Source organism: Lagopus leucura, unplaced genomic scaffold (assembly GCF_019238085.1).
Source record: "Lagopus leucura isolate 7727_CA_CO unplaced genomic scaffold, USGS_WTPT01 Super-Scaffold_100012, whole genome shotgun sequence".
Lineage (NCBI taxonomy): Eukaryota > Metazoa > Chordata > Aves > Galliformes > Phasianidae > Lagopus > Lagopus leucura.
The window spans coordinates 1,138,433-1,204,907 of NW_024962267.1; the positions used below are offsets into that span (position 1 = coordinate 1,138,433).

The 66,475-nt window shown below is 36.0% G+C and overlaps 1 protein-coding gene across 1 annotated transcript; it reads right to left on the reverse strand.

Annotated features, from left to right (window-relative positions):
- Window positions 1–33,080: 33,080 nt before the first annotated feature.
- LOC122181814 (potassium voltage-gated channel subfamily H member 7-like) lies at window positions 33,081–59,172 on the reverse strand. The gene is made up of 3 exons (XM_042874557.1): window positions 58,889–59,172; window positions 56,789–57,019; window positions 33,081–33,202 (listed from the first exon to the last, which is right to left on the reverse strand). The coding sequence occupies exons 1-3, from the start codon at window positions 58,962–58,964 to the stop codon at window positions 33,162–33,164; spliced, it is 348 nt and encodes a 115-aa protein (XP_042730491.1). The 5' UTR covers window positions 58,965–59,172; the 3' UTR covers window positions 33,081–33,161.
- Between the last annotated feature and the right edge of the window lie 7,303 nt (window positions 59,173–66,475).

Sequence of the window (66,475 nt, forward strand, 5' to 3'; positions counted from 1 at the left end):
TTAGTGACACCAATGAGGCCTGGATTCAGAATTTGCTGTGAGAGAAAAAACTACAAACAGAGGCAAAGTAATTATTGACTTAGCTTTTATATTTGAGAACAAGAAGAACATACTGCAGTAGTCTGAGTCTGTAATGCCCTATTTGTTAGCTGGTGATGGGTAAACAGGCTGGGTACGTGATTCACTTCATACACTGAGCAAGACAGTGTTCAAATTCAAAATGAATTCTTAATGATGTGTCCTTTCTTACAGTTATGCAACGTTGGAGAAATGACATCTGCTTAGCTTAGTTTCTCGAATCTTATATTGAGCCTGGGATTTGCTCATTATTTGTATTTTTCTAATTAACATTGCAAATCCACAAAGTAGCTAATACCACACTTGCTCTTTAGGGTATGATCCTCTGTGGGAAACATGGCAAGATGTTTTTGAGCTTTCATATTATTTAAAAGTAGCAGTTTGTTGTGTAAGTCCATTTTTGCTGACTTAGCAGTTTTGCTTTATACTACAGATGAGAATTTGTAACCCTTCTAACTTGAAGTACACTGGCAAAGAGAACGCATACCACATACCCTGTAAAACTGGTCGCAGTTTGAGTCTCATTCAAGTCCTGGAGTGCAGCTTCCTAAGTTTAGCCTTTCATTAATCCTGGCAATTTTGAAGTAGATAGTGTAGGAATTCAGTAAAGCAAATACAGATCATGTTGAGAAGGATTCCATTCATGGGATACTTCTTCTGAACCTGTAGATGACTAAACATCTAGATAGAATCAGAAAAGACACTACAGAAACAAAAAGGAAGTTGAAAAAATTAGAGCTGCTACAGCAACCCCAGGCAGTGCTAAAGGCTTGAGGTAGAGTGGCTGGAAGACTGTGCTGAAAAAATGGACCTGCGGGTGTTGGTCAATGCTCAGCTGAACATGAGTGTGTCCAGGTGGCCAAGAAGGCCAATGGCATTCTGTCTTCTATCAGAAATAGTGGTGCCAGCAGGAGCAGAAAAGTGATCATTTGCCTCTGTACTCAGCCCTGGTGATGCCACACCTCAAGTAATGTGTTCACTACTCGAAAGACGTCAAAGCTCTGGAGCCCGTCCACAGAAGGGCAGTGAAGCTGGTGAGGGGTCTGGCACAGACCTTATGAGGAGCAGCTGAGGGACCTGGGATTGTTTAGTCTGGTGAATAGGAGGCTCAGGGGAGATCTTCTTGCCCTCTACAACTCTCTGAAAGGAGGTTGTGGTAAGATGAGTGTCAGGCTCTTCTCCCTCATAACTAGCAATGGGACTAAAGAGAATGGTTTTGAGCTGTGCCAGGGAAGATTCATGTTGGACATTAGGAAAAATTTCCTCTCTGAGAGAGTGATCAGGCACAGGACTGGGCTGCCCAGGGAGGTGGTGGAGTCACCAAATATTCAAGAAACATTTAGATGTTGTGCTGAGGGACATGGTTCAGTGGGGAAATACTGATGATGGGTGAAATGTTATACTGGATAGGTGAAAGGTTATACTCCAAGATCTTGGAGGTCTTTTCCAACCTTGGTGATTCTATGACTCTATGATTCTTTCATATTCTTTTGTGCAATCTGACTGAATACAAGTACAAGGAATAAAACCGGTATGTAGAAAATAAGCAGAGAGAAAGAATGGAATGTCCCAAAGCTCTAAGAAATGCTATATTGGAGATTAAATTTAAACTCTAGATATAGGAGACCACTAGAAAGAGATGTGGATGGTCCTCTCGTTCTTTGAATATGGATCATGCTTGCCAGAAAAACAGAAGATAGTCTTAATTTGGTAATATGATGAGTTTCATGTTTTTCAGATAGACTCAGCAGGGAAGATGACTGAACTTATATTATTACAAAAACACTATCTGCGTAAAATGAAAATACTCAAGGGAATTATACCTCATTACCCTAATTTTCCTGCGCATACAAAGTAAAAACAAATTTGTAGAAATAATTTGAAGAGTAAAATAACCTAATGTACGGTAAGATTCAGATTTTTGTCTGAAAGTTGAATCAGAAAGCGTCAGATTACTGGGTGATTCTGTCTTGCTTATTATAATAGAGTAGTAATTTTTGTATTTTTAGTCTGAAATGAATTATAAGAATGCTATTGATGTGAAAAAATATTAAAGTTGTTTAATCAGAAGCATGCTTCAATTTAGTCTTTCAGCAAGATAAATAAGTATGGGCAGAGGATCGTTGTAATACAGTGACCCTGCTTATAAATATGGAAGTGCTTCATTCAGTGATAATAAGTAATAAGCACTATGATGATATATGTGTTGAGTGAACAAAAGGAAAAAAAAGATGATTACTGGAGAAAAAGATGAGAGATCCTTTAGGTCTTTGTCCAAAATTATGGAATAAGTATGTTATAAAAAGTACTACTTTCTGCTGTTTCAAAACATAAATTTTGAAGTCTAGGTGGTAATGAATATTTTAAATACTGCTCTTTCCTTTACAGTTTATTCCAACAGCAATGCTGACAAATGCACAGTTTACTCAACAAGCAAACATTTTGATTGTGAGTTTGAGGGAACCTTGCAGTGGTGTTGCCAGTGTAAAGAGAAAACTATATTTCATTTCTCCAGTTCTAAAATGGGGATAATGTAGAATGTATCTGCACAAAGTATGAAAAGTACGAGGAAGAAGTGATTTAACCTTGAAATATTTCAGTACTCTAGTGGCAAAGGGTTATATAAAAACCTATGTGAAAAATAAATTACAAACAATAAATAAAAAAATATTTGTGTATCCATATTATTTTCCAAGTATCTCCTTATTCTTGTTTTCTCTTTATTTTAAACCTACAGTCTTATCTGGGAGGTGGTGGTAAAACCACCCTGTGTTCTCATATATTTGTTAGGACACTAGGGATGTATCTTACAATGTTTAATCTTGATTGAATTGTGTACTGCGATATTACTATTTTAGTTTTCCCACACAGTACATTTTCAGAAATATAAATTAGACATGTATTTTTCCTACCCTAATTGCAAGCCCTTGGGATCTCCCTGTGAATGAGACATTGTAATTCAAGACTGGTTTCAGAAAGTAAAATGTTAACTGATTTATGAAACTCATCATGATACGGTGGGCCTTATTTCCTTGTGAAATCCTCAAATGAGGTGAATATGATTATGCTTTCCTTGTGATTTATTGCAAAGAATAAAGTATCTCTAATTTAGGGAATATAAAGGCCTATTGAAGGTTTCTAGAATAAATCTTTCATGACAATTGTAGCTAACAGCCTTAAAAGATACGAGAAAATTGTTCAGAGGACAACTGTTAAGTAAAAGTTTTCAGGGTTTATTTTTAAATAGGAATCTCTGGGTTAGTCATTTAATAACAAAACATTAAGGCTACCTATTCCTCCTCATTACTTGCTTATGGATAACTGTGCTTGTACATATATCCTACCTGAATTTGCTTTCAATGCTCTCCTCTCTATACCTGTTGGTGATAGTATCTGCATGTGTGGTTTGTTAATAGGCCATTTATATTATTCTCTGAACTGGTGGATATTTTTAGTTACATTTAATATACTAACAGCTGTTGGCTACTGCCAAGATAAGTCAGCAGAGAATACTGTCACTGTAGGGCTTACATCGTCTGTTGCTGCTTAGAAAACAGTCACAAGTCATGTGCTGATTGACAGAACCTTGGTGCTAATCTTGACAACTATTGGGAGGGTTGTCGTGTAGTTTAGATTACTTGCATAAAAAAGGACCAAATAACTGGAATTCATTTTTCAAAGCTTTTGTAGTAATTGTAACCTTTGAGCTTTTCAGAAAACTTATAATTAAAGCTGTGAAATCCTTTCTGTATTTATCCAAACTTAACAACACTACAAAACACTTTACATGTAAATATTCCAGAAAAGATTTACTAATATTAGGAAAAAAGATGAATAATGGCAGTAATAACAACATGATCATAGGCCCTGGTCCAGAAAAATAGAACAGATTCTCCTACCCAATTATCTGCATAATAAAACCCAACTTCCAGCTTAAAATCATATCTCATCTACGGCAATTGAAGCTGTTGCTTACTCAAGAGTCATGCCTCTATAGAGTAATTTCCTTTGTCTTGCTGGGGAGACACTCTTTAGTGCTCAAAATAAAAGCTAGCACTCAACAGCTTTCTTGGCCACGAGACCCATCAACTCCCACAAGCTTGCCAAAGGCATATGCTGCTTGATTTTGGAATGAAAGAACAGCTTAACCCATTCTGTCTTCAGTGTTTCCCTGGGGAGCCCATTTCTGACTATCAGAGTTCTTGAAGAAGACAAAAACTTATCTGGTCTCTGTAGCAGTGTGATCTAAAATGAGTGGTGTGCAGGTTAATTCACTAATTTGAAGGCTGTTAATATAGTGTATTGTGAAGGAGGCAAGTTGTATACCAGCAAAGATGACATACCCATAGCTTGAAAAAAAGAAAAGAAAAGAAAGAAAAAATAGGAAAGAAGACTTTATGGTTTATTTTCTGAGTGAAATCAGGTAAGAAAGATAAGGGCTTTCTAAGAATACTCTCATGAGATTCTAAGTCCAACCTTGAGTACTTCATAGGTTTTGATAGTTATACTAAGTTCTTGGTAAACATCAAGCATTCTTACATTGGAGAACCAGTAATAGTTACCCTCCTTATGCGTTTTATGTCTTTTTCCAGTTATTTAACAACTCTTTCCAGTTATCAACTGAGGTGTTATGAGATCAGTAAGTTAAGGCATTCAGGTTTCTTAAGAACTAACATCGACTTTTAGGTCAGCAGAAGCTATTACCTATTACAATAATCTTTTTAATGGTAATATTTTTTATCAGGTTTTTTTTTTTTTTTTTTTTTTTTTTTTTTTTTTTTTTTTTTTTTGTGCCTCACATTTAATTTTACAAAATTCTACTAATGTACTTGAGAATATTTTTATTATTTTCCTAATTATGTCATATATTACAGAGAGATGTTTCAAATAGAAGGAATGTAAGAATTACAAAGGCTGCTTTGCAGAGTCTGAAGAATTTCTCATTCTTATTGGAGGATATACTTAATATTTTCTTTCATTATCTAAATTATTCATTTTGGCAAAACTTGCTAGAGTCAAATCAAAACATGGTATACTTCAGAGCAGTTATTGTTTTATTCCAGTAAGAACAGGGAAATATTTGTACCAATAGGTTACTAAAATGACTTTGTCCATAGGACAGCAAATACTTTTTTTCTTGAAGCAATAATTGAGTTGAATGTGTGATATTTATATTTATTGAGAGCTAGCAGTAACACTGAATAGCAGCTTAAGCAGCAAGGTGAGTAAATCTCACTTTTAAAGAGAGAGTGCTAGGGACCAAAAGGCTTTCTAAATGCTCATGAGTGCACATGGAGCTTTGCTGGGAAATTTGGCTACCAGAATCGCATGGGAAAGAGCCAAGCTCTCATTTTAAAGGCCATGGAAGGATTCTGCTAGGTGCTCTGTGAGTCTGAGAAATGCCTGACTTGAAGATCAAAGTTTAGATCTAGAGGAGTTTAAAATTCTGTGAGTTTAAGGCAATTTTGGGGGTTAAGAGCAAGTTATTTGCCAATTTCAAGGGAGGGACAAAGCTGACTGAAGAATTCCAAGCAGAAATGGAATCTAGAAGTGGGAAAAAATGTGTTTAATGTTAGGATGTCAAAGTATTTACATTTTTTTTCCACTTTTGCTCTGAATAAAGTCTTATGTGTTATTGCATAAGTTAACAACTGTGCATCTTACAGAAAGATTAAGCCTAAAAAAAGGGAAAGTCAATTGAAAAGCTGATATACCTTTGAATGAGGGTATCATTACAGTTAGTTACACTTTGCTGTATCATAAAGAAGTGTTGCATTTGTTGTGTTATGTTTCTATAGCTGTCTATTGCTAAACAAATTTTTAGAACAGTAGTCCATTTTATTGTCTAATGTTCAAGTGAAATATCTATTTCATTTCAGTGTCATGGTCATACTCCAGTAATTAAATCTTAGGGTGGCATTTTTTCAAATGCTTTTGTGTATCTCCAGGAGATGTCTTTCCTTAGTGCTCTGGGCTCATACTTGTCTATTTCAATTGAGATTGAAAGATTATATCTTGAAAAAAGAAGGGAGAACTCAATCATAAATACTGTTAGGGTCTTTGTTCCCTGACTCATCAATTGGTTTCATCCAGAAAGCTTGAGGTATTAAGTGACTTTCTATTACATGTTGTCCCTGAAGAATTAAGGAATTTACAAAAAAAAGCCAAAACAAAGAAGCCTCCCTAAAGTGACCTCCCTGTTTTCTGTCAAAGAGAAACAGAAGATCTCAGTATTACTGAAATCTTATTTTCCCTTTGTCTTCTTCATCCTTACTATAAATATTATGTAATAAGAAAGTTTATTACATTTAATGTATGAAATGTGCCTGTGCCATGTTGTTTCAAGAGAATTTTTATTATTGGAATGGTGACATTTCCAAGAAAATGAGGTCCAATTAGCCAGGCAAATAGAAATAAGAATAATGGTACTTGCTGTAGCACTGTGGATGACATTGGATGAATTCTTAGTAATCAAACAATGCTTGATTAACTGACCCTGTGAACACCTGGCTGTACAATGGTCTTCTACATAATAAATGTGTAATCAAACATTTGTATGCAATGAATTAAATAGGCCTGCTGCTGGTCAGCCATCTACAGAAGAATTTTCGTGGAGCTGCCTGCTGCCTCTCTTTAACTCTATGCATCTGTGATAGATTTTGTATGTCTACCTCTTAGTGCAGGCGTGTCCAACTCATGGGCCACATGCAGCCCAGCACAACTTGTGATGCAGCCGCCCATTGCCCCATGGAGTGCCCCCAGGCATGTAGCCATCACTCAGCAACAACCAAACCACTGGTGCACTATTAATGCTGTGTCTACTGAAACCAGGGCACAGGGAGGGCTGTGCTGTGCAGTGCCGATTCAAATGATGGCAAATAATTGTATGCATTTTGATATATTGGTTGAACACAGTGCTCTGAACAGCAAAGAATATGCAGCTATGCTTTTGTTTTGGTAATGAAGTTTGAGAATAGTTTTCAAGATGGCAAGTAAAAGCAAATATCAATTTATGTTTGTACCGCCATTTTCAGTTAATATAGATACATTACCTGTAAATTTTCACATCAACTCAATAAGGTGATATTCAATATTCAGCTCAGAAATCTGATCATATCTTTTTACTAGACTTTCTTAAGACCTCTCTTACCAGAGAAAAATATGCTTTGCTTCACAATCTCAACTTATTCATGCTGTCACTTTTTGGCATTATGGTGGGTGGTGTATTTCAGCTGTGACAACAGTGAGTCACCTTTGCAGATGAAGGTTTTTATGAGCAAGACATGCAGGTTCTTGTGAAAATGCACAGCTAATGGTGGTGACTATGTTGAAAAATAGTGTTTTGTACCTGAGAATTTGGTCTATCAAATAGTGTTATTGTGCTCTTTGTAGCAATTGTTTTCATGCCTCCATAAATTGGAGGCATTACTTTCAGAGCAACTTATATGCATGTGGCTGAAGACAATTCCTCTTTACTCACTGTGGCCCAGGCAAGCCAAAGTGTTGGACACCCATGTCTTACTTATGCTCTGTTTGTTCTAATATTACGAGCTTACTATCAAAGCATAACTGAAATCTTAAAATGGGGGTGGGAGAGTGTAAAAGGAACTGATAGCCTGTCTGCTCTTTGAGATGGATGACCTACAAGCGCTTGTTGCAATGGGTGTTTTGTGCAATTGTTACATCTAGTTTTGTAGATGCATTTCTAACTGTTGTACACAGTATGACTGTGTATTAAATGGGGAGGTTGGTGGCCCTGCATGTGGCAGGGGGGTTGGAGATTCATGATCCTTGAGGTCCCTTCCAAGCCTAGCCATTCTGTGACTATGTGATGATGAAAGTAATACATGCCATGTGACAATTAATTTGATCTCGTTCTATCACTGTTATGACATATTCCTGTACTGCAGCATTAATTTTCTTATAAAGATGTGAGCAACCATCTTACATACATATAGATGATATCACCATCAATCAAATTTGAAAAGAATCTGAAATAGCTATGCTCTGCAAATCCTCAAAATCAATTATAACTCTCAGTTAATGGGTGTTCACACTGGCACGCGTGGCTTGGTTCCATTTTACTATATAAACATCACAAAATTGTAACTGACGGATTTATGATGCTCTTGTTTGCAGGCAATATAATTTACAGGGTCTTTGTTTAGGTGTTTTTTTTTTTTTTTTTTTTCCCCAGTGTACTTTTAAAAGGAAAGATCCAATGGAGAAAAACTGTAGTATTACTGTTACAGGAAACAACTGTGCTTTCTCTACTATTTCTGTTTGGGGGTTTTCTTGCTGTTATAGTACTCATATCCTTTGTAATCAAGCTCTTCCTTGATCAGGAGCGCTCTCTTTTGATGCAGTTATTCTGATTTTCACAACATAGTAATTATCTCATCTATCTTGACAACTCTTCCTTTTATATCTAGGATATATCTGGGTTTTAAGAGGTTTCAACTCCCACTAATATGATTTTAGTATTAACGTGTTACGTTGTGAACACTGCAAACAAGTCTTCAAGCTTCTGAATTTTTAGGATCATGTAATATAAATCCAGTGTATCTAGTAAGGTTGATTTTAGTTTAAATGGCTATTGTTGACAATTTATGTAATTTTTTTCTGCATTTTAATTGTCTTTATTTATTTTACAATTTCCTTAGGGAAATGTATGCCTTTTTACATTCCTTGCATTTAGTATGTAGTAGCCTTCATTCTTATCTTCATTTTTTGGCAGATCTCCATTTTACACTGAGGGGGGGACAGGGAGAGATCTGGTTTAGATGAGCTTCTGAAATCCTGCATTTAGGACACATGGATGTTAATCTAGATAACTCAGAATAAATCAAAGATGTGTGGATGTTAATCTTATGTCAATGATGTAGACTCTTCGAAATGTAATTCATAAACTAGCATAGAAAGTGTTAAAGCAGAGTAGCAGGTCCAGAGGCAGAGACAAATATCTGCTTAGGTAAAGACTGACTAGGTAAAAATTTCCAGGCTTGTGTTTGAGCCCACGTGGAAGGACCAAATTTCCTTAATAACTGAATCCCCTAAAACTCCTAGAGATGTCATCTACCCATTTCCCCTCTGCATGTGAAATACCAAGAACTGACAAAACCACCAATAGAGGCAGTGAATGGCAGTCTAGTCCCATTCGCTTTATCCATGCTCACCACTGCTATTTGGCCCAAATTTATGCTGATCAATCTATCTTGTGCATGCTTGGGAAAGCATACTTTAATGTACCCTTTTAATGACTGGGTGCTACATGTATGTAAGATTTTGACAAAGAATGTTTTTTGTCTTAACTGGGCTTTGTGCACCTATTCTCTTGTTGGAGATTCTGGGTCTACCTTTATTGGAATCTGATCTTCATGTTTTTTTTTTACAGAATCCTTGAAGTACACAGAATTCTGTGCTTGAGAACAGGAACTTGACACTTTTCTCAGGTCAAACCTCTTTAAAAGTTTTGCCAGGAGAATTTTAGGTTAGAATTTTGATTACATAATCATGTAGAGGCGGAAGACATAGAATAGCTGCACCTCTAGGAGCTGAAAAGGGCTTTACAGTAAAAACTTCCATTTTCGTGGTGAAAACTACTTTGAGGAGCAGCTTTGATAGAAGAATGGGAAACTTCATTTGAGGATATCAAGCTATACATGTAGATACTCTGCAGTGTGAAGCAGTATTCTCTAGTACAGTACCCTGGAGGTTTATAAAAGAAGGTGTTGGAGATATTAAAGATGAATTCACGTCTGAATATCCACAGATACTGTTTAAAAGCTGCAGCCTGAGATAATTCATTTATAAATGGTAAATGAAGATAATAATACAAAGAACCAAGATTTGACATGTTTTAGAATTGTATGCAAATTTTAAAACAAAATTCCTAGTAAACTTTATTTTCTTTCAAATTCTGATTTCAACAATATTTGAGTCTTTCATATTGCGTATTTTAGTATTGAGAACCTATGTTTCAGAATGACCTATAATTTACAATAAAGACAACAAAAGGCCTTGGAAGTAAGGAATTTGTTGAAAAGCAACGTGATTCATTAGAAATACACTTGGATCTATTAAGACTGAAAGCTTGAGCTGACAAAAATATAGACTCTGGAAAGTTGTTACAATTAAGAAGGCATTGTGAGGAAGAAAATAAAAATTCAATGAAAGTGTTGTTGGGAAAAATGTGTTGGTTAGTGAAGCAAACAATGTAGCTGTGCTGCAATGTTCCTGCTTCAGAAAGCACCCTGGGGAGGATCTTTTCTATAGAGAAGGAACTGGAAAGTTCTTGATGCTTCAGAGAAGTCTGGAAGAAGAATTCTAGTAAGAACTAAAATGAAGGAAGATAGCCATTGCAGAACAACTAACAGTAGCTAAGATATTCACTATGACAAACTTTCTTTTAGGTTAGGCATTGCAGGAATTAGGACTTTTGGTTTCCAACTTATAAGGTGTGTGTTGGGAAACTCAAATATAATCTTTTTTAGATCCAGGGCAAAAATAGACCTTTGTCAGATGTTTATCAACTGTGTTGACAGAGACCTGGATTCTTCTGATTCTTTGTCTTACTCCTATAAATCAGAAATAATTCTGGAGTAATCAATGGGCTAACACAAATCAAGGAGAAAACATGCTTCAAAACATATTCTTGTAGGTTTCTGGAGATTGTAGGCACAGCAAAAAGTTAGATGTTATAAATGATTATGGAAGTTGTTTCCTTTGTAGTAACTCCATCAGTAGAAGATTCAAAATTTCCATAAACTTTTCTGTCTTGTAAGTAGTTTTTTTTTTTTGTTGTTGTTCTTAAATTTAATTTTCATTGACTAAAATTAACTTACTCCTTTATCTTTTCACTCAAAGTTCCCAAATAACTTTCTGTTCCGTAAATCAAAACTGTACGTTTCTGGACTGTAAGAGTTGAAATTTAACTCCATTCTTTGTATCTGTAGCAGTCACCCTTAAGAGTTATTGGAGAATACACTGTTCATTTCTGCCATGGAACATCATGGGAAGTGTTTTGAGGTATGTGCCTCAGCTAGAAAGACTAGAGTATATCACAGAACAGTATCAAAGTCAAAATGGTGCTATGCATTGGACTTCCTGCAAGGTTGTCATTGTGCTCCTTTTTATGATGGAAAATAAACTGCCAAAAATTCCATATGAAACTGCTCATGTCACTAGTATTTGTACTAAAATACTAATGCTAACACTAAAATATTTTGCCCTAAGAGGAACACTTCAGCCTTCAGCAGTAACAAAATTGTCAATGGACTTTCTTTTCATATTTCTCAACTACTTTTTATTGCTTTTTTTCTTGATTGAACAAACTGGCTATGTTTTAATAGGGTGGAAAATCATTCTTTAAGCACACAAGAATACAAGCTTACATAGGAAAAGCATCACCTTCTTATATAAGAAAGGAAATAAATTGTGCTGAAGTGCTTAGAGTATGTGATTAGAATTGAGATATGAACCCTGTTAGTTACAGAAGTGCATGAGAAATTCTGGGGTGATAACATTAAACAGAAAAATACACAAGAAATTAGGCTGTGCATCTTCCTCAGTGATTTGAACACGATATCTTGTCCTTGCATTTGCAGAAATAGAAATGATCTAGTAACGTATTTCTGTCAAATACATCAAACCTAGTTGAAACAAATTACAAACTGTAGATTGTACTTAAACGACATCTGACCTTTTGTTGATTGTCTGTGTGCTCTTTAAGCAAGCATCTGAACAGCACTTCCTTGCTTCAAGATGTCTTACAGATAGAAAGCATATTTATGTTCCTATCAGTTTTAATTTGAAAAAAAACAAAAACAAAAACAAAAACCTCTTACTGGATAAGTAATATGGTATACTTCAAATACAAGATACTGTGCCTTTACTGTTTTGCATGAGACAGCGTATCCATTTACAGTGCTGAAGTTCTTTTTGAGAATCATTTGGAACGTGTGCTATGAACTTGCATATGCAAGTAACTACAATACCTCACCCAGCAGTAACTATGTTTTCAGTGCCTTCTGTGTCTCACTAATACAATATTTTGCTCCTCCCAAGATCAGTGCAAACTGAGGATGTAATACGTTACTGTAGCTCATTCTGCAACATTTGGTTTATGATGCATTCCAATTCCAGACAAACAGGAGCTTTGGAAAATGCCAGATTTTAAATTCATGTGAAGCACAGATCATGAAGACAACTGACCCGAACTGACTGTACCTCAGCCTACAAATGAATATAAATTACACCAATGTATATAGATGATACCAATATATGTTCCCACTTCTTATGAGGAAGAATTTGGAGTGAAAATAGTCTGTCAATTTAAAATATAGACAGAAGTCCACTTCCTAGAAATATGCATGAAACTTTAAAAAGTATTAATAGCTAAAGAAAAGGGAAGGGAACATAAAGAAAATGTGAAGAAGAGCATTGCACATTTTTGAAAAAGGTCAATTTTATTTTGTAGTCCTTCAAATCTCTATTTTTCTTTCTTTTTCTTTCTTAAATCTTAATTTTAAAGTTTATTGGTTGAGAGATTTTTCTTGTGTTTGACTGTGGTAATACATGGGTTGCTCTGAAAGTAATGCCTCCTATTTATTTTCATGGAAACTATAACAGGTACAAGGGGCACAATAACACTATCTGATCAAGCATTTTTTTTTTTTTTTTCAACACAGTCACCACTGCTAGCTGTGCATTTTTGCCAGTAATGAACAAGAGTCTGTATGCCACACTCAGAAAAATCTGCACCAGTGGAGGTGTCCCACTGTTACCACTGTCAGAATGCACCACCCACTGCCTCACTGTGCTCACATCCAGTGTTTGGTTTCCTTAAATGTTCAGCAAGTGTTGATGAATGTCAGTGAGTGCCATTTTTTCCATATGGAGGAATTCAGTCGCACACCTTTGCTTCATATGCACTTCCATTTTTTTTTCCCCAGAGAGCTGATTGTCTGGAACTCACTCACTATTATAAGATTTTCTAAATAGGCAACATTACAAAAGATAATATGCTTTGGAATTAATTTCACATGTTTTCTTTATCAGACAACACCTTTTATTTTTTCCTCATGTGTAGGGTCTTCATGAACTATTGGATTTTACAATTTACACAGAATATTTCACTAATCTTCGTTCTTCCTTGTGCATGTTTCCATTTGCAACATCTAATATAGTTTGTCACTTTTATTTCCTCCAACCTGCTTGTCTCAACTTTTAGACTCAATGTTGTTCTTTTCCCAATAAATTTATTTCAACAGCATCCATAGCTAAAAGTGTTCTTTAATATCTGTTAGACCACAGAATAACAGTTTTAGGCAAGCTGGAATTCCCACTACTTCAGAAATGTAAAACAACATGAAGCAAACCATCACCATATATATCTAGAGAATCCTGCATCAGAAAGATCTAGAGTGGAGAACTTGGAAAATCCTTTTGAACTGTGATTTTTTTTTTTGATTGATTTTTGTATGCCTAACTTAGCCAATGAAGCAGAGTTGCAGAAAACATTAATAACTGTGAGATTTTGCCTTCTGCACCTCTGACCTTAGTTGTCACTTAGTGTTTATCTGCCAGTGAGGATTGGAGTATACATTGTTTGGCTTACCCGTAGCGTACAGGTCATGAAACAAACAAAAAACAAAACAATTTTATCCCCAGCCAAAAATATTTAATATATTATGCTTGTGAGTACTGTCAGGTGTATTTAGCTATTCATTATTTTTCTTATTTGTTCAAATTGACATCTGCAAACAAACAAACAAACAAACAAACCATCACCACCACCAACAACAACAAAACAATGAAAAAGCAAAACAAACAAACAAACAAAAATTGTGGATCTGCATTCATAATTCGTACCTGCAAAAATGATCAGGATTTTTGTCACTCTTTGAAGTGAGTAGAAGCAAGCTGAGTTATAAGTGAAAAGAGATGTGAAATCCTATACCGAACTTATTTGGGATGCAAGAACTTTAACTCCTATGAGTGATAGGAGGAGTTTACTTAGAATTTAGTTCTTTTCACTGGAGACTTTACGTTTCTGGTGTTTATTTGTTTTTGTTTTTTAAATACTGTTTGTTCCTTATGAGGTAGAAAATATCTACACTGTGAATTGTCCAGCTTTAAAGAAGCAGATTCTGATTGTTATAGCTATAGTGGTATTTAACTTCTGTCATAAACTCAAAGTTGGAAGTACTATACTTCAGAATAATTGCACCTTGATAGATTAGTCTTTTACAGTTACTATAGTTTCTAAATGAACAACTTATTTACTAAAGCAGATACATTACTCTTAAGCTTTTTAATATTAATAGTGCAAGTGATATGTTTTAGAGCTAGGGGAAGATAGTGTGAAGTTGCAACTTATGAATATGAACTCAAAATCCAAATAGCTGGATGGAAAAGCCATTATACTGTATTTCCAAGTTTGAATATTTTTGCCAAAACAGATTTGTCTGTAGCAATGCTTCAGGAATAGCTGGCCTTTAGGAATTCCTGTATTAGTCTAAACAGTGGTCATTGGGAGTTTGGTTGTCCCAGAAAACACATACATTGTCTTAAAGATGTATGTATATGGCTTGGAAATTCTGACTTGAATATATGTATCACTAAGAACAATGATTAAAAAAAAGACAAAATCTCACCAACTTTGATTAATGGCCAATTATGTGGAAACTCAGTTTGGCTGTCTTTTGATCTTAAATTTAGTTATACTGGCATCAAGGTACTGAAGAAGTTGAAAAAGTTCTGATTGTAGTAGATACTGTCCACTTGTAGTTAATTTCACAGTGAACTACAGGAGACAAGTTTGACTATATGTGTAAATAAAAATGTCTTACAGTTAATATGTGATTAATCTACCTAACCATATTCATTAATGATTTGAAAAGTTCAATTCAATCTGCAGATGATACCAGGGTTTTAGAGACTCTAGGAGGTCAGGATTAGGATTTAAAATCATCCTGAGCATGTAGGTGCAATTCGCTAGGAATGGGTATGGATGTCTTCATCTTGGTAGAGTTATGCACTTGTGGAAAGAGTGACTACTGAGCAGTGAATTGTATCACTGTAAAGCCCATGGAGACAGCATACTATTTAAAAGACTCTTACTGTCCTATAACACTGGATTCTCACGGTTCTGTAACACTGTGGGTCTACTGTGGGAAGCAATGTCCAAAACTGCGTATCTAACTTCAAGAAACTTATGTATCACTGAATGTAGTTTGGATGATGCAGGCTAGAGATCATTAGGGACAGAGAAACATGGCTTGTAAGAAATGCTGAGTTTTGTTATCTGAGTTTTGTTACAGAACTAACAGGAAACCCAGTTGTTCACGTATATAAACTATGACTGAACAAAGAAAAGGAATAAAGTGTTCTGTGTGTCCAAAATACAAGAAATGATGGATTGAATCTTCTTGGAAGATTTAGCTTAGCTGTTTTGGAAAAAGACTTTCAAAGCTGAAGATGATTATTTGTTTATGTTGGCTTATGATGTTAGTGCTGGATGTTGTAGGATGTTGTAGGATGTTGTAAGATGGATCTCCTGGAACCTGAACATCAGGTTTAACCACTGTATTGTGATGTTTAGTAAGCCGAAAGCTCAAACTTCCGCAGTAAGCCAGAGAAGAATACAGCATTTTTCTTGCAACACGATAATGCCCCAATAATACCACTGCCAGTTGCGGCTGGACTGCCCTAACACACCCACCATATAGGCTGGATTTGATGCCTTTTGATTTCCATCTGTTCAGTCTGATGGAAGATGAACTGTGCAGAGAATATTTCCTAGAAACAATGACATCACAGCAACTGTAGAACAGTGGGTCACCTTCAGTTGTACAAATTTTATGAGCGCAGCATGAAGGGTCTTGTTCATTGCTGATGAAAATGCATAGCTAATGGTGGTGGTGACCGTTGAAAAATAGTATTCTCTATCTGAGAACTTGCTCTATCAAATAATATTATTGTGCTTTTTATATTGACTGTAGTTTCCATGGAAATAAATAGAAGGCATTACTTTCAGAACAACCTATATAACTGGTGAGTGGCCTGAAGCCGCTTTTCAGTTTTGCTCTTTGTGGTAAGGATTGTCTGTGCTCTGTAGTTACCGGACCGAATCCTAAAATAAAGACTTTGTTGACTGTAAAAAAATTGGTAGGGATTTCTGATGACATCTTCCATAGTCAGTAAGGCTTTAACTTATTGGTAGATACAGAGTTTGGGGGAACTAAACATACAGATATACATACCTGTAAGAAGATTAATTATCTAAGGGGCATCTACTACCTCAAGAAAAGTTTAACTCATAACTTTCTTTGTAACACTTATTTCATAGATATCTGTAGTTTAGATTTAAGCTTTAGATCGCTTCCGTTTCTGAACGAGTGTGTTTCTGAGTGTGCTCTTGTGTACATTTTGTTCGTGTAGAAAAGTGCATATATTGCTGAAAATCGAATGAAAAAATTCCCTCCAGTACAACCAAATATTTTTCCTATGGAGTAATGGGTTTTCACACTTTGTCTATATATAAACCGCACATTAAAAGCACTGTCCAATTTTAAGTTAGGAAATACAGCTCCCTCATCTGTCCAACTCAGTGCATTAAATTATGCCAAAGGTCAAAACTGTTTGTTCAGTAGTGTATCTTCCCTTCTTTCCAAACCTTCTCTGCTTTCTCTGCTTGAAGACCTATTTCTGGCACACACTGGCAGAATACTTCAACTATTTTCCTGTTGAGAATCCTGATATTTTCTGCATGAGATAGGTAGTTTTAAGGTAGGGTTAAAGATGATCATTGTTAGGAAGGAAAAGAGACTGAAGTGAAAGAGCCTTTGTGCTTCACAGTTTTAAAAGACAACAGGCATGGATTACTTGCTCTGTTTTGTGCAGTTCCTTTTGATTATGTCTGTTTTCTTTATTTGTTTGCTTCTGGGTGCTTCCTGCTGAACTTGCAAAGCCTGGGAGCCTTGGCTTTCTATAGGAGTTCTGATGAAAGCAGATCCAGTGATGATATCATATCACTTGGTCCTTGTCACTCAATACTTAAATATTTTAAATGGCCCACAATTGTGCTAAAAGGTGCCCATGATGGTAATGTTCTGATGTTTGCATTCCTGACTTGACAACACAGCGTCAAAATTGTCTCATGGACTAGTAAATGTCATTTTGCTGTCATCTGTTATAACTCCACCATTTACAATTGTAGGTTGGAACCTGAAATGATTGTATTATGACCTTTCTCCTGGAATATAAATTCCAAGAATGCCTGTTTCCAGACTTTTTTTTAATTATTATTTTATATAATTTGTAATATTTTCATCACTATCTTCTATTTTCAAAAGTTCTTTTCTGTCACTGAGATCCATGGCTAAAATTATAATGCTATCATTTCAGTTTTTGTCTGTGTTGCTTACCCATTTCATTTGCTGAGAGTGGACATGTGACAGATTCTTTTCCTGAACAAATACTTCTCTCAAAAATTTTAGCTATAGGCCACCCAAGAAAACCAAACCATCAGGGAATCTGTAGTTAGCATTATGCTAAAGCATATGGAATGCAAACTTAAATTTCTTACTCGGGCTTACAATTTTTCTTATGTTGTATGCAGTGTCATAACAATATTGTGAGTGAATTTTGGCCTGAAAAGTTAATGAGACATTCTGATAGAAGAGTTCAAACTTTCTCAAATAATGAATGCTGTACCAATGATCTTAACTACTTGCATTGTTCATATATTAAATCTTAGCTGTCATCATTTCTAGATGAAGTAGTACATGAGAGATAATGAGAGGTATGACATAATGACATTTGAGTGACCTGGAGTTCCCAAAACTCTTTACTCAGTTAACGTCAGTGTGGTGATTTTTGAGTGCTGGCAGTTACTGTAGTCATTGCCCCATTAAACACTCGCAACTTAACTATGACTTAAATGTTGAGTGTCAGTTTGGCCCCTTTATATTTCCCCTGTGGGCAAATTAAAAGAAGCACCAGACTTTTTCTTTGCTTATACTGCTGAAGAAACAAAACATCAACTGTTCATACAGCTAGAGCTTAACAAATAATGACAGATAATAAAAGCAGTCTCCTTATTCTCAGACTCACGAACAAAAAGATGCCATTTTCAAACGGCCTGGAATGAGGATACAAAGTTAACAGCAAGTATATTTATGTCCTAAATATGAAGCTATATAGCTGTATATAATATACAGTGATCAATATATTATGATTATTGGAGTTAATGTTTAATAAACTTCCTCTACTTTGTACACAAGAAACTCATCCTGAACTCTGTGGTCCATTCTCTGTGCTTTCATGAAGGTGAACGAATTTTATCTTTTCAGTTCTTTCATTCTGTTCCTTTAAATCCTAGTTACACGATAAATGTTCACGCTCTAGTTTGCATAAAACAAAGCTCGGTTTCAATCTTTTAGCCAATTGCAACATCTGCCCTACAAGCTTTTTTCCCATTTATATACAGGCTTCCCTGAAGATATAAATATGGTCTTCCTAATAAACACATTTAAAATATCTCTAGACAGAAGCTTCAATAAAGGGATTAGCATGTGGCATTACAAGACTTGCTAAGAATGTTTCATTTACCTCAAAAAGAGAAATGAAGCTTACAATAACTTTAATATCAGCCTAGCATCAAAATGATTTGCAGAGCATAAAGAAGAGCAGAATGTGGATTCTAATCTCTTTATACTAATCTGCTTCAAAAGTGAAAATGTATGAGATTCTGCCTAATGTATGAAATGAGTACTTCTTTCAATGTTTGCATGAGCACATAGGAGGGAAAAGAGTGAAGTCATTCTGTCTGACAGCATATTGAGAAGACATCCTATCTTCTCAGCTGAGGTGATCTCTTGAGATACTTATTTGAATGTAAATTGTTAAAAGTTCAGTATCTTTTGATTTTAAAAACAAGTGTTTGCTTCATACTCTGGTCCGTTACAGTATGACAGGACAAATGTTAAGTGCTTCTGAAAATCAATCTTTCTAATTAGAAGTTTGATACTTCTCACTACTTTCCATTTTGCAAAAAATGTCAATTTCTCTTATTGGTTTCAGTGGACAAGTGTTACCATTTTATACCTGATTTTAAGATCCTTGGCCATAGTCAAAATTCCTGATGCAGTCAAAGCACCATTAAAGAATTTATGACCTGTTTTGGAGCGTGACTAGGAGACTGTGGTCACCTAACTGCTTTAAGTTTCACTGTAGGAAGCTGATGTATGTTTTGTATGTTTGGAAAGAATCTATTAGTAAGAATCTATTAGAATAATAAATAAATAAATAATATAATGATCTGTTTGGGAGGAAGTGGGGATCCTAAATCGCATCGCAAGGCTGTGACACAAAGTTTCAGTCTTTTTCCTTTATGCTTATCCTACTTCTCCATGCATTTTGTGTTTCTGTATTCACTCTGAGTACATCTGGTAGACTCTGAAATTAGAAATGCTTCTCACCAAAAAGCAAGCTTTAATATCCAGCTAGAGATGCTGTAACTGATGTTATGCTCTGAAGGGGTGACCGATTGTGTGTTCACAAATTACAAAGCGAAATGAAGCCACACATGAAACCCAAAACTATTTTGCGATCTAAAGCTCAAGAGGATCCATAATTTTTTTAATGCCCCCATAAACTTAATGCTTTCTAAAATTAAATTCCAGTGGCACAGATCTGTTCTAAATTCAAGATGGTACTAGAGAAGCTAATACTCTAATGAATAGGTTATTATAACCATGCTCTCTCTTCTTTGTATGTAGGTATGCTATTTTTGTATGACGCCTATCTAAGCATAAAGTTAAACACTTTATTTCTAGGTGAAGTTCCAGGGTGAATCATTGTATCATACGGATTATAAGATCCAGCAAAATGTTACCAGTGGCTGTTGAAAGCTGGATGCTGGATGCAACTCTTCTTTAGAAGAGTTTTTCAGCATACAAAGATTTATAGGGAAGGACCTGTTTGAAAGCATGGAAATGAAATTATTTTCTTGCAATCCATAACAGTTTTACATGTTAATAGAGTGGTCATATAGCTCAAGAGAATAATGGAAAATTGTAGTATTCACTCCTAGTTCATTGATTTACTTCTAATCAGGATGGTAGTAACACATATTTATGACAATCCGGTGATAAATTGATGGTCTGTGTGAAGTAAGTTAAAGGTTTATCTGTTTCTGCAGATCTATTTCACCCCAGTCTGAAGATACAATGAAGAGATTTGAACTCACTGTCATTTTCCATAACCACTCTAATTTATTTTTAAAAGAAATGTCAGTGACCCTTTAGATTTAATGTAGCGATGCATAATAAAATGAAGTGTTGATGATGTCTCACAGTTTAGCTGCACAGCTAGACTGCGTGTTATACATCTTGATTTTAAAAACAAACTCCTCTTGCCTTTAACTTAATGTATTACTAGGGCTGAATGCTTTCTAGTGATGCAGGAATAGAAGCTAGGATATTTGTTACACAACTTAGATCATTTTGGTTACAGCAGCTCAAATTGCTGAAAGTGATCTTGATTGTAAGAGTACTTGATTATCTCAATTTTGTCTTACCATGTGTTAAGAAGGAATGTCAGGGGGTTGAAGGAAATTTGGATGGGTAAGTCGTGTTAGATTTTAACAGCAGCAGCACGTGCTATTGAACTTTAGTGTTTAATCAAAATCGAACTAAATAGATTTGAGGATTTGTTTTAAACTTGATAGCAGATGATGTTACTTAAAGTAAGAAATCCATCTACTGTTATCTTTCAGTGGATGTTAGGCATCTAATTTCCAGCTCAAGATAACAGCCACAATTAATGTTTATAAAAATGTCATGACTGAATACACAAGAAATTCCTGAAAAGAATTGGTACAGAAAACAATTCACTAATATTGCATTGGTATTACCCACTTAGGTTCTTCTTCTTCTGTTTCCCAATAAGGAGAGCCAATCAGAGGCCACTCCAAAGTTGCATTACCAAAATACACAAATAGCCCAGAGTACCAGTTTTCCTATATGATAAGTCTTGACATGCTCTTATCACTCTTCCTACCAATAGGTCTCTTACAATGGGTTGAAATACCTTTTAAATATCAGCCAGAGTCAACAGCTTTTTCTTCTTCAGCCAGTGCAATTTTTGTTTGATATGTTGCAAAGAAGTTGTTCAGCAAAAGTTATTAATTCTCCTACGAGCTAACTTCAGTGCGATGAAGTAACATACAGCAAGGAACTCTGAATCTCAATATGTTGCATGACCATCACTGATATGAACTATCAACTGAACTGAGAGGATGACTTAAAATATAAGCTTTTCATGTCTCTAACATGGAATTTGTTCATAATGAACTGAGAATACAATGAGGAATACTCTTTTATCTATGAGAATTCAACAGAGCACAGGAACACGTCTCAGTTACAATGCTCAAAGCACTGTCTTGCAATTTCATCAAAAGAAAGCACATTCTTCTGTTTTTTAATGACTCATACATAAGATGTTTGTTTACATGAAGTACCTAATGCTAATTATAATAATAATCTCAATGTGATTCTAATGAAAAAAAAAACATAGTTAGGAAATTGGTCTATGGGGATCATGGACCAATTTCTTTTATTTAATTAATTCATTTATTTAGTTATCATTTATTACATAATGATAGAAAAAAACCTTCTCTTTCTGGCTTCTTGCCTGTGAAGAGATATGAAGGTAAAGCGGTTGACAAAAATATTAGCTATTGTTGATCAAGGAATGCTGCAATGGTAGCATATCTCTATTTGATAGGAAAAAAACAAGCTTGAAGACAAAATCTCACCTGCAGGCAGTGGATTGAAAGTAAGTATTAAAACGTGCAGCACATTGTCTACAATCCATCCCCCACTTCAATTGATAGTTCTCTCTCAGTAATTTTGTATCACTAAATAAATTACTGTTTATCTCACTGGTGTCCATGAAAAATGTACACATCTAAGCACACTCCGGTGTTAGGGATTTTTTCTTGCCTTCTAAATGTAGGCAAGAAGATTTTGCACAGTTTGGTTGGTTACAAGCCTACAAACCCCTATGCATTTATCAGCTCACAGAATTGAAATGCACCTTCCAGCGTTCACCTTAGCTGGTTGTACTGATAGAGTTTTTTAAGCACATTGTCCAAAAAGGGATGAAGCTGCAAAAGCCTCTGTGGGCAGAGTGGGGCCACACTGGCTGCTGGGGAGCTTTCACAGGGCTGCAGGTTGCTAAGGGAACTGGATCTGTTTGTACATATGGAAAACAGCTGCCTCTGCAGGCTCTGCATGCTCTGGCAGCACAGGGAAACACTGACCTCACCCAAGATGGTTTAGTTTGTGTGGCTTCTGCGGCAGACACTGCTTCTTTTTGCTGTGGGTTTTCTTTGGCATGTGGTTTTTGGGGCAGGAGAATGGTAGTATCACAGATGGATACAGAAAGATAGTGTGCCACTCTACTGCAGTGCTGCTGATCAAGCTATTAAAATGCTTGAGACCTTGTAAATATGAAAGAATATGAAAGTGACAGTGCAGTGGAAGATAGTTTAGCCAAAATTTTAGGCAAAAATTAAAATTTTTGAGAAACCAATTGATTCAGTCTCTTTACAGATTTTTGAGCATTAAATTCTAGCCAGCAAAAACAGTGATTATGATGCATGAAAAGTTTAGTCATCAGAAGTAGCATGGCCAGCAGGGCAAAGGAGGTGATCCTGTCTCTCTATTCTGTTTTGGTGAGATCTCACCTGGAGTACTGTGTCCAGATGTAGAGTCCTCAGCACAGGAGAAATATGGACCTGTTGAAGAGCATCCAGAGGAGGGCCAACAAAATGATCCAAGAGATGGAAAACCTGCCCTACAGGGGAAGGCTGAAAGAACTGGAGCTGTTCAGCCTGGAGGAGTAAAGGCTCTGGGGACACCTGAGAGCGTTTTTTCAGTAGCTAAAAGGGGGCTGTAAGAAAGAAGGGAACAGACTCATTAGCAGGGTCTGCTGTGACAGGACAAGGGGAAATGGTTCCAAAAGAGGGAAGATTTAGATTGGGCATAAGGAAGTTCTTTACAATGAGTGTGGTGAGGCACTGGGACAGGTTGCCCAGAATGCTAGTGGAAGTCCTGTCCCTGGAGATGCTCATGATCAGGCTGGACCAAGCTGTGAGGAACACAATCTAGTTGTGCATGTCCCTGTTCATTGCAGGGAAGTTAGACTAGATGACTTTTAAGGATCTCTTTCAACTCAAATGATTCTGTGATTCGATACTCATTCTTCTTGCATGACTGATGAGTTCTTACCATGTTTGTGATATACCTTCCACAGTGCCTTTTTGAAGATAAAAGGGGAATGAGCAGCTGATGTCAGCACAGCCGAAGTAATCTTTGCCACAATTTTTTTTTAAGTATTTAAATTTCAAAGACAACTTGTAGTTTGTTTTTTTTTTTTTTTTTTTTTTTTTACAATAGTGATGCTTCATCTGTGAGACTGGAAACAATCAGCCACTAGAAGCAGAAGTGGATAAACTCAACAGGATTGTAATTTTATTAAAACAATGATTTGTTCCTAAGAGACTATCTTTTCCTATTAATAGATTAAAATATTAATGGTATTTTTAGCAATAACAGTCATTTCCATGACTAAAGAAGGAAACAGTGAACAGTCAATCAGGAGAAACTGAATTTTTCAGATGAAAAAGCAATATTTTACCACTGGTAATCCCCTTTTAAAAATTATTCCTTAATTATACTTTTAAAATATTACTATAATTTGCTCTGATTTTTAGAAATCTTTCATTTAAAATTTGTTGACTCTGACCTTGATATTAAAACTTAAATTTAATAATAATAATAATAATAATAATAATTTTAAACCAGTAAAATAGCAGGATGGTAGAAGTTCCCTAATGCCTTTGTAGCATGCTTCAATATTTAGCAGAGAACAGAGAATTCTCATAGAGAATCAATTGGGCATATTCTAACAAAGAGAATAGCACAGATACACATTACAATGATTTTTCACAATTATGATGCCTTACTCTGTGACACCTTTGGTTAGAAAATAAAATAAAATAAAATAATAATAATAAAATCAATGCTATTACCTGCAATGTTTTAAATTATTAAAACTTATCAAATACCATGGTAAATAAAGTCCAAATCATCAGCCATTACCTTTGTTTTTAATCACAGGTGAAATTCATTACCCGGTGAAGAAAAAACACGAAGTTTTCTTGAGCAGCACAGAGCTGAGATGGAGCTTAACTTAATCTGTATTTTACTGCTCGTTGGTTTGGCCATCACTTTTCAGCAATATGAATTTGGAATGATTTGCTAATTCACAGTAGTCAGTAATTCCCAGAGTGTGGATTATCACAGTGAGTTCTAGTGCAAAAAGCTAAATTCTTGCCCTAAAAGCTGTATATGTATGATTTAGACTGAGAAACCCCTATAATTAAATATGGATTTTGTTTTTCCACTGTTTTTAAACCCCATTCTTTGTATTAATTATTAATTAGCACTTAAAAGTAGAGACAGCAGTACTAAGTGGATACAGTTATATTTAGATCACAGCTGCCAGTAACCAAATTTAAAGTGGGTGTCCGGTTTCGTATTTTTGTAGGATAAAATGCTGCAGTCAAAGGAGGGGGTAAAAAAAAGTTAAACAAAACAAAACAACAACAACAAAAAGTTTCTTTACTGAAATATTAAAGCAGAAAACTTGTACAGTGAATGTCTGCAGGAAATATCCAGCAAAAGAGTCTCTCCAATTCTGAAAGAGATGATAGGAAGGAAGAGGAGTCCTCAACCCTCTTATGAGGAAAGGGGAAGCAAGGAAAAAAGGAACATCCCAATCCTCTTGGGAAGAGAAAAGAAGTGTAATTATGAGTAATAATAGGAAAGGGATTCCCTCCCTGTGCAGAGAAAAGACAGAAGGGGAAGGGAATTCCCTTTCTCCACTGGGAAAGAACAGAAGGGAAGGGAAGTCCCTTTGTTGCATTCATACTTTGAGCTCTAATTAATCTTGAAGGTTTTGCACTTCTGTTAACATCAAAGCAATTGTGTGTATCAGGCAAAACCTGCTTTCCTTGAGCTGTGAAAAGTCAGTCTTGAAATTCTGATAGAATTCAGGGATGTATATCATTGCTGTCATGTGGCCAAACTTGGTCTATAACTTGTAAATAGATCTACAAGGGGTCTTGGTTGCTTTAGCCTCAGGCTTGTAGAGATTTCTATTACAGCTTGAGATTTGTTCTTCTGTGATTTAATTGTCACTTCAGTTAAAGGGCAAGCAGCAGAGGTGCCAGTAGAGCAGCAAAAAAGCGCCGGGAGCAACATATGGGACTGAAATTCCTTATAAAGTAAGGATCACATGAACTCAGCTGCGTGCCGGGGGAAGGTTGCATAAACAAATATTTAACAAAGAAAACACTGAAGTCGTTGCAATAATCATACAAAGATCCAAAAATAGATAATGAAGACATATAAAGCATACAATTTCCCTGGCGTGCTGCAGCCCATGTGCACATGCTTCAAATGGCACAGAGGGTTATGTCTCTGCTGTGAAGATGTTTTCAGTTATGCAGTCTTAGGATGAAAAGAGGGCAGTGCTGGGTACTGCAATCCTTCTGGAAATCCTCTTGGCTTCTCCAGTGCTGAACGAGGTTGGATCTGAGTAATTTTCAAAATGATTTGTCTGCTGGAAAGAGTGGCAAACGATCTGATGCAGTTGTGACCATTTCACAACGGGAAGGTTACAATGTTCAAAGGCTTGTTTTATACATATTTCACTGGTTAAAAGGTTGGATTTTTTATCCTGAAGGAACATCAGAACTGTTATTTCTGTTGCCTTTATCTCCTTACTTTACGCGCTAAGGTAATGCTAATTAATGCCTGGATGGAAACAACAGCTAGTATATCACCATAGATAGCAAGAAAATGTGTATTGGCAATTCTTCAATTTTGTGCTCAATTTTGTCTATACTGACTGTAGCATTCACATACTTAATTGTGTTGGGACTTGATACAGTTAGCTGAGGATCCAACCAATTTCATGTGCATATAATGTGCTGTACAGTTCCCAGAAGACACAGCTTTTATTTCACCTGCAGTGAACTATATCTTAAATAACACTTAGCATAGGCAGAACATGGTTTGCTTTACTCAGCTGCCTGTAACTAGGTTGTGGCCCTAGCAGTCCTTGAAAAAGCACAGTGCTGGATAGAGACTAATCTTGTTGAAAAACAAACTTCTAGCATGTATTGATGTGAGCAGTGTGTGCATTTTGACGTATTAGTTTATAGAGGCAATGTTTGAAGCAATGTGGGGAAACTCCCAGCTCATGCTGCTGGTCTTCACACTGCATTTTTCAGTTAAGAATACCAAATATATCACCTTTTGATAATCTGTCAAAATGCAGCCTTTTTTTCACTGATTTTGCCTGCAGAGCAATCTCTGTCTGAAAAGCTGCTCCCAGGGTAAATAAGGAAATGAATGAAAAAAATTTGGAAGAGGCACCCAGACTGATCTTATCTTTTGTGTCACATGTTTTAAGGCACTAAAGTTTTAGAGAGAAGAATACTTCATAACAAAATTGTAAAATTGTTTTTCTATCCCTGGCATATCCTAAAAACCATCTTTTTCTCTCACTTGGACATTTGTTGTGTTTTCATACCTGATCCTTATTCCAGAGTGTGACAGGCATTTGATAACAAAAAAGATCACTAAAATGTTATTGTTTGGTACTTTATTAAACATAAACTGGAACACATTAAAAAAAAAAAAAAAAAAAAAAAAAAAAAGAGCTTAATAGAGTTGCTGCAATAATTAACTGAATTAAATTTATTTTTGTGTCAAATTAAACTTCACTGCAGTAGTTGTAAGAAGAAATTGGGCTCATTGAATATATAATGTGTTATGTATTTTAAATAAAAAAACTCTTCCTGCTCTCCTATTTTCCACTTGGCTCAAAAACCAAACATATTGGAAAGGATGATCTAAAATAAGGAAATTGCTGATGCTGTTACTGCAAGTTCAGGGAAGAATAGATGGGAAAGGGGAAGAGAAAAAACCTCTGTGACCAAAAATAACATCCACTGATGCTGAACTTGGGAATAAATATTCGCAGAACTTCTAAATGTCTCCCAAATGACCTTGCAAGGTAGTTTAATCATAAATATGATCAGTCAAGAATTCAAATTTTATGACTGGGGAGAGATGATATTCAAAGCATGGGAGAAATGCCTATGATCCTACTGAGGGAAAATGGGTGATATCAAAAGGAACAGTAATGAGGGAGCAGGAAACAGACAGGAAAGGTCTTAGGAAGAGCAACACAGTTTCAGAATAAAACGTATTCGTCACAGAAAGGAACATGACAACAATTATAGGAAGAGCTCTTCTGCCACTTCCTTTACAAATAGCCACTTGCTGTGAAACCATTGGGATATGAAAGGTGAAGTTTGCTACTTGTAGATGCTGAACAGCTGTTTTCAAGGAAACTATGGCACGATGGCCTGAAACTAATCCTTTCATGCTCACTGTAAAGTGCTATTTACAAGTAATTCACCCACTGCAGTATGGTTATTTGAACGTAACAGAGGACAAGAGAAAAGTGACACTGTTAGGTTGTATTAAATATCTGTAATGGAAATTAAAGGTCAACTCCTCAGCTTGAGTAGGTTAGCACAACCTATTGAATTGAGCAAAGACAGTCTAGTTATACTCTGTGAAGGATCCAGCTTGCTCAACATGTACTGGTGTAAGAAGTCCATAGTAACCATCAATGCTAGCAGAGCTCAAACTTGTCATCAACATTTTGGCATCTCGGTTTACTGTCTCGTGTCCCAAAATTTTGGGAAGTTGAACTACAAAGCAAGAGAGGTAAATGAGCTTAGTTCTTAAGTATTAACTTATATATTATGACAGAGGTAAAGTAAATCATGCAACAATACACAGATGAGAGGGAAGGCACTGCAGATACAGTACATGATATTAAAATCAAAATTTATCAGTTGTTACTGAGAAAATGCGTTTGGTTAACTTACTGTCTAGTAAGTAAAAGTTTCTGGAAATTAAGTTACATTTTGTGTTTGTTTCATTGTACTTAGTTTGCCACAAGTCTGTGGCCTACCTCCCAAGGTCTCTGTCTTGGGCTTATTATCATTGTCAATAACATTGAAAGAGAAGATTGTCGTGCCTATTTTTATAAATGCTCCCAGTAGCTCTAGCGAAGATCATAAGCTCTTTACCCATCTTTAATCATTTATTAAAGGACTGTAGTCAAGGATGAGAAAAAGAAGCAAATCAATTAAGGAAAGCACACAAATGGAAAAAAAAAAGAGGAAAAATCATGAATACACACCTGCTAGAAAGAAAAGTTTTACATCTATGCAGCACTATTTCTGGATAAGCAGGGAATACTGACAACTCGTGGGCAAGGGAGGAGACTTTGGTACAGCAAGAATGCATCTGCCAATGTTTTCTTCTAGCGGATTAAGAATAGTCAGATAAGCCTAAGCAATGTGCAAAAATTTGCACTAAGTGATTCTTGAATGGCAGGAGATACCAATCAAATTTTTGTAAGGATATGCCACAGTTACACCTGCTTACAAAGAATCTGTTCTGAAGCCCTTTCCACATGAGTTCAAGCAATGCTGAAAGCTGGCAGACGTCTCCCTCCAGTTTTGTATAAGTAGCCTACCTGTAAATGGCTGATGAGCCTAATTATGTACAAGCATAACACAGACTGGATATTCTTGCTTAGCTTTTAGATCTTGTCACAGCCAACCATACTATGCAGAAAGTACAAATATATCTCTAGTTTATTTTCTACTGAGCCTTGTGCTTAGCTTAGCTGTGTTCAGTCACTCACTAAAGCAAAAAATTTGGAAAAACTTTCCTGTAATACAGAAGTGTTCCTTCACACAGTCATACAAGATACTGACTTGTAATGATCAGTCGGATCCTCTTAAACACCCAAGCACAAAAATACTGCCATATAACTGCCACATTGTGAAACTTATAATTAGATAATAATTTACTTGCTTTATACATATGTATGTATGTGTGTGTACATATATATGTATTTGTGACTTTGTAGAAAAAGTGATCTTCTGACTGTCTTATGATGTTTGATCACTGTTGTGCTTGACGTTGCATAGTGTGGGAAATAAAGGAAAAATACAAAATTGAGAGATAAAGTCAAGGTTTGAGGTATGTGAGAGTAATGTTTCATTGCACGGACCTCAAACAAAGAATGAAAATGGCAAGTGAAGAAAGTTAAAGCAAGATCATATTTATACAAAGTTGGTTAAATAAGCATATTCTCTGGTTTGACCCAGAAAGTACAGCTGAAGTATTAGAGGAATAAGGTTTTATTTTCTTTTTAAAGAATATTCCCCTTCTTTCTCCAGCTTGAATATTCACAGTCCTTTTAAAGTGGAATTAGTGAAGACTGCAAGGGACAAACAGGAGTTGACATTGAAGTCTAATAGGAAAGATTCATCACATTTATAATGTGCAATTCATATGGGCCACGATGAATTAAAATAAAGCAACAGTAATAAAAAAAACCCACACAACTAGAGAGTGGTTTTGATAGACAATTTGATAATAGCAAGCTTTTAGCTATTAGTTTATTTTCTAATTACAGAAAGCATCCTTCAAGTATACCTGGGAATCCTTTTTAAAAATTGGAAGCAGTGAATCTAAATAAAACTGTATTCAACAGCCAATTATACTTTAGAAAGTTTCAACAGGGTTTTTAGCCAAAGGCTTTTAAAAAACACTGATTCCATTCTCTTATTAGTGCTCTTGCTGAAGATGGTGGCATAGATGATAAGTTGTGTGGCAATATCTTGGACATGAGAGGCAATCCTCCAAATATAAGTTCTGTGATAAATCTCTAACTTGCTAACATCTAATTGCCCCTTTGCCAGGCATTATTATTATTTTTTCTTCAGACTTGTCTGTTTGCTTGCTTTTTGTTTTTATTTGTAGTTGTTGTTTGTTTGTTTTTCAAATGTCTTCCATTCGTGCTAAGATGTAGGAAAAAAAGATTGAATGTCATAAGTAACATCTGAATAGGGACAATCTGGCACTCGAGTCAGTAGCAAGAAGCAAAAAGCGACTAAGCAAATAGCTGCTCTTTTTAACTTGTGTTCATCCTCCTTTCATGCATGACTGCTTCCATCCCATTTCACCACATCATTACAATTCACTATCAACCGTCTTTAACTTATCTTATCCCACGCATCAATAATGGCAACTGATATGAAGTCCCTCTGGGACTCCAGTTGTGTTCATTTGCTTTGCTGTATTTTGTTTTAATAATTGGTTATTTCATGCTAAATTTATCAGCAGCTCTAAATGTGAAAAATGAAAAGATACTATGTATCCAAAAGGCTTTTACTGTAGTTCATTCCTACCAGTATTCCATGCATTCAGTGTAACAGACTCTCACTAGTAAAATCTGATAAATAGATAAAATATCTTCCTATTTTTTTTCTTCAGACAATCTAATTCATAGCTGAGTTTCTATTTATTTTCAGTCTTTGATACTTTGAGCAATCTAAGGTTGACTGTAATACAAATTAAGGGAAAATAATCAGATCTCAAGTAAAACATAAATTGAGAACTCTGTTCTGCCTGTGCATTCTCATTGAAGTCAAAGAGTATACAAGTGGAAAACAGTTTGGGATAGGCTTTTACCCATAACTACTGGTATTATGCAAGGGGGACTTACAGCTTTTTTATCTACTTGGTATAAGGGCACATGGTGCTTCAGTGAGAGATATCTGGTTCATTAAACTGAACAGTTAGCCTCAAGAAAATCCATACACTGGATTAGTTAAATCATTTTTTGTAGATACAGAAGTGCTCATTAATTAGTAGCAGGAATAATTTGTGCTTTACTGCAATATCAATCAGGATTAAATGTGTTATAAATTTAATCATTAGGCAGTACAATTGCATGGCAGTTAAAAAGAAAATGTAATTTTTCTGTATCTGAGCAACATAAATTAAGGAAAAGATAGTTATGTTTATTATAATACCACAAGAACTTACTGTAGATGATGCAACTAGGAGTCTACATCGTTGAAAGAGCAGATGTCCTAAGAGTTTACTGACTAATTCCCTTGAATCGAAGATTTATGGAACATTGAGTTGTTCCATAAGGAATTTTCTTTATTTAATATTTTAGATGCTTAAAAATAATTGTATCAATATTTTTTCATTACTTCCAAAATTTTCACTGAAAAGTAAGCCAATTTTTTAAAAAATCAGAATACAGTGAAAACATTTTAGCAATGCACTAGTCAATGAATTTACACAAAAATAACTAATCTAGCTTGAGATTAATTTACAACATCAGCAATTTAAAGAAATTTAAATAATGTAAGAGTTACGTTTTATTTCCATCTGTGCCACTTCACTAATGAGCAAAATTTCAAGTCAAATCATCTGCTTTATTGTTCTAATCCTAAAGTTAGAGGTGAAGAAGAAATGTCAGTCATGGCAACCACTCTCACAACCCATTTGTTCTTACTTTTAAATACCTATCGGAGTTAATTTGAAATGTATTTTCATGCTGGTTTTAACCCAAGGTCTAATTCCTTTTGATCTGATGCACATATTTGGAACAATTTTAATGAAATGGAGTTAATGTAGTATGTTCAAATCAGAGAGATACTGACTGAAGCAGGCCTACACTTGGATATCGTTAGTTCTGGGTTTATACCTCACAAGACTTTTAAAATACATTCTGTCATTTGTAATAAGATGATCAGAGGATTTGATTAGAAGTGACTGAAAGTGTTTTTAAGCCCTTTCTTAAAACTTTACAAGGCTTGAAAAGTTTGAGTGAAAGGCCTCTTGCCTAAATAACTTCAGTTTTTACTGGGTGAGGCTAATCTCATCAGTCTAGTAATTAGTCTCCAGTTGTGTATATTTCTCCACCTAACAAAGTATGTTATGAGAAAGTTGAAATGTGAAGAGATTTGTTCAAGACAGTAACTTCAATCACAAATGCACTTAATGACTAAAGAATCAAGCTTCTGTGTGGAAACAGTTTTATTGTTATTCTTCTGATCTCCTTGACTGCCTGCTGATATAACAGCTTCAACACTTTGCATTTACAGTCCGCATATCTGAAGACCTAGATAATATGTATTGGGCAGGATTAGCAAGAAAAGAAAGACAGTTAAATCAGGAGTTTAACTGTGTGAACTCGTGTATGTCTACAAATGTCTTGCCCTTGTAGATTTCTCCAGTCATGCCTTGATCTTATGTTAGGGACTATCTGACTCAGAGCTGGCAGAAACGTGTCCATCTGTACAAACTCCTTACACCTCCTCCTTTTGGCCAACATTTTCTGTTTGCATAATAAAAGTTGCTCATACAGAATTTGGCCAACTGTCTTGTGGTAAGAGATCCTATAAATCATCACAGCATTAGAAATGACTGTAAAATCAGTTTTTCCAAATACATTGAAGGAAGGGGCTATTGCATTTTTTTTTTTTTTTAATGATTTTTAATCACTTTCAAGCTGTTTGGCTTGTTATAATGAAATATTTAAATAGTCACAATGACTGTCTAACCTTAGGCCTAGGATATTTCTGAAGACCAATGTGAGAAATTTTTAAATTTAAAAAATAAAAAAAAGTAAGTTTGCAATAAAACCAAAAGCAAAGCAGAAACTATTTATTCCTTTGGATTGAATTTTTGGCATTTTTTTAGAGTGAGCTTTTAGAAAGTGAATGAATTTCCTTTAGATAGCTTCTCAGTATTAATTTGTGAATAGCACAGTTGCACTGCTATAAGGTATTTTTGCAGCAAAAAAAAAAAAAAAAAAAAAAAAAACCAACACCAAAAAACCATCAAACAAAAAATCAAAACAGAATTCTGTGGGGTTTTTATTTGGTATCATTCACCTTATCAAACCTTTCTCCCCAGCCCATCATCCCCTGTTTTGGATTGACTTTTTCTTCAATTTTCAGCCAAAGAACTGCCATATAATAGTTCACACCATCCTTCAGTCTTATTCATAATAAAAGCCAGGAGCCAAGTAAGTGCTTGAATCCCTCAGAGCTCACTAAATGCTTTCCATTTCTCTGTGCAGGAGTCTGAAAAACAGGTAAGGCATGCAAATGTAAGCAAGCTACACCATCTCCTTGTACATGAGAAAGCTTAATAAGAGCAGAGAAGATTTCAAGATAAAAGCTCTCCAAGCTCTCTTTTTAACTATTTAGCAATTGATTATCTGTCCATTTCTTCTGCTGCTACTGTGGGGTTTCTAGCTAGTGACCTTTAATCCATTTATTTCTAAGTTGAATCCATTAAGCGGTTAGCACTTAATCTGACTGTAGTAGAAGTGGGATGTTTCTGTGATGTTTCCACAGCTGTGAATACTAGCCACTTACTAATGCTCTTCATATCCATAAGCTTTTGGTTGTGGTTTCTTTATCTGAGGCAGCATTGAAAAAAGAGTGACGCTGATGATAATAATCTCAGCTGTGAAGAAGCTATTCTCCATGGATTACTTGCAGATTATTATAAAAAAAAATGCAGGGTAAAGGATCATGGATTTCAAATTTCATTCTGATCCTTGGCAGTGTGCTTACTTTGGAGAAATGGTACAGTAAGGTGGCAATGATTTGCACTGCTTCATCAGCTATTCCAGGCTTTTTATGTTCCAAGTGGTCAAGTAAACCACTATGATACCTGTAGCCTTTGTAAAATTGCATTCCTCTAATTTATCTCATATTTTCATTTGGTTTCTGAGATGTGGAGCCAAATTATACTTCTATATTTGAATAGCTGCTAGCAGTCAGAGGAATCTCTCTAGTATTTATAATGGTCATTCTCTACTACAAATAGAGCATTATTAGCCATACACTACAATTGAAGTCCTAGAGTAACACATTAGTTACGCCATCCAGATAATCATTTAGCTCTTGAAGGAAGGCTACTACACTATAAAAGAAGCATTAAGTATTAGTAATACGATTTCAAGAACGTAATTAGTAACTCTTAAGCTTAATGCGTCTGGTCCTCTGTCTGCACTAGGTTGAAAGAAATTGCATATGTATTTTATTGATATAAAAACAGGATAAATGAAAATCTGGTCCACTGTACTTTGGTATCTGTTTATATTGCAGCAATGGCACAAATATTTTAAAGAGAAATAAAATCACTTAATGTAGTATATCCTGGTCCTTAAATTGGCTTTCTGTATCATTATATATGTTATAACATATATGTATATACATATTTTACTGCGTAATTCAAAGCACAATGAATGTCTTTATGGTTGAGTTCACAGTAAGTTTCTAAGCTGGCCAGGAGTCTGTGAATTTAAGTCTCATACCAAGACTTGGACAGAAACCCAGAAATGGTACCGCAATGCAGCATTAGAGATGATACTGCATTTGGTGTTCATTCTTTCAGATAAAGTGTAAAGCTTATGTTTGCTCCATTCATCTTTAGTACTGGTTACGTGGAAAGTCTTCAAAATGATGCTTTTTAAAATGAACGTATTATAACCTCTCCCTCCCCCCTCAATGTGAGGACAGAGCAGGTCCAAAACCGCCTCATGAGACTGAATGTGTACAAGTCTATGGAGCTGGATGGCGTGCATCCCAGGGTTCTGAAGGGCTGAGGTGGTTGCTGAGCCGCTCTCCATCATATTTGAAAAGTCGTGGCTGTCAGGTGAGGTCCTGGATGACTGGAGGAAGGGTCACATCACTTCAATTTACAAGAAAGGGAGCAATGAGGACCCAGGAACTACAGGCCAGTGAGTCTCACCTCTGTGCCTGGGAAGATCATGGAACAGATCATCCTGGATGACATACTTGATCACATGAGGAATGGGCGTGTGATCTGAGACAGCCAGCATGGCTTCACCAGGGGCAGGTCATGCTTGACCAATCTATGATGGAGTGATGGCATCGGTGGACAAGGGAGAGGCAACTGATGTCATTTACCTGGACTTGAGCAAGGTCTTTGACGCAGTCCCCCACCACATCCTTGTCTCCAAATTGGAGGGATGTGGATTTGATGGGTGGACCACTCAATAGATAAGAAACTGGTTGAAAGGACACAGACAGAGGGGAGTCATTAATGGATCTATGTCCAGGTGGAGGCTGGTATTGAGTGGCGTTCCCCAGGGGTCTGTCTTGGGATCGATGCTCTTTAACAATCAATGACATCGATGATGGAATCGAGTGCACCATCAGCAAGTTTGCTGACAACACCAAGCTGAGTGGTGCAGGTGACATAGTAGAAGGAAGGGATGCTGTTCAGAGGAACCTTGGCAGGCTAGAAAGATGGGCCCAGGTGAACCTGATGAGGTTCAACATGGCAAAGTGCAGAGTTTTGCACTTAGGCTGGAGGAATCCCAGGCATCCATATAGACTGGAAGGAGAGATCCTTGAGAGCAGCCTGTGGAGAAGGACCTGGGGGTCTTGATAGATGAAAAACTTAACATGAGCCAGCAGCGTGCTCTTGCAGCTCAGAAGACAAATGGCATCCTGGGCTCCATCAAAAGAGGGGTGGCCAGCAAGAACAGGGAGGTGATTGCCCTCCTCTACTCTGCTCTTGTGAGGCCTCATCTGGAATACTGCATCCAAGCGTGGACCCCCCAGTACAAGAAAGACAGGGAGCTGTTGGAGAGGGTCCAGAGGAGAGCCACAAAGATGATCAGGGAGTGGAGCACCTCCCTTATTAAGACAGGCTGAGGGAGCTGGGCTTGTTCAGCCTGCAGAAAAGAAGGCTGCAGGGTGACCTCATTGTAGCATTTCAATACCTAAAGGGAGCCTACAAAGAGGAGGGGAATCAATTCTTTGAAAGGGTTGATAACCGCAGGACAAGGGGAAATGGTTTTAAGTTGAGGGAAGGGAGATTTAGGTTGGATGTCAGGGGGAAATTCTTTAGAGAGAGTGGTGAGGTGCTGGAACAAGCTGCCTACAGAGAGGTTGTGGATGCCCCGTCCCTGGAGGTGTTCAAGGCCAGGTTGGATGGGGCCCTGGGCAGCCTGGTCTAGTATTAAATGGGGAGGTTGATTGCCCTGCTGTGGCAGGGGGGTTGGAGATTCACAATCCATGAGGTCCCTTCCACCCCTGGCCATTCTGTGATTCTGTGATTCTGTGTAACCCTATTTCCTGGTCAGCTGTCATTTCTATAATACTTTCCTCCTACTCAGTATTTTAAAAATCTCTTACAAGCTGTTACTGAGCACACAGTAATTGTTCTTTTATGCATCTGATAGGTATGCCACTATTTTGGGAAGTACATAGAGATGAGCACAAATATATCAGGTCACATCCTTGTTTTGCACTTCTCTTTTTGGGCTGCACAGTTTTTTAAGAAACTGTGCTCTGAAGCAACTGTTAAAAGAGTTCTGATGATCTGGGGCACTGCAGTAAAGGCACTACCATCTTTTAAATGGGCACAACACTTAACATGCTGCTGAGAAATAGGCAAGCTTGTATTACTGCCCAACAACTCTTTGCATTAAGCTGCAAAGGATAAAGATTCTTGAATTTTCCATCTACTCATTTTACAAGAGTAGTAGACTGGAAAAGTAATTAACATGTATATAGGATCTGGCCTTCATGCCTGGGCTATCTTACAGACCTTGCTTCTTTATCTACTGTCCAGTCAACTTTTGCTACCTGTCTGTTTTCCTAATTACTACATAAACTACTTTCACCCAGTGAAAAATAAAATAGTGCGTAATGGGCAATTTGGTTTTCAAGGAAGTGTATGTTTGGAACTAAAGTTTTTCTCTTTGTAATTAGTTTACAATTGTGCCTGAAAATTTTCATTAAGTTTTTTTTCTAGAAATTATCTCCTCTAAGTTCTGATGAATAGTTTTCCATAGGAATTCATGCTCAGTCTTTTATTTCTGTATACATCCTTGGAGTAAATATCACATCTGAGTGTGACTCAACTGTTGACGTTGAGGTAACTCACAGATAAAAATTGCACAAGAACACACTGATATCTTCAGTATTAATTAAGAAGCCAGATTTGTCCTATGCTTCTGCCTACCTGACTAATTTATACTCCACCTGGGAGCATGCAGCTCAGGGTCAGTGGGAGAAGTAGCGTTTGGAGCAGTAAAAACTACTTTTAAAATGGGAACAATAATCCAGTTTTCCATTAAACTGTCAAATGTTTGAAATTTGCCATGTGTGAGACTGCATAGCTGTGCAGTTAGGAAATGATCCTGATCTTTCTAGCCTAGATTAAAATAGAAGCACCACTAAAGAAATTACAAAAATGAAAGAATGAGTGGAGGGAATTGGAAATGTTAGTTTCTCCTTTTCGCATGTTTCATCTATTAATTATTGATTGTGCTGATATTAATGAGAATCATACAATTGGGTTAGTCACATTTTCCAACTGAGAATTTTCTTTAATGAAATTAAATTAACATTTTGAACATATATATACATCTTACTTTACTGTTGTTTAATTTTTTTTCCCCTAGAGGGTTAAAGATTTTCAAGTGAAAACCATGATCACAGGTCACTTTCACACAGAGGGCAGTGACACACTGGAACACAATCCCAAGGCAACTGTGGATGCCCATCCCTGGCCAGGCTGGATGTGGCTCTGGACAGTCTGGTTTGGTGGTTGGTTGCACATAGCAGGGGGGTTGAAACCCAATGATCATTGTGGTCCCTTTCAACCCAGGCCATTCTGTGATTCTGTGATTAAAACTATAATAATTTATTCATAATCTTTACCTATTTTGGCAGTTTGAAGCCAAATGTTTTGGCTTGGTGGATGGTGCAGCCTTCTCCATTTGCCAAAATAATGCTTGATTTTTTTCCAGCATTTTGGCTCCTTTTTTTTTTTCTTCTGGCCTGTACATTTTTTTCACAGATGCCTTCATATAGCACTACACTTTCCTTTCAGTACTTCTTTGGCAGTTTGCTTTATAAAGAGGCAGTTGAACTCTTGTTGTTTGTTGCAGGGCCTGTACCTCTCTTTTCAATATACATTTATTCTCAAGTTGTGCTGATAGAAGCATAGGTGAGTTTTATTGGATGCACACTGCTGTGAGTTTCTCCTTCCATTGCCACACACCAGAAACCTAATTTTCTGCATACTGGGAGCTTAGAGGTTAAATTTATTTCCAGTTCTGATAACTCAGATGTAGTTCTTCACTTTCAGCCTCTTACTGCTTCACATTCACATCTATTTGTATGAATTTGTGGTGGGATCTAGGTCATATGAGCACCTGTGTACGGTAGATGCAGCTGCACAGCCGGGGGCAGAACTCAAAGTGATTCAGGCTGGTCTGCAGAAACCAGCTGTGAAATTTACAGCCGATTCCCAAACCAGCTGCTAGCATGCTCTGTAGTATACCTAGCATTACCTTCTATGGGAAATCCCTGTTCTGTACCAAAGATGATGAACAGTCTTCTGCTTATGATGAAGTAGCAGCAGCAGTAAAGAGAAGAATTCTCCACTGAATTGAACTGAATGTTCAGATGTTATTCACTACTCTGCCTTTCATTCTCGACTTAGAAAACTTTCAAATTTGAACATGATTCCTTTTCTGGGGCATTGTGCATGTCCACAGTGACACTTCTGCACTTCTCCTAGGCTTTTTGGAGAAGTATCTGTTGTTGTTTTGTGATCCTTTCATGCAGGAAGAGATGCCTGGGTATTCAACACAGGTTGTACCAGACTAATAATCTAGTGCAGTGTAATTAAAAACAGGAGTAAATAATAGTGCTGGCCCAAATTATAGTAACTCTCAATGTACATGTCATAAGCTAGACCTCTAGAAACATCTAACTAGGTAGCATCAAAAAGTCCCCAGTAATTCCTCTCCAGTTATTTTAACCACATTTTTTTCTAATTGATTACTTTGGAAGAAAAATCTAAACACAGTGAAACAAAAGCACATAGGAAAATCTAGCATTGAAATATTCTATGTACACTATCTTCTCACCACACTACTTCACATCATATTCTTACACTGCTTCAGAAAAAAAAAATCATTTATCTGACACTCTGCTATTCTAGAAATAAATATGCTTTTAACAAGATTGAATAGAAAGCAAATCAATTTAAGAAACAAGAGGGAGCCTTCACTTTCAGCGCTCTGCTCTGCTGAATCCATGCTTGTTTTGACTAAGGACAATGATTGAAAGGAGTGTTAGCTCACCTTCCTACTCTACTTATAAGCCTAGATAAAAGACAAAAATGGCTCCAAACTGATTTCTGTCATTTTCAACAATTCCAATCAATGTGTTCATCTTAATGTAGTATCTGTATTCCCTGTTCACATGCTTGTTCCACTTTGTGGATAACTTGCCATCCAAGATTTGTTTGTGTGGCACTTTTGCATGCTTTCTGCCTGCTTTGTGTTATTTTGTAAGAAGGTTATAAGCCTTGTATGTTTGGAATAATCACTATAATGAAAGCGTTGTTTACTGACACAAGCCCAAACCAACCCCAGAAGTTTAATTTTGAAAATGTTAGATATTTGAATTTTCAACACCCTAGAGATCTAGATTTATTATAGTAGAACAATAATGTCCAAGCCAGTCTTCTTGATTTCAAATTCAACTATTTATAATATGGGTGCAGAGAAGTTCAGCATTTGCAGATATGGTTCAGTTGAAACATGAAATGAAATGGTAGTGGGATGGAACATGAAAAGAAATATCTCTGTTGTTGCTATCTTACAGTTCTGCCAAACAATATATTTCATGCAGTCATTACCACTCAAGTGCTTCTTATTGTGCTTATATATTTATTACAATGCTTATATTTGGTTTCTCTCCATTTGGAACGTTCTGTAATATGCAGCTTCTCCATGCTCTCACTCTTGAAATCTGAACAGGTGTCAGATTCAAATGCTACATAAAACTGTGTGTTTGACTTCTAGATTTTTATTAAATGCAGAGCCAAACAAAATTAATGTGGCAATGTTGATGGTATTCTTCTTTGATAGCTATTGCTAGGCATTCCATTTGATTATAATAATATAATTATGAATAATGACAACCAGAATAGTAAATACATCTGTAAGCCATTTACTGTATTTCATGTAAACTGTACTGAAGCTAAAAATAACATTGCTACCAAAACCAGTAAGTACAATATAGACACTGCTTAACATTGGCAGTTGCTCTGAAAACATCAATTGTAGAAGAGCAGTCAATTTGTAGTTTCCCTGTTACCATCCCAAAAATTTTTTTTGTAGACGCAACATGAAAAAGATGGATAAAAAACCCTAAGTGGTAGCAATGAAAAAGGCAACATTAATGTGGTATCTTTTTCATTATTATCCTTTATAGATATTGCTGAATGCAATGTGTGAGATTTAAAATTTCTATAGATCCTCTATAGCATGATGAAGAGTAAAACTACAGTGAACTATTCAGAATGTCAAGTTTTTCATTTCCCTAAATTTGAAGTTCATAACAGATTTTCAGAAAAAATCAGTGGTCAGTTTTGCAGGCCATTATTTTCATACCCTGTACCAAAATCAAAATGACCAAAATCAAAATTCTCACACTTAAAGAGCTGAGTATTATAACCCAGTAACTTTTATTGAAAACCTGATCATGCACCCTTGTTCTTGGCCTGAAGGGAAGGTGATATCTCATAATTCAATCATTTACAGAGTTAAAGTTGTATGCACACAACCATACTAACTGCTTTATTTATGTTGAGCTGGTGGAAAGTCTCAACAGGAGAAATAAATTCTGTTTATGCTTGAGAATCCACATTTCCTTTCATATGTTTTGTTCTTTCTCTCCCCTTCAAAGCTGTAGTAATGTTAAAGCTGAAACAAGTGTTAAGCATGGAGCTAACTAGGAATGTCTCCAGCAGTTTTTCTTAAAGCTTAAAGACACAAGCTTCTCATGACTCTTAAGACTGTGGCCCTAAGATCCAAAAAAATACTCAAATTGATTCAATCACCATCGATTGAAGGCTGATATGCTTTACACAAAAACAAAACAAAAGAAAAACATTTTTAAACTTGATATCTAATAATAATTTTTCCTTTTGCATGCTACTACTGCATAAGAAAAAACGATTGGTAACTTAGCAGGAGAGAACAGACTCAGAACTCTACTCTTTATTTTTCTTTAGTAATTTTTTTCTCTTACAGAATACAGATAATGTGCCCATGCCAGATAATAATGAACTTTTTTTTTCCTTAATCCCTCTGAGAATTTTTCTTCGCAGATAATGACCAAGAGATTGCATAATTACTTTGATCCCTGCTCTTGGTTCAGTATTGCAGTTCCAGTATTTTATTTCCATAGAATGTAAGACATTTTCAACCTGTAAACACAGGTATGCATGAAGGTACCTATACTGCCTAAAGTACTAAAGGGAAAGTTTCTGTCAGACGCATCCAGGGCAGTAGGAATTTGAGGTGACACACAGTAGCCTTTAGCCAGACACCTAGTCTTTTTGCTGCATTTCAGAAAGGCTGACTAGGTAGACTTAATGCAATTGTCAATCCTGGACTCAAAATGGCTTAAATTCAGCATTACCAATTTGAAGATAAAACACTTATTTCTCCCAGCCAATAAACTTGATATCTTCCATGGTATCAATGGAATGAAATTCACTGCCTTGATTCCCCACATTTCCTATTAGATTCTTTTTCATTGGTTCAAGAAACAGGGAGAAAGTAGTTGTTTTATTGAATAATAAAAATGCCATAACACTAAAGATTAGGTTTCTAGTCAAGATAAAATTACCTCAGTTTTAAAATATCCTTTAAGTTGCTTCACTCTCATTGCAAATAGTACTGTATAATACTGAATATCTGAAGAATTCATCTGTATAACAAGTTCTCAAAATAGCATATATTTATAAAACCCTTATAAAACTTCTATTTTTAAAATATCAAATATGTAACTATCAAATATTTAACTATCAACTCTTTTCAAACATTACAAATCCAAATGAAAACAAGTTATTTGAAAGGATTCTCAGAAATGAGACCTTCTAGTTTGCAGGGGATTAGGTGTGGATTTTTTTTTTTATTTAAAGACAATTTCTGCAATAATATTTATTAATCATAAAAGTTCTTTAATAATACCTATTCATAAAGATAACTTTATTCTTCTTCAAAACACAGTATCAGACACAAGGTTTAGAAACCACAATTTTGGCTCTTGGTCACGTTCTGACTTTACACAAGTCTTGTAGAGCCAAGTAACTTTAACTGTTTTTCTTCACATAAACCAGGCAATGTTTGCAGTCACCTGTTAACTGGATATCTGTCAATAACCACTTGGTCCAGTCTGAGAAAAAATAAATAAAATTGTATTTACTCATTCCTTTAAATTATATTTAAAAAATTAAATTATATAAAAATATATCACACAGTGCTTTGCACACTAATCCTGTGTAGAAAATGAACCACATAAAAATAGTTACCCTACATTTGACAATACATCTATTATGTTCAGTAGTAACTGCAATTATACTGCCAGTATGTAAATCTCTCATTGACTTCAGTAGAAGTAGGAATGTCTTTGCACCTAAGTTAAAATAAAAACCACATATAGTAAAAAAAATAATAAAAAGAAATTAAAAAGACCAAATAAGAAATCCTCACATAGTACTGTAAGTACTGTAGTGCCTGTATTTATCATAAACTTCTTTGCATCATCAAAATAATTGATTTTAAGGGCAGTCAGCCTTGGAAATGTAACCACAGGAACTGTTGTACACTCACAAGATGCTTTTATTTGTTGCATGGGAAGAGTAAAAGACAGCTTCTTTTAGATAGTGAAGCAGGTTTCATAGAAGAAATTTTAGCATCACATCAATGATTAAAAATAAAATCTGTCATGAAACAAACAGATCTGAAAGTGTCAAATATGCAAGCAGTAGGGAGAAAAATGATTTTAATAAAATTAAAAATATTGTCAGTGCTGTTTTAGTCAGTGGAAGTATATTTAATGAAGCTTATCAACACCTTCAAACATGAAGTAGTTGAACTCATCATTAGTAATACTCATTAAATATGCTTTAATTGTCACATTGTGTATGTTTAGCAGTCCTTTTCTCTATGTAAAGAACTGAAAGAAAACAAGCAATGAGTTACAGATCTGAATAAGCTGCCAAGGCCACCAAGCTGGGGTGACTTAACCAATGAGATCATGTATTGATTTTCCTTTTTAATATCCTCAGATGGAATCACATCCCTAAATGATGGATATTTGAGGGGGAGCATGGCTTAGAACTATGTATTTGTCAACACCACAGTTTTGCAAAAGCTGCAGGGTATTTTGCTGCTTACACATTATGTTGCACTTGTTAGGGCCCTATTCCAGAAGGGTGCCATCAACAGTGGCCACCAGAGGTGATGACCACTTGTTAGGAGGAAGGTAGCACACAGTGATACTTGTTATGGTGGTGTTTGCCAGCAACAGACCAAAGGAAAAAAAAAAAAAAAAAAAAAGATAACCCTTAAAAATAGCAGATTTCTATCCTTCCTTGGGATCCCTTCTATCCACTAACTTGGAAGAAAGAGGCTAAGGTAAATCAGTTAGGAGGTATATGCATAATTACTTGAAGAAAATACGAAATAAAATGTGGCAGAAGAGAAATGGAGAAGAAAATGCTGTGGGGTTTTTGGTTTTTTGTTTGTTTGGTGTTTTTTTTTTGTTTTTGTTTTTTTTTTTTTTGCTATGATCTCAGTAAAGAGATGTTGGCAACAAACTTTTTTTTCCAAAATGGGAAAGAGTTTCAATGGGCTTGCCTCACTACTAAAACCACAACAAGAAAAGAAGAATTCTACACAACATGAAAATTATTTCTCTTTTAAGATCTGTTTTTGGCACATCTCTAAAGATGAGAATGAAGTGCTTAATAATGTATGCAGGGATGCCTCAATTGTTTGCCGATGGCAAGTTCCGTTAACTTCCCAGTACAAGGTAACGGATGAACTGCTTCCAAAACTTACAAGACTTCCACTGCAATTATCTTTATCATCGAGTTGTCCAAATGATTACAGTCCATGGTAAAGTAAGCATTACTAGATGTGTTTTCTGAACTCAAACACGTTTGTATGAAAACCAGGCAGATGCCTAACAGACTAGACAAACTGCTCACTAGTTCAAGAAAAGACTAAGTACAACATACAGTTAGTCACAATATAATCGGTATCAGAATGGGATTTATATCATATAACAGATTAGAAATGACATTTGGAAAAAAAGCCAAACTTTTGGTAAACAACATCTAGGCTGCAGTTTAAGCTATACTCAATGTACAATGTAATCAGGAATTCCTAATGCATGCATAAGCGTACCTAAGTTATATCAAATTTCATGTATAAAACTGGACATGATATTGAACGAGAGAAGTCTATAAAAGTAGTACAGAGTGTCAATTAGTATAATAAAAGATATGGGAAATACCGACATCTGCTGAGAAAAAAAAGAAGAGAGAAAAAAAGAAAAAGAAACTAACTCATTAGTTATTCAAACTAATTTTTGGGTACAGCTCAAAATCCCTCAATAGAAGTCCATCTGAATATTCAGAAAATGACTAGATATATCAGGTTACCAGCTGGCTCAGCAGGAGCTCATGAGTGCACTCCAGTGCAAATAAAGCATATAAAAGAGGAGAAATCAAGGGCAGGCTACAAAGGGGAATATAGAAATACAGAAACACTGCTCAAGCATGTGGGGCTGTCTTAGAAAACTAAAAGCTGAGCTAGACTTGAAACTCCAAGGGTATCAAGGGCAGGAAAAAGAGCTTCTGCTGTTAGCTATGTTAGAAGACCAGCAAAGTATAATGTGAGCCTGCAGCTGAGCGAGAGGGGTGATTTACTGACAGTGGATGCAGATAAGGCTTTATGTACTTAATGCATTCACTGCCTCAGTCTGGAAAACATCGGTATCTTGAGACACGGTTCAATAAAGACAGGAACTACAGGTGGAAGAGACTTAGGGATCTCTTGAAACATCTGATGTCCAGTTCAGTTGTACCAGAAGGAGCACAGCCAGTACTACTACCCTTCCTCAAATTTGTTAGATCTCACAAGGAACAGTGTGGACCCTTGATACAAGAGTGCTATAGAATGCTTTCTGAAAGCAAACAAGAGAGTGATTGCTTTTTAAAAATCACCATGTGAAACAAAGCCTTACATGGCACAGTTCATGCCAGTTTTTAAAAAATGATATACAAACAAAGAGTGAAATCCAAGACAGGAAAATGTTAGAATCCAGACTACATTATGAGAATATCTGTGGTTAATACATCTAAACCTGATGGTAAAGATATAAGCTATCTGAAACTGAACAAATGTGCTCTATCCTGCAGAAATGTCCGTTTCCCCACTGGTAAGTAATGTAACTCTCACAGTTGTAAAGGACAGTGGAGGAGAGTATCCATTATACACACTTGTAAAAAGTGTATCAAGCTAGACTCTGATGAAATGTCAGTTATTTTTGGGGTTGTTTAGAGATGAACTTTTTTGTTTTGGAAGGAAATAAACCTTTGTTAATTGTATGGTGCAAGAAGCACAAGTTAAAAGACAAATAATATTCAGATATGATGAAGTTTTGCTTTCTTTTAAAGTATTGATGCAGTTTAAGAATGATTCATAAGCTCTGCCTGACTGATTCATGGTTCTCCCAAATAAGTGCTACAACTATCACAATAAACCAATGTGAGAGGTACGAATGGTAGGTATTTTCTGTTTGGAAAAAAAAGAAAAAGTGAGCTTAACAGCCACTGAACTTTCTTAACCATACCTCCCACTTTTTTTTTCTCTCCTCTTTTTTGTTATTTATCTGTCAGTTCTGTTTTCTGAATCAAATTTGAAAACTGTGGTGTCTGAACGTGATATAGGGTTTACAGGGGAAAAGATGAACGATACTTGATGTCTTTCACTCTGTGGCAAAAATAGGAAACAGTTTGGCCTCTTTACCATTTGAGAATAACCCTGGCTGTCTCTATCCCCATAACAGCATTTGAAGATCATTACAGTATGTATTCTCTCCAGCATAAGTTGTCTCTAGAAATTTCTCTTGAAATTCTCCTCTATTACAGACAAAACAGAAACATGTAAAAATCTGCACCATGCTAGGATGTCTTTTTCAGACCTGGCCTGTGGTCTGAGACACTGGTTTAAGAATAATCCCAGCTCAGTGCGTTTCCTATTAAAGGTCGTTTTTCAGAACTACCCCTTGCTGAATATCTTCCACCCTTCCACCTACCACCAATATTTTCCCACTAAATCATGTCACTTAGTACAACATCTAAACGTTCCTTGAATTTAAATGTGGATATTGGGATTGATGAGTTTTTGGTTGATTGGTTAGTTGGTGTTTAGTTTAGTGGGTCTTTTTTTTTCTTTTTTTTTCTTTTTTTTTGTCATTTATTTATATGCTCTTATTTATAATGGAAAATACAATCAGTACAATACAATCTTCGTCCTATCTTAGAAAAGACAAGAAGACAGTGCAAGAATTGAGTAGATACAGACAGTTTAGAACTGCAGTCTTTTCAGAATAATAACAGAGACTTCATTAGTCAATCAGCTCATTTGGAGTCACTTTAATTTACTGTTCAGTTAAGGCTTTCCATGATAGAATGCATTTAATAAGAATGATGCTTTAATTCTAAAACTGTTGGATTTATAAAATGTCAGCTTGTGATGGAACAGGGAGTAATTCTAGCAGTTCTTAAAAGATGTTAAATGTCTAGGAGATGTTGCATTTTATAATAGATATATGATACATATAATTGAAAATCTAGTCTTAAATTTGCATTTACATGTAGAAGTTCATGTGAATCATTTCTTTTGGAATCTCAGTTTGACCTTCATATCTATGATACTTCAGTATTGTCTGATATTTTAGAGCCCGTGGTCCCTAGAGGCAAAACAAAAATCTGGACAATTTACTTTTCAGGTGAAAAGGTGAAAGATACAAAATTTTTTCTCTGTCATTTCAGCCCAGTTGATATGTTTTCTTAAATTCATTAGCAAGTGGAAATTAAGTACTTTATTCACAAATTTTTATTGACAGTAAAATGATCATAAGCAAAAGGACTAATACAAAAATACTATTTAGAAAGGAAACAATTTAGTTAGTTCCCATGGTACAGGGACTCTTACAACATAACAGTGTAACTAGAAATCGTGTTTGAAGGACAAGCAGCCACCCAGAATACATTTATCTGGCTAATGATTATGTTCTGTATATGTCTTGGTCTTCAGAGACAATAACACTAATGGCAATTTTGCTTCCACAATATCTGATTGTTCATAAATGAGGTCAAAAGATAACTATAAATGAATATTAATAGATGGGCACAGTACACAGAAAAGCTTCCTCAGCTGTAATATTCTTGGTTTGTGTACTTATTTTAAAAAATACAATTACATACCTATTCACCAGGAAGAAGAGTCATCTGTAGATGATCACATTTCCTTCCCCCTTTCCAATCTCTAAATAAGCAGTAAACAGAGAAGTGGGAGGCCACCTTCACTTAGTACCTGAGCTAAAAACATCACACTTAACAGACACTAATTTTATTTGTAGCCAAAGCAACAGTTACTAGTTTTTAATTAACTTTTTAGGCATTTAAGAGCAGTTCCTTGGATCCCAGTTCTGCCCATAGCAGAGAAAAATGATTTTGCAGTCTGGGGATACAGAGATCCCACATCTCAGTACAGTTTTTTTGGTCACTCCAAACCGATGCTAACACACTGCTATCCCTCTCCAGAACTTTTGAGTCTGCAAGTAAAATACTAATGCCACTTCTGTGTCACTTCATATGCTTGTTGCCATAGGAAATGAACATAACTTACAGAAGCACTAATGATGCTCTAAACCATGAACCAACACAGACTGTCTCAGGATTGGCATTATAAGGTGTCTTTTCACACCAGCTCATGTGCTGCTCCATTAAGCCACTGGGAGGGCTTAGATATTGACTTATAGATATCTGGTTTTGTACTCCTAAACTTCAGGCTTATTCTCTCTCAGAATGTGAGACAAATGGTCTCCAGAAATAATCCTGTGGGGAAGTGCTGAAGGTTTTTTGTTTTTTTTTTAATGGACTTGGATGTTGACTCTTTGTGTGTTTTGTTATGCACAAATAATATTGGACACTTGCAATGGAAAAAAGATAAAATTGTCCTTTCATTTGTTATCATTATTAAAAGTGACCTGTATTTAAGATTTCTCTCCTTTTTCACTTGTGAACTGAAAGCCATTTTTTCAAGCAAATAGACAGACTGGCAGCAGTGTTTTACCTTAAAAACCACAACAATAGGATTTATGGACTGAGATTTATATTCTTTTGAAACAACAAAAAGAAATGCTTTCCTGTACAACAGTCATAAACATGCAAAATACTAATGAGATTATCCAGCATTTTTTCCAGAGAGGAAGGAGTAAAGCAGATTGGCACAAATGAGTTTTGAAAGGAGGAAATTTGCAAGCTATTTTCAGAGACACACTTGCACTGATTTGAATGAAAAGTAGCAGAAAATGCTCTAAGTAATAAATAATCTTAAAAGGGCACCGGCTCTAAAGTCTGAGAACATCTGGGAATAAGTGCTTTAGAACATGTCTGCTAGTGATTTAGATATATTTACATGATAATTAACTGCTTTTCAAGCAACCTGTATTTAAGAGGAAGAAAGGAAAAGACAATGTATGTCTATCTCTATTGTGAAGACATATCTGTCTTTCCATTCTATGGATTAATATCCAGGCATGTTTTGTCTGTGAAAGTGATAATAAGGCCCTGCCAGCAGTGGGCTAACACTGAAAGACCAGGATTTTTAATGTTGCAAGATTTAAATTTTGCAGTTTAATTCTATGAAAGCTGGAGGGACACAGGCCAAGCCCTTTGTCTGTAAGAATTGTTTTCTAGCTCTCAGGTCATTAAGAATGTATCTGAGAGCAGAACAATTAGTTACAACCTTGTTCCATGTCTTTGCTTTAAAAAGGCCAATATTTCAAAAGCTGATAGTGCCAAATGTTACTATATTTGGGTATTTTGATAAATCCTAATTTCACAGTGTTTGATGTAAACTATTGTGTTTCTGTGAACTGAACACTTAGGAAAGACTTTCTGGCTTCCACTGCATTCAGAGCAGAAATTTGAATGAGGTCACGGCAAAATGGAAAAGATTTTTATTCACTATGTGATACGAAGGGGGAACAAGGATGGGAAAGCAAGAACTTTCAGTAAGGAGGGAAGTACTGAAGGCAGATCTGATTTCTGGCCTAAGATTTCTTCTTGTCAGTTCTACTCAACTTTGAGTGATGATACAGTTAATAAAGTTGACATTTAAATACCATCTTTAGGTTTTCATGGTATGACGGCCCTTCTTTGATAACGATGAAGCTGGAATATTTTCTTTCTCTAGATAACACTTCAGCGTGATCATAGAAAGTATTAACAAAGTAGGCATAATTAAATCTGTAGCTAGAATCTGGTTAATGAAACAGAAAATGGCAACAGAATCTCCCCTATATAGTGTTTATTTTGACATTTTTTATTGCATTTCTGTATCCTTTTTGGTGATATTTACTGATAAGATTTCATTGTGATTGCACAATGAAAGAAATTAAGAAAATCAAAAATGAAAATGCCACGTTATATCAGGGGGTCATTCCTAGGGAGCTTAAATTAAGGTATCTGTGTAAATAGCAGAGGTCAAAAATCACTTAGTGACTAACTATGGCTAGAATTCTGCTTTCCAAATGACATTTTAATTAAATTTCCAAAAGATTATTCAAATACATGTGCTATTTTCTTTATAAAATACCACAGTACACTAGAGTAAAAAATTCAAGATGTACAAAATTATAGCACAAATAGTTCTCACTTCAGAGGTGTGGACTTTCACCTACATAAACTACGAAAGCAGCTGTAACTGTAGATCCCCACTGCCACTATCATGCATTTGCTTTACTTAGATCTAGATTCACAGCTATGCTTCTAGTCATTTTTGAGATATGAGTTAGCAGTTTCCACAGTCAGCTTAGTCTTGTTAATGTGAATCCTATGGTGCCTGATTGAACTTTTTCACACTGATTTGGGGATCTAGGAAGAGCATGGAATACCTAGCATGTAAACTGAGACAAATATGTTTGGAATTCTTTAAAACAGGACCTGAAACCACTGAGATAAGATCTAATCCACACCACTGTTGTCTCTCCATTGCATGAAACCAGAGAGAACAGCAACAGTGTCAACATCAGTACTATTCAAAGTGCAATGTTCTGAAGTTTGTGCAATACCAAGTATGCGTAAGGCTGCTATTGGAGAAACAGTTGCTCTGGTGATATGTGAGCCAGTTTGGTGGAGAAGATGAATCAATCAGTAACACAAATCAGGAGTATGGAAAAACTCTCTTGTTAGAACGTAACATTAGAAAGGACACAAACAGAAGATGGAAACAGAGCACAATACAATTATGTGAAACTGCATAAAAACAAAAAAGAAAACATCAGACTAGTAGCACTTCTTGTCTCATAACCCAAAACAAAAATGGCTTTCACTAAAACTAAAAGAAGCATATTGAAAACAGATAAAAACTTTGTTAGGCAATGCCTAATTAAAAGATTAAACTTGTTTTCATAGAATTTTATCATTTTAAAATGTCTTAGAAAAACTTTAATTTTGAATATGTGTAAAATAGCATCTCCTTCTACTGCTGTTTGACTCTAAAATGTGATACCTTCCTTAAATGTTTTCTAAAATCAGTAATCACTGATTCCTTCTAGCTTAAGCAAGGGAAATTTCTGTCCCTTCAATAGTATAAGTTGACCCACTGACTTTCTGAATCCTGTTGTAACCCTGTACTATGGATGTCCAGAAGAGTTTCCCCTGGCTACTGTATTGAAGTGAAATCCTGATCAACTAGCTTGCAGGTTTTCATTGTGCTGTAGAAGAACTTAGAACTGTCAGATTTTTCTAAATTCCATGTGTTTGTTTTTTTTTAATTAAAGGTTCAGTTGCTGAAATAAAACTAGTTGAATTCTTATTTATTTGTTAAAATTAGATATAGCTGATAATACCTACTGAATCTTTAATATTGATATAAAAAGAATAATTTTAAAGATGACTGATTTAATTTAGTTCTTTTCTATTCAGATAATGTCTATCATTAGTAGGAGCATGTGACAATAAAAAAAGAGATTTTCTTAAGCCCCCCTTTCTAAGATAAATTCACCTTAACTTGAGAAGAAAAAAGAAATATAATAGAAAGCCAAGTAATTGAAAAATATGGTTGAAATTTGTCCATAAATAAAACTGCTTAGTATGAATGAAAACTGCTTTATCATAACCATTAGAAATCCCATCAGAAATGCAAATAAGTAGTGACCCACAGTTCTGAGCAGCCACAGGAACCATAACTGAATGGGTATGGGTGAATGCCATACTCTGACCGTTGGAGATCAGCTTGTTGCTCATAGTGCTCCCTGCTGCAAAAACAGCAGAACTGAATGAGACAGTGAAAAGTTTTGTCTGTTAGGGCAAGTATTAAAACCTGAAGTAGAAACAAACATTACACTGCAGACACAAGAAGAGGGTGTGTATTTCTAACTACACCTTCAGTAATACTCTGTATTTATTAAAAAAACATTTATTTTTAAGAACATGTGGACAAAGCTTGCAGTAAGGCAAGTTTTTTGGACAGTTGTTTGATGAAGAGGTAAAGCTTTCTTTATCAAAATTCAGTCAGGTACCATTTCTTAAACCAGCAATTCCTGCAGCGGCAGAATTACAGAGTGATTTCATTAATTCACCTATAAAATCAGCTCTGGTTGAGGAATCCACAGTTGTAACTGTAATGTCTGACCGTTGGGTCAGAGCTAATCTAAGGGGTCTTGATATACATGCAGGGGTCTTTCTTTTCAGTTGTAGTTTTAACTGATTGGTAGATTCACAGCATTTATGAAGCACAAAAAGGTGAAGGAGAGCCTTGCTGAAGTCTAGATGATGAACTTCTAAGAGAAGTCCTGATCTTTCTATTTAAGCGCACTTAATAAGATTTTCACTTTGTCAGTATGTTGATACTTTTTAGGATACATTTTAGCTTCTTATCCTCCAAAAAAACAAAAAAACAAACAAACAAACAAACAAAAAAAAAACCAAACCAAAACAAAAAAAAAAACCAACCCAAAACTTAGAAGTCATTAAAAAAGTCACTAAAAATGTTAGTTTGAAACCTTAACCTTTGTGTTTTTATTAAAAATATGTTTAATTTGCAGTTAGTTGTGGCAAATTACACTTCTCAAACCAGGTAAGTGGCAAGGTTTGTAAGCATTCAGCAAATAGCAGCTTAATCTAATCTTTGCTCAAAACTATATCCTTCTGTAGTGTTCCTTATCCCTAGAATATCTGATATTTATAGGATAAGCTTAAATGATCTCCTTATTTTCCTTTGACAGCTATTCTTTATACTCTCAATGCTTAGATACAGACCATTGTTGTCTATAAAGCATAGAGAAATAAGAAAAAAAATATAGTGGGATACAGTCCTTTGATTATCATAAATCCATTCTCAATCCTAAAATAATTACACTTTTTATGTCAAAAGCTTTACAGATTTACCACCTCAAGCAATATCTTACAGCTGTCAAAAATGATTTATGCAATAATGACTTAAAGTCCAAAATGGAGTCCTCAAAGGAAGAGCTGTCAAACATTTTCACCACAAATAATATTATTAAAATAAGAATTGATATTCTGTATAAGCAATATTTTACGTTCAACTATTAAAGAGATCATATAGTTATATAACTTGTGGAAATGAAGTTGCGAAATAGAGAGGAACATAGTGTGCAGCTGCTTTGATATAAGAGTATAATTTTTGAATTAAACAGATGTTAGTGCCTTATGGGCAAGATTAAAAAAAATAATAATCTGTTCCAGAATAATAGTTCTTGAGTATTTATCTTTTATTTTTCATTAAAGGGATATTTACATTAAAAAAAAAAAAAATCTACTGAGTCTTTAAACCCATGAGTAGTTTCAGTGACATCTTGTTGTATAATGACAAACTACGAATTTAAACCCTTAGTTTCGGCATCCATCTGTTCCTATTAACCATTTTTCTCAGTAATCATTAATATTTTTAATAGCTAAGTAATTGTCTACGGTGGCAATACTCCAACATGACAGGAGATTAGGATAACCTGAACAATCTGGATTGCAAAAGTAGCCTTATAAAAGGAAAAATGTGTGAGAAGAAATTCAAGAAAAATGTAGGCTATATTAACAACATTATTCTGATAAAAATACTGCAATGGGAACTAGTAAGGCTGTTAGTTGCAAATGTTAAAAACTTCTGAGGATGAGGCATCAGTATGGTTGGGACAGGGCTTGCTGGTTGTGTCAGTAATTCACCATTCCACATTCAGGCTACCTGCACAATTCTGTGAAGCCATCACAAATATTCTTCCCCTCTTCTCTACAATTTCCCCATTTTGCATGTCCCTTGTGAGTAACATATTTCTAAAACTATATTCTTTTTTAACTTTGGTCTGCTGTATTTAAAGCAATGTAGATTCAAACAGCCGCCATTTTCTGAAGATCGGCCTGCTGCCAAAATTCTCTCATTCTTCTGCCCCCTTCACACTTCAGTGTGTGACCTGGCCGAAAAATTAAAGCAATGAACAGCAGCATTCAATCTTGCATCATCAAGATGTTTAAAACTCAAAACCTTGCATTTTTTTTTCATCTTGGAGGCTGTAGACAGTAGAGAATGTTAGAATCCTAACTCCTCATATGTATGAAATATTTTGCTTGTAAAAGAAGTTCCTTTTAGGTTGAAGTTTAAAGCTGAATCATTTTAAAACAATATTAGGTGGTATTTAGAACTTAAAAGGAAAATAATTAGTTATATAATGATTCTCTTTTTGATCTCTGCTTGGTGGACTTCTAATGACAGTAATTTTGAAAGTGAGAGGATATATGATCCTACTCGTATTTGAAATACTAAAAAAAATGTTGTAAGCACTAAAATTTTAATATAATCAGCTGCTATACAAATTAAATGATGGTGTGGTAGGAAATAAGCTTTTATTTGCATTTGCATGTTTATTGAGGACTTTATAATAAAGCCTTCAGACACATCAGTAGTTACCACCTTAAGGCACTTGATACCTTCATAAGCTGTCTTTCTAATCTGTATGCTTAAGTATTATGTTAAGTACTGCGCAATGGATATCTATGAAATATATCTGCACGTAATGCCAAATCAAACTTTCAAGCAGCAGGCAGTTCATTGAAGGAACTTGGGTTATTTATGTTGAAAAAGTTACATGTCTAACTGTGCTGGTATTGAGCTCTTAAAATATTTTCATATTAGCTCACACTACACAATGGAAAATAAGCAACAAACCAGGCACTAAACTCTCAAATGTTTAGCAATTTTGTTAAATTCATTCTGCTTCAGAACCCAGAGAAAGTCTTTATTAGTTGTCATTGCTCTGTATAAAACACATTTCCAAATTTTAGATGAAAAGCAAAGTATATATTTTTGGTAATTTATAATAGCTATAGAGTATGCTTACCAAAATATATTATATCCATCACACAAGCAACTTAAATTTCTTAATACCACATAAGCTTCAGAACTTCTTCTCACATTTTCTACAGAGATTGAACATTATGTGTACCAAACAGAAAATTCTATATATACAAATGATCAAGCTGTCAGGGAGTTATGAATTTGAGTGCCAGACCTATCTTGTATCTTGTCAATTTTTAACTCTAATCAGTGACTCAATATTTTAAATGAAATTTAATTGTTCAAAAATTGTCGGTATTCATTTAAATTTAGCACAGCATATAGTGCACAATAAATGAATTTCACATTTTGACCAGTAAATTTTTCAAGAATGTGTCTAGAAATATTATCCATAGCTTTTTGAAATTACCTAGCCTTTGAACATATGGTTATTTAAATCCTTCAGTTTAAGGAAACTTTTCACAGAAGTGAAGTTATTGAAAACTCTTATGCATGAAATTGTTTACAGTGAATAATCCATTTATAATGTACTTCAAAACTCAAAAATATTTACAAAGAGTACGGCAATTTTTGTGGACAGTTTTGCTTTGATTTGCCTCAAATAGATTATAGTGTGTTGTACGATGCCAAGACTCATTCACATGTAGAAAAACACATATTAAGGTTAACCACTGGATAAACAGTACTTTAGTTAAGCACTTCCATGTCCCTCAGTATTTTGGAAATCTGAAGCGCTATTAAACAACCAGATCTCAAAACAATGCTCCAGGCTTGTGGCTGTGAAAGTTAGCAATGACATTCTCCTTTTGCAATATTATTTTTAACACATGCCAAGTTAACATAAACACAGGCTAGAAGTGTACAGACACACAGTGTCATATCTCTTGATAAATCTATGTTCAAGGCACAACTACAACAATCAATCTTGAGAAAAATCTACTACAGACCACCTAAGCAGATTTAAGAATAAAGGACTCTATTACGAATATGTTAAGAACATTAAATATTGGTAGTGTGGGCAGAGTGAGTGCCCTGAGTCCTATCTGAATTATACCTGCCCAAGCTAAAAATATTACGACTCTCCGAGATAACAACAGAATTACTAAGAACATGGTATAACTCTGTGACTTTAAAATATGAGAGCATCCTTTGCATGTGATTCTAAAATTGATGCAAACAAAACACTGGCATTTCTCCAGAGCTAATTTAAGCTCAGCATTTGAATATAAATTTCCTTTTCCTTCTCTCAAGACCATATGCAGAGCAAGAGACAGAGTAAGATACATCACATATTCATTATTTGGATTTGTTTGAAGGACGAATGTTTCTGTAAATAACACTGGATAATGAGAAATAGAAAAAAGAGCCTAAACATAACTATTAGGTATCGTAGTTAGTTTTCATGGGTGTGCATTTTTTGGTCAGCAAATACAGTCAAGTATTCATTTCATGCTCTTTTACTAGGTAGAAAGCATAAGCCAGGCATATTTAGCCACTCTTCCTTATATCAGCAATATTGTTAACAGATACTGTATCTCCACCAAAAACCAGGAACACTTCCTGTAGTTTAACCATTCACATTTTTCTTACTGCGCCAACATAATTCTAGGACAACTTCTGGATTCAAATATAGATACTCCAAATTCACAGTATTTCATCTCTTAAAAGGACATCTCTTTTTCTTTATAAGCTGATACTTTCTACATTATAGGTCAATTTTTTTTGCTACTTTCAAGCCAGATGTGTTTTTCCAAGTAAAGTACTGCATTTAAATCATGCAGTTGCATTATGTGAGGCTGGCAGAATTAAGACCTGAAACTCATATGTCGTTTTTACTTTCTATGATCTCAAATAGTTCATAAAAATCACAGGATTCCTGCTTCCTGTATCTTTGCACTGTTGTAGGGTTGTTTACTATAGGAAATTTACACCGAATTTAAACCTAGAAAACTTTTGATCAGTAGTCGCAGATGCAGTGATAACCTCATTCAACTGTTACTGTCAGAATACACTGATATACTCTTGTGCACCCACTATCAAGGAAAATTCCCTTAATACTATGCTGAAGTGTACTTCACTGGACTTCAAAGGAATTATACCACTACTCCAGGGAAAGGTTTGGCCAGCAGACCAGACATGATTTTACCACATAATGAAATACACAGAAAGTCTTGACAATAAAAACAGACTTTACCATCTTTGTGATAGTAGGTGACTTCCACTTTCCTCTCCTCTGACCCCAGCAGTGCTTGAGCAATTTGAGCAATATGATGTCTTTTGGTCTCTGGTCCATGAAGAAAATCACAGGTGCAAGGTTTCTGCATGACATCTGGCCTGGAGAACCCAGTCATCTCACAGAACCCATCATTGCAGTAGATGATAGCACAATTCTGCACTCTAGCATTAGCAATGATGAATTTTTTATCTGCAATAAAAGAAAGTGATGCATTTTTTAGTACTCTTTCAACTTTTCATAAAGTGTTGATTGCACGGATGGATGCTAAACAACCACTCTTTTCACTGGGATGCCTGAAATGCAGTGATTTTTCAGTCATTTTATGTATTTAATTTGATCCACACGTTTTAAAGCAACTTCAATAAATTTAGAGTACGTTAAAAGTGAAGATAGTTGTATTTTAAGGAAATAAAACCAGTCTGTGTGATTTTTCTCACAAAACTTCTCAACTTCAATTTTCTTTTCCTTTGTAGCTACAGTGAAACTTTGACGATGAGGAGGAAAGTGATGAACACTGTCCTGTCAGCCATGACTCCAGAGAAAGTCATTAAAAAGTTAGTATTTTTCTTTTTTTTGGCGGGTGAAGGGGATAGCTGTGAATAAGAAGGGAGGGAGTTCTACACAATTGTGGAAATTCCTGTGAAAAAGAACAACCAGCTGAGTCTATTAATTAGGGATTTTAATTGAGTTGAGTTTATAGTCATTCTTTTAGCAAAGCTATCTGGAAAAGAACATGATAAATTTTTGTTTTCTGTTTGTGTTTTAAAGTTACACCTATAAAAGAAAATATTCCTTAGCAAGAACATGAAATTGAAGGCACATCAAGGCAAATGAAAGGTTGTGGCATTTGAAACATTTTTTCACAGTCCACTGAAGCTCTGTGCCTTAGTCCAGCACACTTTTTTAAAGGCTCACCTGGGAGAAAAGTTCAAAAGTTGTCATTTGACAGTTATTACATTTGTCACCGTTTACCACTATAACACACTACTCCTATTTTAATTACAAATGTACTGCTTTGATACATTTATTGTCAGTAATAGTTCCCTCTCTTTAGAAGGGACATGATACCAAGGTAGCAGTTGTTTATATTCAACATACATACTCTACAACATAAAAACTACTCAAGTAGCAACATTAACTTAGCATTTGGTTAAATTAGTACTACAAAGACTGTCTCTATTTTATTCTCAAATAAAATAAATATTGAATTGCTAATGTGTGTCTAAGTATAAGGAAGTACAGAAGCTAGAGTTAGCAGTAAGGGTTTGCAGTAGACTGATACTAACAATATGCTAAATATTTAAATAAATGTACATATATAAAACTACTGCTTCTAAATGAAATTCATTTTAAGCATCAAGTGTTCCTTCTTACTGTTAACAGTAAACCAGAGTTCCAGCCAGGAAAACCACTTCAGCTTCAGCCTCCTTGACAGGTAGCAAACCGCTGCATTGGAAAAGATCTCAGAGACTCCCTGAGGATGCATTTGCACTGGTCTGATGGATATTTCAGGCTTCCATAAACAAAGCAAATATTTGACAGCTATATTAAAATGCAGTCATGATGATAAGGTAAGAATATTTTCCATTTAATATCTCCTTTGCATATTATTTGTTTCCTCTTAATCAAAGTCTGCTTGTTCTGCTGTGTTTTGAAAAGACACTGATAATTATTATTAATAATAAAATCAATAAATCTAACCAATTTTCCCAAGATTGTATAGACAAGCAAGATTGTAAACTTTGCGTTACAGCCATCTTTCTAGTTCAGAAAAAAGGTAAGATAGAACTTCTGTAGTTATACAGTATAAATGCAATCAAAAATAAAAACTGTTAATAAAAATGGAAGGAAAAAAACAAGCAACAAAACAACACAATAATTCAAGTCAGTAATCTGCATTCTAGATCTAAAGCAGCGTTACTCCTGCAAGGGATCCCCTCCTCACCTCTGGGATTTTCTTTCCAAGTAACAAACTTAAAATAGTCTGGAGCTGCTGTCCATTTAGTCACAAGCAGAATCAAACTACTGTAGCAAAATAGATAGAAAGAGAGAACTTACTTTGCCCTTCAAATTTTCGTATGATTGTACCCAAAAATGTATTTTGTGGTGCCACATGGCCTCTGCGAACAGGCATGTTTGTACAGATCTTCGGCTTTCTGTGCACAAGGACTTCTCCAAGGATCTCCTACACGGTTCCAGCTCTGAGCACCGAGCCAGCTACCCTTTGTGAGAAACCATCGTCCTCTGGAGCTCGGAAATCTCTTCCCATTAGCACCACTTCTAGACACACGCTTTTCCTATCGGAGTCAGATCCATCCCCCAGTTCTTTCTTTTTCTTTCTTTCTTTCCTTCCTTTCTTTCTTTCTTATTTTTTTCCCGGCGGACCGTGGACGCTATTGTCTGGGGCGGGTAGGGGTGGGGTAAAGCAGGAGGAGGTGGGGGAAAAATTACGAGGGTAATCGATCTCTAGCACCAAACATCGCCAATTTTCCAAAGCAAATGGCTGTGACCCGGCAGTTTCCGACGCTGTAGCGATGGTTAGAGGGCTGGAAGACTAATGTTGCTCCGCTGCCAGAGGGAGTGACGTTCCCCCCCTCCGGGTTTCACCACGGCGCGCAGCAGCTCGGATTACTCAAGCGTGGCTTAGCGAGAGCCAGCCAATAAATCTCTTCCAAACTCCGCGACAAACAGCGGCATCGGGAAAGAGCTACACCCGGCCCCGCCGCGACGTGCCGCCTCCCCCGCCGCCGCTGCAGGGGGAGCGAGGACCTGGGGCGGGGGGGGGGGCCCGCTGCCTCCTCTGGCCCCAGCGGCTCCGCCCGGCCCCACCGCCCTTCTCTGGGCTCCCGAACGTCTGCACGCCCCGTCTGCGGGTGGGGGCGCTACTGGGGATCAATATGCAGAAAAGGGACCACCGAGGCCCTCGAGATCTGTTCCCGTCCTAATGAAAAGGCTCGTCCTTTCCTCCTGCAACGTGACCCGGGGGAGGTTTTCCCCACGCCCCCATCTTGGCGAGGAAGGGGGAACTCTTGCTGCCGGGGGCCGGGCCGCTGCCGTTGCCTCTAAGGCGCACCCCGCCCGCCGGCCCTGGGCGCCACTGTTAGAGGGCCGAGGCCGGGGGTCGGACCCGGGACGGGCGCTGTCCGTGGTCCTGAAACCGCCCGGCCGAAGATCGTGGAGGCGCCGCTGCCCGCAACTCCCCCCGCGACTCCCCTCCTCGCCCTCTCGGGTTCTGCCACCCCACGCAGGAAGCTCACCAGGGAAGCGACTGTTATTTTAAGCTGTCATTAGGGCTCCCCACACTACCCAGCAGGCAGAACGGTGTGTGTTCAGCACGGTGAGGTGATATGAGGAGAGAGCTGAGAGCAGCCATGCAGTGCTGGAAAGGCATCTTCAGGGCAGCAACGGATTCTTAATAAACTCACATGGAAAAAATAGCGGGGCACCTGCTCCCTTTTCTTTGTAATACGGAGCACAGGATATTGAGCCGGCAAACCACCGCCTCCCACCTGTTCTCCTACAGCATAAGCAGGTGTTTCCTTATTCCCGTGGGTTTTTCTCAGGTGTTGCCTTTGTTTCACTGTTGGCGTGTGTCTTCCTCTGTATCTGTCAGGGGAGGGATGCAGTCTGTTGAGTATGTGGACATATTTCTTAACTAATTTCATTTAATCTCAGTGGAATCATTCTGGATTTACACAACTGTAAATAATGTCTGAAAATAGCGCCTATATGTACATAAATTGTCTTTAGAAGGCTGCATAGTAATTTACTGTATACTAATTATAAAGCCTCAGCTCCATTAAGTGGTGTGTAATCATGTACATAATCAATCTTAGGAAGTGGGTGTTGCTCACTTACAGATGCAAATATTTTAATCCGTATATTCAGATGTATAAATCAAAGGAATAACAACTATATGTATTGTTTGTAATAATAATATTTAAAGAAGTGTAACATTTTTGCAACTTTCTGATCAATGCTGGAGAATGAAATTCTGAGAGAATTTTTACTTGATTTTAACATAGTGAAACGTGTATGAGGATGCAGGTTGATTTTTTTTTTATCTTTCTGCTGTTTATCTTGACACCCACGTATTGCTCTGAAAATGTATTGAAGTTCCCAATAACAGCAGCAGAACTAGTGTACCTAAAGAGAGAGGAGCATACTTATTTTCATACTTGACATAATAACTAACATCTAGTCAAATCTTAATTGCCATCATTCTGATTTTTGTGTAAAGAAATGGTACCATTGTTTCTAAAACAGCAATAGAAAATAAACACAATAAAATTGTGACCTGTACAAAACAACAAATGTGTACTTCCAGTAGTTAACAGTTTGTAGCAAACTATCTCAACTGAGGAAACCCTGTAGGTCAGTTGAGTCCGGAGTCCTTCAGGTGCTTGGCTGGCAATAAATAAATAAATAAATAAATACATAAATTCAGTAATTCAGACCTCACAGAAGCCCCATCTTTTCACGTTGTTTGAATGAAACACCCTTGTTTGCATGAAACAGCAGAGACAGGACTCCAGAAGTCCTTTTCCATTCTGTCTCCTGACACGATAATATACATTGGGGTCCAAATTTCATTTTTTGCTTAGTTGGTTTAGGAACTGATTAAGATAACCCCAGTCAAAACAAGATAACTGCTGCTCAAAGATAAGATCTGAAATGTGCTTTTTGATAGGGAATGAATTCACAAGAATGATGGGATATAATATCTACATGAGCAATAGGTGGCATCAGAAAATCTGTCAGCACCATGATTTATACCCCTACAGTCCTGTAGATGCTCTGTTGCTCTTGGAGTTTTTAATACTTATTTTGCATAAAGCTTTACAATTTTCTGTAGTAAGCCAACAGTGAGAGAAGTGCAAGATGAAAATATCTTAAACTAGGCAATTTACTAATAGAGAGTAAAGTGATCATTTGAGAGAATTTACATTTGATTGGGAAATGTATGCATATAAGTGAAAATTTTGAATTCATCATAAATATGCCTCTCAACTGTGATAAAAGAAGACGAGAATGCCACAGGGATCTTTGTTTTATCTCTAAAGTTGTGCAACTGCTAGCTCTGCAAGAGAGCAAAATACTGAGGGAGGGTGTCTCCTGAGCTAAGCTGTATCCAACACGAGTGTTTCTTTGTCCTCTGCCCCTCATGGCACTGCCCTAGCCACAGCCCAGCCGTGGCTCCCCAGTGAATACCACTGTTCCACAGCAAAACTGTATATGGCATTTATTGGACTCTATTGAAAAAGAGATTTCAATGGTTTTGCTGACATTTTAACTACTTTCCTTTCAAGTTCCTTTGGAGAATTTACAGAGGTTTATCTCCGTAGATGTGCTATTGACCTATTTTGACATTTTAGCATTTAGCAATTAAACCTTTTATCTTGAGGAGAGGATAGCTCTGGGGAAATATCTCTGATCATATTTCCCATCATTTTGGTGAAAAAAAACACCAAAAAACGAGTCATTTCAGTTTCAGTTCGGTATTCTTATCATCCCTATCTATGCTTTTAACTCTTTGCTGCTCCAAGAGGCTCTCTAAGAGAAATGTTCTTTTCCAGCATAAATTATCTTTCTCTGTGTTCTGTTCTTTCTGTTTTATTGTTCTCCTGATTCTACAGCTTGCCCTCTTATAGACAGAAGTTTATTAGTGCAATCCCATTTGAATAAATACATCGTATATATATACTACTAAGTCATGATAGTTCTTTTGTTTTTGTGTTTTTTGTTGTTGTTTTTGCTTGTGGATGTTTTTCCATTTTTCCAGCTAGCAAACTAGCATGAGATAACTGTGTTGCTTTGACACCAACATATCATGTGTGAACTGTCATTTATTCATCCATCTGTGCCTCCAATTTTAAATAAGGCTGGGAATGTCTTCAGGACTGTTGAATGAAATATTGAAACTTTATCTCAGTTCCATTTCGTAATAAGATGGCCTTTGTGATTCCTTGACTGATTTATGTTTCCTAATCAACACCTTGTTTTTTTTCTCTCTCTTTCTTCCTTATCTTTTTTTTTTTTTTTTTTTTTAATGCTGTCTTTCTAAGATTTCAAGTTATAGCATTAGATTTTGTTTTAATTCCTCACAACAGTAGTTACAATCAATTATATGATGACTGGCTAGGATTTAGGCACAGACAAAGTATGCAGTTACTTGGGGCAAGGGGCTGCCATATTACCTCTGTTGGAGAAGATAAATACAGTTGTTTGGACATAATGAGCAGCCAAACAGCAAATCTTTGCTGATGCTACTGAGATTATAGGGTGCATGTGGTGACAGTTGCAGCTGCCATAATTGGCTCCTTCTAAAAGCAACTTGTCTTTACTTACACTGTGGTGATACCTCTGGATGAGTATATATTACACCCACGTAGCCTACATAACTGTCTAAATTGCAAAATGGAAATACTTCATTATTAATATTATTGCAAAATTCACCTTGAAATAGGTCTGATTATTTTATCTTGTGGTGTTTTTTTTTGTTTGTTTGTTTGTTTTTCCATTTTGTTGCTCTGAAAGAAAAAGCTTCTATTTCTGGCAAAGCTGCAGAAATGTAATTTATTATTCTATTTGGCCTTAAGGTTTACTTCTTCAATGTGTCTGCATTTAGATCTCATTAGTATTCAAGTTTTCAGCTGTCTCAATGAGAGGAAGGATATCAAGTTTTTAGTATCACAAAGGGACAAAACAAGTGTCCACAGAGTATTATGCTCTAAAAAGTGATTACGAATTTCTTATTAATTTTGCAGCTAGCTGAATACCTCAGTAACCATAGACATGTATATTACAGTTATTTTGGATTTTGTATAATATATTTTTTATATAATTCTCTCTTATGAGCTGCAACTTGATGAAAACAATGTGAATAACAAGTGCAAAACTTAGAACCGTAGAATCTCTGTGAGCTGAATCTTCTAGGTTAATAAAGGTAAGATAACATAATGTGGCAAGAAAGTAAAAAAACAGGTATCAACTTTTTCTGGAAGGATTCATAAAAAGTTAAGTTTGTTATTCTAAAGTATATACTGTTCTTATTACATACTGTGTTAGAATGCCTAGGGATTCATAACCTCATGCCTTAGGATTGCTCCGGAACTAGTACGCATAGGTCATGAAAACAGAATTACAAAAAGCATCAATATATCCACCTACTCTATGTCCTGCCAGTGGATTTTTCCCTTCAGTATATTTGCGTTTGTATTATTCATTTAGGATTTAAATTATTCAAGCAATGAGGCTTCCACTTCTTCCTCTGAGAGACTCCTTCAATATCTCTCTGTCTCACCACAGGGTTTCATTCCCACATATTAAGCCACAGTTTTGGTGTGTGCTCTTGCTTTGGGAGTTTACATTATTTAGATGCTCGTCTGGTTTTCTGGATTCTTGGCCAATAATGGGTGCCTCAAATTACTCCTTGCTGACCCCCTCTGGCCAATTAAGAGTGACAGAAATGACCCCAACGTGTTCTGTGCCTCTCAAGGATTTTCTAGCTAGATCATAGTGCTATGCTCATGATTCTGGGAGCTGTCATTCCAGAAAGAACATTGTTAATAACTAAACAAGATATTAAACATTTATTAATTTATTATTATTATTATTATTATTATTATTATTATTATTATTATTATTAACTTTTATTAATTTATTTTTCCCCTCATGCAATATATAGAAAAATATTAATGGGAGCCTGTTTCATATATCTGTGAATAATAATTCCTTACCAAGGGAAATGTACTTGAAGATAAAACATGCATTTCCTGTAATCTATCTTCCATCATAATATGGGCATAATATTTTAGAATAATGGCTCATGTAAGAACTATCAGAACCGGATTACCTATCTTAATAAGCAGTGTATACCTAATAAAAATGGAGTGAAGTGGGAAAAAAAAAAATCTGATATGTATGTATTCATTGCTAGAGTACGAAAAAGGTAAATTCTTGCTTGTAAGTTATTCATTTAACTCAATCTATCTATTTCTAAAATGACTTATTTGTATGCAAATTCCCACTGCCTTATCTATTGTGTATTCACAAATTGAGTGATAGAACTATCATCTGTTACATGAATTTGCTTCCTTTTCTTACCTCAGATTCTCCATTGGGTAAACTTTACAGTTTGGATATCATTTATGTCTGCACATTCTGTGTTTTTGTTTGTTTGTTTGTTTGTTGTTTTTGTTTTTTTTTTAATGAAGAGTAATGAAATAGTGCATCTTATACTTGGAGCAGGTTTAAGGTGATTCCTGGCTGCCCATCTAATGCCTGTGATAAGTACAAGAGTTGTGTAGATCTTCCTGAGGTTGTGAGTTTCATGGTTTTGCTGAAATTTCTCCCACTTTAGTTGCAGCAGGCATCCAAGGTTTGTGTCCTCAGAGAAAACCAATAGATGAGCTCACCTGAGCTATGATCTTTAGGGTGTGTAGGTCTAGTACATTCTGTGCGGGCAGTATTTCCTTTCACAGAGAATTTCAAACTATTCAATTTCTAAGCAATCATAAACAAAAATGTACATTATCAAAGTTGTTCACAGAATTCTCACTCTTCCCAATCAGCTCTGTAAAAATGGTAGCTGTCTACCAGTGGAGTTAACTTCAAAGAGGTCACAAGGTCACTTTTATTTCTCAGCTTTTTTTTCCCAGTATTGGACCATAACAGCTGAATTTCTGATGGAAATTGTAGTATTTCCATATGCTGCTAGCTTAGCAAGCAGTATGGTAGCCACAGCTCCTATTTTTCTTTCCTTTGCCCTGCAGCAACTGGCAGTGAAGCATTGCTAGACAGCTGAAGGGACAACAGCTGTTCTGAAAGAGTTTGGTTCACATTAGAGATTTTTCTTGAGAGTGACCAAGAAGTAGTGAGACTCCTTTGGACAATATCAGACTAGATGTGTTTTCAATCAGTAACCACACATAAATTTCTTCCTATCAAGGGTTCATTTTAAAATCAATAAAACACAGTTTTGAAGCATATAAAGTGGTCCCATTTGGGCATCATTGTCTTGGCAGTACAAATTATCCTAGCAGAATTTTATTCTAATAGATAAATATGGATTTTGTTTTGCTTCCCTTCCTTGTGCTGATCTGTTGTAATTTAGGATAGATTTCATACCCTTCAACCAAGAACTCCTTGTCCCACGTTTCCCATCGATTTCAACTTTTTTACTTCCCTACCTACCTCTTATCTGCTGGTTATAATTATTTACTTCTGTATTTCAACCTCATAGAAAGAAGGAGAGAAAGAACAAGTAGAAGGAAATATAAATGGGCCAAAAAAAAAAAAAAAAAAAAAAAAAAAGCAACAGAAATTGAGTTTGCTAAGAAAAGAGGGGCAGAGAGACAGCTTCATAATCCAGAATCAGAGAATACAAGAGAAGACACTGAGACGGGCCAAAAATTGTAACATGGTAAACTTTGGTAGCCAAAAGTAAGTATTAATTCAAACAATTTCAGGCAAATATAAAAATTCACTTTAATCAACTCAAACAATAATTTCAAATGCTTAGTCCATCTCAAGTGTTTCTCAAGCATGTTTATCCTACTATTCCTAAGAATGGTTGTCTGACCCAAAGGCCTTATGGGCTTTAAACAGAGCTGTGATTGTAAAATTTTGGATATTGTATTCCAG

Bases quoted from the DNA above. Each gene is read 5' to 3' on its own strand.
- LOC122181814 (XM_042874557.1), bottom strand. From the start codon at position 58,964: ATGCCTGTTCGCAGAGGCCATGTGGCACCACAAAATACATTTTTGGGT. The intron at 57,020-58,888 runs GTAAGTTCTCTC...CTTTTATTGCAG, and splicing joins ACGAAAATTTGAAGGGCAAA to ATAAAAAATTCATCATTGCT. The intron at 33,203-56,788 runs GTAAAGTCTGTT...CCTGTTTTTCAG, and splicing joins CACCTACTATCACAAAGATG to ACTCCTGCACAGAGAAATGG.